The sequence below is a fragment of the Gobio gobio genome, assembly GCF_949357685.1.
Source record: "Gobio gobio genome assembly, chromosome: 12".
Lineage (NCBI taxonomy): Eukaryota > Metazoa > Chordata > Actinopteri > Cypriniformes > Gobionidae > Gobio > Gobio gobio.
The window spans coordinates 49,783,475-49,855,563 of NC_137105.1; the positions used below are offsets into that span (position 1 = coordinate 49,783,475).

Below are 72,089 nucleotides of genomic sequence, written 5' to 3' on the forward strand. Positions count from 1 at the left end.
ATATCATTGCTAAGCTATGCTAAAAGTGCTACCGCCGGAGATCGGCTGAATGGATTCAAAAACGGTCAAACTCAACTGTTTAACTTAAGGGGAGTTGGAAAATGAGCCTATTTTCAAAAATAGTGGCGTGTTCCTTTAAATTGTAGCAACAATGACCCGATTCAATCAGATTTTGGCCGAATGCATACGTCACCGATGGGCCTTTGCCCAGTCCCTCGTGATTTCCTAATCAAATCAACCACAAAGTAAAGAACTTTTGTGTGTGACCAGGATATCAAGTTAATTAAAGGGTAACTAAACCCTAAACCAACTTTTTTTAGTTAATGATCTGTAATAATGGGGCTTTATTAATGCTGTTCATTGATTCGAGTAAATGTTTTGACATTTGAGTATAAAGTGTTTTAATTCTATAAAATATGGTGTAAAACCGCCAAAGTGCTGCCCTCTTAAGGTTGAACGGTGGCTACTGCAGTTGAATTTTCCTATTGGACGTTGTGGTACATCGTGACGTAGGATGGTACCTCCAACGGCTCACTATCCGCGCCCCTAGCATGAGCTCAACACGCCCTCAGAAATGTTTCCCCCAATCACACGATGAGAACGGCTTCACTCCATTATGAACTGTCATATTACATGAAGTAAACATTATGAATGAAACTCACTTGACACTTGCTTTAACATTGTATTGAAGAAAATACGGTTAAATAATGCAGTTGTCAGTACACGCCAGGCTTTTCTTGCGATATTATTGCCGCCCGTCATGTGTACAGATAATTTTCATACATGAGACGTGCTTTCAAACCCTGACAGGCAAGTGGTTGCCGCGGACGCAGATAGATTAGGTCAGTTCTCTTGCGCGGCTGCTTCACTAGCATCGTCGGCATCGGGAGTTAACGCAGTTTGAGCAGCGGCTCGCATTGATAAGGCTCCGGGTTTGTGTCTGTTACAGACAATCCACCCTCCTCCACTTCAGGTCAAGGTAGGAGAAATGACCGCTCTGTTGCAAAGCTGGCGTCACTCCAGTGATTCTCCATCTTTGCAACTCGCGAGTCTGACAGCTGTCAGTCAATCCGTCCCTGCGGGTCTCAGATGCACACCCTCTGCTCAGCCCGCCCTCGGTTCGTCCCCTCTGTGTCCGCCGGGCTCTGCCCACTTTTCCAGCATTTTTTGAAAATTGCCAGTGGGTGGAGTTAAGCTCTGAGCAGGGGTTTAGTTACCCTTTAATAACCAAGGAGCCAGATTGTCTGAGTCTAAAGAATGGAGCATCGAATGGTATAGCCTAAAGGCACCCACATGACTTCACACACACACACGCATATCAGCGCTGAAAGAAGACAATTCTTGCACAACACATGTTACTTAAAACATGGGACTAAAAGAACTGTCTTAATAATGTTCAAATATATATATTCCGTTGATTTCATGTCTTTATACAATGTATTAGAATAACTAGGATGTTTACTGTTGTAAATCAAAACCTGTATGCCAGTAACTGTGATAATCTTGTATATCGGGACGCGCAAATCGCAGAATGACCGTTCTTAGTATCTCTGTTATCGCAAAAATATGACTAGGCCAAATCTTGCTCAAAAATCAGATTTTGATGCATAATTTCAGAAATACCAGCTTTCTAAAGAAATAGAGGCTTTAGAATTTCCACCCTATTGATTAACTCAGAGGAGGGGGGTTCAGAGAACAATGAAACACGCGCGCTCTCTCTCTCCACGGATGTGATTGGATCTCTCCATAAGTCGGGCTCGGCCACTCCATCTATAAGAGCAGAAGTTTATCATTAACTCCGCGCACTCCGCCACTACGAGGAAAGCCCTTCGCCCCCTCCCCTTGAGAGAAGGACCCCTTTGGCACCAAACCAAGAGAGAGAAAGACCGGCAAACTTCTGGAGCAACTTTCCTGAACTTCACAGCTATTCTCCCGGACACTCACCTCCGTAGCGAACTTCCAGAATATTGCATCGGCTTCTCCTATGAATAAAGCTGTGGTCGTTTTTGTGAAGGAAGAGTTTCAAGTTAGCCGCCTGATAACCAATGGAATTGTGGTAAGTGGAGAATTTGTTGTTGTTTCACCACTTGTTGCGCCAACTACTAAGGTAAGTGTGTCTAACGTGCCTCCATTTATTCCGAACGATGAAATTGAGCGAGGGCTTTCGCGTTACGGAAAGTTTGCTAGTGCGATAAAAACGCTTCCACTCGGCTGTAAAAATGAAGCGTTAAAACACGTAATGTCATTTAGAAGACAGGTGTTTATGTTTTTGAATGAACCGAATTTAGACGTGTCCTTTAGAGTGCTGTACAAAGGAAAGGCATATATGATTTATGCAAACGCTGGAAGCATGAAATGCTTTGAATGTGGGGATGTGGGTCATAAGAGACAAGCATGCCCACACAAAGCTGGCACTAGTGGGGTAAACGCCGGGCCGAGTGCTGCGGTCGTCATGGCGAAGCCCTCAGAGGACGCGCTGCCTCCAGTTGTGGAGGAACGTAACACTCAAGTTGTTGAACAGGCTGAAATCATTACTGATGATGGTCAAAATGAGAATGTGGTTGCTGAAATGGAATTAAGTGAAAATGATGTTGTGAGTGACCAGATATATGAAGTGGCGAGTGCTAATGTTGATGCTTCAAAGAGTGAAGAAAGTTGTGATACGGAGATAAAAGATGACGATACGCTTTCCGAGATTTCTGATATGGGGTCGCAGATAGTGGGAGAGGTGTATACTTTACAGGAGATAAATGACTTCCTAGATACGACATTCGGTAAGACTGTTGATGTGTCAGAATTTTTCCCGGATGCCGAGAAATTCATTGCGACTGTAGTGTTATTGCAAAGAACGGTCAGCTATGAGGCTCTTGATAAGAAAAAGAGGTTTAGATTGAAGAAGATGGTAACAAAACTGCGAAAGGATAAATTTGTTGCTCAAAGACCTCAAAATGATTAAATGTCACGTGGTGTTTTTTACACTTTGCTGTTTTTTTCCTGTCTTTACTCACTCTATTCTATTCTTATATGGATGTTTTGAGGGTGGGCTCTCTAAATATTAATGGGGGAAGAGACAGGGTTAAATTAGCAATTGTTTCAGAATTTCTTAAAATTAAAAAGATGAATGTTTCTTTTTTACAAGAAACACATACAAATAAGGAAAATGAAATTGAATGGGGTATGTGGTGGGAAGGCAAGTTTGTTTTGAGCCATGGGACACATAATAGTGCGGGGGTAGCTATTTTGTTTTCTGCAAACATGAATGTTGATGTTTTAAATGTAGAACAGATTGTTGAAGGTAGATTGTTGTTAACAGAAATTGAGTATGAGGGAACAATGTTTGTGTTTGTTAATGTCTATGCCCCCAATAGTGGTCCTGAGAGGCAGGATATTTTTTTAAAATTAAGAAATGGCATCCAGAAGTATGATGATAGTGTGTGTCTTGTAATTGGTGGGGACTGGAATTGCACAACAGATTTTACAGTGGACAGAAATGGGGAAGAGCCTCATAGTCAATCAAGTAATACACTGTTAAAAGTTATACATGAATATCCATTAATAGATGCATGGAGAACAAGAAATCTCCGCATGAAACAGTATACATGGTTGAAAGTGTGTGACAATAGAATTTGTGGTGCAAGATTGGATAGGTTTTATATGAAAGAAATGTGGAACAATAGAGTAATTGATGCCTGTATTTATCCAAACGGTTTTTCAGACCATCATATGGTTACTTTGGTTTTAAATGTAAAGAAGACACTAAGATCTAATTATTATTGGCATTTGAATGTTAAATTGTTGCATGATGTTTTTTTTTGTGAAAGTTTTAAAGTGTTTTGGAGTAATTGGAAGCTGAAGAAGCCTTTGTTTGAGAATCTGTGTCAATGGTGGGATGTGGGAAAAGCAAATATAAGATTATTTTGTCAGAACTATGCTTTTAATACATCAACTATGGTAAAAACAACTGTAAAAACTTTACAAAAGGACATTGAGTTGTTGGAAAAAAATCTTGTAACTAATAATGAAGGTGTACATTGTGATGTGTTGAAAGGAAAAAAACAAGAACTGAATTCTTTTTTACAAGAGCAGGCCAAAGGAGCATTGATAAGGGCAAGATTTTGCACTATCAAAGATATGGATGCCCCTAGTGCTTTCTTTTTTAATCTCGAAAGAAAATGTGTTAATCAAAAACAAATGTGTCACCTTCGTCGTCAGGATGGATCTGTAACATCAAATCCAGTTGAAATGAGAAAGTTATCAAGAGACTTTTATAAACAGTTATACAGTGCTGAGAGCTGTGATGCTGAAAGTGTTGATGATTTGCTTAAGGAATTACCTCAGCTTGGGGATGAACAGAAAAAAGCACTGGACAATTTAATCACTTTTAAAGAACTTAACGAAGCAATGCGTCAGTTGAATATTGGCCGTTCCCCTGGAATTGATGGACTACCTATAGATTTTTATCAGCAGTTCTGGGAAATAATAGGACAAGATTTTTATGAAGTGTTGTTGGACAGTATAAGAAGCGAAACTCTTCCCATAAGTTGCCGTAGAGCAGTCTTATCGCTGCTTCCAAAGAAAGGGGACATGGGACTTCTCAAAAACTGGAGACCAGTATCTTTGCTATGCTCTGATTATAAAATATTTTCCAAATGTTTATCAAATAGACTTAAACACTGTTTAGACTTGTTGGTTCACAATGATCAAACATATTGTATACCTGAAAGATCTATAATGGATAACCTTTTTCTATTACGGGATATAATTAATAATATAGCTGCAAGCAGCAATACCGGGGCCAAGCGCAAAGAAGAAGACAAGACATGCCAAAATGGCTGGCAGTGTCAGATCAACTGGAGCAATTAGCAATTAATCACGTTTTAAGATGATTTTAAGCAAAAGGCTGAAAATGCATTGTAGTCTGAGAGTGTCAGACCAACTGCAACAATGAACAATTATACAGTTTAAGAAGATTAGGCAAAATGGCTGAAATATCATATATTGAGTCACTGATGATGTAAGTTAATGGTTTATCACTTTTGACCAATAGGTGGCACAATTACGAAATTGATGTGGTGTGGTCAGAATAAGGGAACAATGACACATGCAAAGTTTGATGCCAATATGTCAAAGCATTGTAGAGATACAGCCCCAAGAGTCATTTTGGCATCATGGCTCAACTTCGTCGCTGCGGTTTACAAAAACGGTTTCATCTATTGATGCAAAATCCCTAACTTTTTGTTGACACAGTCTGAAGATGATACGATTCGATTTTGGTGGAAATTGGACAAATGTTTTGAAAAAGTAGGTTTTGATCAAATAAGAACATTGAGGACAGGATGTTTGACCAAATATGGCAAAATTAGTATCTATGTTCTTGGCATGAGCCAATAAATGTATTAAGACCAGTTTCATTAAACTAGGCTAATTTAATCAAAAGTTATTAGCATGTTTGTAAAATTTTTTATAACCTCTGACCACAAGGTGGCACTGCCCCGAAACTTTTTGAGTACCTTCAAAGCATGGTGCGGAAGACATGATTTTTGGACAAACGGTTCAAAAGTTATAAGCAAAAATAGCCATTCTTTGAATCTCCGGACCAGTAGGTGGCGCTACGCCGAAACACTGCATGTTGCCTCAGGTCATGCTTGTGATGACATGTACCAAGATTGGTTTGAATACGATAAAGCGTTGCGGAGATATTGCCTTATGAGTGTTTTTGCAACCGCTACGCAAAATTTGTGTGCGCGTTTATCGAAAATGATTTGACAAATCAACTTGATTTGCAAGATTTTTTGTCAGCATGGTCTGAAGATGATCTGGTTCAATTTTCCTGCAAATCGGACAAACCGTCTAGGACGAGTTGGCAAAAGTAAGTTTTTTGGAAAATTAAAAATGGCGGGGAAATTGTCATGACCGAAAATGACGTCATAGGGTGCAATTGAATCGGCATGAGCCAATGAATGTATTATGACCAGTTTCATTAAACTAAGCTAATTTAATCAAAAGTTATTAGCATTTTTGTAAATTTTGTTATAACCTTTGACCACAAGGTGGCACTGCCCCAAAACTTTTTGAGTACCTTCAAAGCATGGTGCGGAAGAAACATACCAAGTTTCGTAACGATATACTAATGAGTTTGTAAAATATAGCATTTTAGCACATAATTCAAAATGGCCGAGAGCCAAAATTGGCGATATGGTAAAATTGAATATTAAACGACTCGTCATGCCGTCCTGAATCTAACGAGACCACTTTTATGATTTTTGGACAAACGGTTCAAAAGTTATAAGCAAAAATAGCCATTTTGTGTATCTCCGGACCAGTAGGTGGCGCTGCGCCGAAACGCTGCATGTTGCCTCAGGTCATGCTTGTGATGACAAGTACCAAGATTAGTTTGAATACAATGAAGCGTTTTGGAGATATAGCCTTAAGTGTGTTTTTGCAACCACTACGTAAAAATTGTTTGCGCGTTTATCGAAAACGATTTAACGAATCAACTTGATTTGCAAGATTTTTTGTCAACATAGTCTGAAGATGATCTGGTTCAATTTTCGTGCAAATCGGATGAACCGTCTAGGACGAGTTCGCAAAAGTAGGTTTTTCAGTTAATTAAAAATGGCGGGAAAATTATTATGACGGAAAATGACGTCATATGGTGTATTCAAATTGTCTTGAGCCAAGGAATCAGAGGAAAAAAGAATTTTGTTTCTAGCCCTTACGGTTCAAAAGTTATTAACATAAACATGAGTTCAATTTTGGACTGATGGTGGCGCTAGAGGGATTGAGTTAACGACTCCAAATTTGCTATGGTGACATTTCAGACTGTCCTCTATGAGTGTGCCGAACTTTTTACCGTACGGTTCTATGGGCTGCCATAGACTTTGTGGCGGAAGAAGAAGAAGAAGAAGATGAAATATAGCTGCAAGCAGCAATACCGGGGCCAAGCGCAAAGAAGAAGACAAGACATGCCAAAATGGCTGGCAGTGTCAGATCAACTGGAGCAATGAGCAATTAATCACATTTTAAGATGATTTTAGGCAAAAGGCTGAAAAACGCATTGTAGTCTGAGAGTGTCAGACCAACTGCAACAATTAACAATTATACAGTTTAAGAAGATTAGGCAAAATGGCTGAAATATCATATATTGAGTCACTGATAATGTAAGTTAATGGTTTATCACTTTTGACCAATAGGTGGCACAGATTCGAAATTGATGTGGTGTGGTCAGAATAAGGGAACAATGACACATGCAAAGTTTGATGCCAATATGTCAAAGCATTGCAGAGATACAGCCTCAAGAGTAATTTTGGCATAATGGCTCAACTTCGTCGCTGCGGTTTACAAAAACGGTTTCATCTATTGATGCAAAATCCCTAACTTTTTGTTGACACAGTCTGAAGATGATACGATTCGATTTTGGTGGAAATTGGACAAACGGTCTAGGATGAGTTTGAAAAAGTAGGTTTTGATCAAATAAGAACATTGAGGACAGGATGTTTGACCAAATATGGAAAAATTAGTATCTCTGTTCTCGGCATGAGCCAATGACTGTATTATGACCAGTTTCATTAAACTAGGCTAATTTAATCAAAAGTTATTAGCATGTTTGTAAATTTTGTTATAACCTCTGACCACAAGGTGGCACTGCCCCAAAACGTTTTGAGTACCTTCAAAGCATGGTGCGGAAGACATGATTTTTGGACAAACAGTTCAAAAGTTATAAGCAAAAATAGCCATTTTTTGTATCTCCGGACCAGTAGGTGGCGCTGCGCCGAAACGCTGCATGTTGCTTCAGGTCATGCTTGTGATGACATATACCAAGATTGGTTTGAATACGATAAAGCGTTGTGGAGATATAGGCTTATGAGTGTTTTTGCAACCGCTACGCAAAATTTGTGTGCGCGTTTATCGAAAACGATTTGACAAATCAACTTGATTTGCAAGATTTTTTGTCAGCATGGTCTGAAGATGATCTGGTTCAATTTTCGTGCAAATCGGACAAACCGTCTAGGACGAGTTCGTAAAAGTAGGTTTTTTGGAAAATTAAAAATGGCGGGGAAATTATCATGACCGAAAATGACATCATAGGTTGCAATTGAATCGGCATGAGCCAATGACTCTATTATGACCAGTTTCAATATACTAGGCTAATTTAATTAAAAGTTATTAGCATTTTTGTCAAGTTTGTTATATCTTTTGACCACAAGGTGGCACTGCCCTAAAACTTTTTGAGTACCTTCAGGGCATAGCAAGGAAGTCACATACCGAGTTTAGTAACAATATACTAATGCATTTGTAAAATATCGCATTTTTTGACAAAATTCAAAATGGCCGACAGCCAAAATGGCCGATATGGTAAAATTGAATATCAGACGACTCGGCATGCCGTCCTGAATGTAACGAGACCACTTTTATGATTTTTGGACAAACAGTTCAGAAGTTATAAGCAAAAATAGCAATTTTTCGTATCTCCGGACCAGTAGGTGGCGCTGCGCCGAAACGCTGTATGTTGCCTCAAGTCATGCTTGTGATGACATGTACCAAGTTTGGTTTAAATACGATAAAGCGTTGCGGAGATATTGCCTTAAGAGTGTTTTTGCAACCGCTACGTAAAATTTGTTTGCGCGTTTATCGCAAATGATTTGACGAATCAACTTGATTTGCAAGATTTTTTGTCAGCATGGTCTGAAGATGATCTGGATCAATTTTCGTGCAAATCGGATGAACCGTCTAGGACGAGTTCGCAAAAGTAGGTTTTTCGGAAAATTAAAAATGGCGGGAAAATTTTTATGACGGAAAATGACGTCATAGGGTGCAATCGAATCGCCTTGAGCCAAGGAATCAGAGGAAAAAAGAATTTTGTTTCTAGCCCTTATGGTTCAAAAATTATTAGCATAAACATGAGTCAAAATTTGGACTGATGGTGGCGCTAGAGGGATTGAGTTTGAGACTCCAAATTTGCTACGGTGACATTTCAGACTGTCCTCTATTAGTGTGCCAAATTTCACAACTTTTTACCATACGGTTCTATGGGCTGCCATAGACTTCGTGGCGGAAGAAGAAGAAGAAGATGAAATATAGCTGCAAGCAGCAATACCGGGGCCAAGCGCAAAGAAGAAGACAAGACATGCCAAAATGGCTGGCAGTGTCAGATCAACTGGAGCAATGAGCAATTAATCACGTTTTAAGATGATTTTAAGCAAAAGGCTGAAAATGCATTGTAGTCTGAGAGTGTCAGACCAACTGCAACAATTAACAATTATACAGTTTAAGAAGATTAGGCAAAATGGCTGAAGTATCACATATTGAGTCACTAATAATGTACGTTAATGGTTTATCACTTTTGACCAATAGGTGGCACAGATACGAAATTGATATGGTGTGGTCAGAATAAGGGAACAATGACACATGCAAAGTTTGATGCCAATATGTCAAAGCATTGCAGAGATACAGCCTCAAGAGTAATTTTGGCATAATGGCTCAACTTCGTCGCTGCGGTTTACAAAAACGGTTTCATCTATTGATGCAAAATCCCTAAATTTTTGTTGACACAGTCTGAAGATGATACGATTCGATTTTGGTGGAAATTGGACAAACGGTCTAGGATGAGTTTGAAAAAGTAGGTTTTGATCAAATAAGAACATTGAGGACAGGATGTTTGACCAAATATGGAAAAATTAGTATCTCTGTTCTCGGCATGAGCCAATGAATGTATTATGACCAGTTTCATTAAACTAGGCTAATTTAATCAAAAGTTATTAGCATGTTTGTAAATTTTGTTATAACCTCTGACCACAAGGTGGCACTGCCCCAAAACGTTTTGAGTACCTTCAAAGCATGGTGCGGAAAACATGATTTTTGGACAAACAGTTCAAAAGTTATAAGCAAAAATAGCCATTTTTTGTATCTCCGGACCAGTAGGTGGCGCTGCGCCGAAACGCTGCATGTTGCTTCAGGTCATGCTTGTGATGACATATACCAAGATTGGTTTGAATACGATAAAGCGTTGTGGAGATATAGGCTTATGAGTGTTTTTGCAACCGCTACGCAAAATTTGTGTGCGCGTTTATCGAAAACGATTTGACAAATCAACTTGATTTGCAAGATTTTTTGTCAGCATGGTCTGAAGATGATCTGGTTCAATTTTCGTGCAAATCGGACAAACCGTCTAGGACGAGTTCGTAAAAGTAGGTTTTTTGGAAAATTAAAAATGGCGGGGAAATTATCATGACCGAAAATGACATCATAGGTTGCAATTGAATCGGCATGAGCCAATGACTCTATTATGACCAGTTTCAATATACTAGGCTAATTTAATCAAAAGTTATTAGCATTTTTGTCAAGTTTGTTATATCTTTTGACCACAAGGTGGCACTGCCCTAAAACTTTTTGAGTACCTTCAGGGCATAGCAAGGAAGTCACATACCGAGTTTAGTAACAATATACTAATGCATTTGTAAAATATAGCATTTTTTGACAAAATTCAAAATGGCCGACAGCCAAAATGGCCGATATGGTAAAATTTAATATCAGACGACTCGGCATGCCGTCCTGAATGTAACGAGACCACTTTTATGATTTTTGGACAAACAGTTCAGAAGTCATAAGCAAAAATAGCAATTTTTCGTATCTCCGGACCAGTAGGTGGCGCTGCGCCGAAACGCTGTATGTTGCCTCAAGTCATGCTTGTGATGACATGTACCAAGTTTGGTTTGAATACGATAAAGCGTTGAGGAGATATTGCCTTAAGAGTGTTTTTGCAACCGCTACGTAAAATTTGTTTGCGCGTTTATCGCAAATGATTTGACGAATCAACTTGATTTGCAAGATTTTTTGTCAGCATGGTCTGAAGATGATCTGGTTCAATTTTCGTGCAAATCGGATGAACCGTCTAGGACGAGTTTGTAAAAGTAGGTTTTTCGGAAAATTCAAAATGGCGGGAAAATTTTTATGACGGAAAATGACGTCATAGGTTGCAATGGAATCGTCTTGAGCCAAGGAATCAGAGGAAAAAAGAATTTTGTTTCTAGCCCTTATGGTTCAAAAGTTATTAGCATAAACATGAGTCAAATTTTGGACTGATGGTGGCGCTAGAGGGATTGAGTTAGAGACTCCAAATTTGCTACGGTGACATTTCAGACTGTCCTCTATTAGTGTGCCAAATTTCACAACTTTTTACCATACGGTTCTATGGGCTGCCATAGACTTCGTGGCGGAAGAAGAAGAAGAAGAAGAAGAAGAAGAAGAAGATGAAATATAGCTGCAAGCAGCAATACCGGGGCCAAGCGCAAAGAAGAAGACAAGACATGCCAAAATGGCTGGCAGTGTCAGATCAACTGGAGCAATGAGCAATTAATCACATTTTAAGATGATTTTAGGCAAAAGGCTGAAAAACGCATTGTAGTCTGAGAGTGTCAGACCAACTGCAACAATTAACAATTATACAGTTTAAGAAGATTAGGCAAAATGGCTGAAATATCATATATTGAGTCACTGATAATGTAAGTTAATGGTTTATCACTTTTGACCAATAGGTGGCACAGATACGAAATTGATGTGGTGTGGTCAGAATAAGGGAACAATGACACATGCAAAGTTTGATGCCAATATGTCAAAGCATTGCAGAGATACAGCCTCAAGAGTCATTTTGGCATAATGGCTCAACTTCGTCGCTGCGGTTTACAAAAACGGTTTCATCTATTGATGCAAAATCCCTAACTTTTTGTTGACACAGTCTGAAGATGATACGATTCGATTTTGGTGGAAATTGGACAAACGGTCTAGGATGAGTTTGAAAAAGTAGGTTTTGATCAAATAAGAACATTGAGGACAGGATGTTTGACCAAATATGGAAAAATTTGTATCTCTGTTCTCGGCATGAGCCAATGACTGTATTATGACCAGTTTCATTAAACTAGGCTAATTTAATCAAAAGTTATTAGCATGTTTGTAAATTTTGTTATAACCTCTGACCACAAGGTGGCACTGCCCCAAAACGTTTTGAGTACCTTCAAAGCATGGTGCGGAAGACATGATTTTTGGACAAACAGTTCAAAAGTTATAAGCAAAAATAGCCATTTTTTGTATCTCCGGACCAGTAGGTGGCGCTGCGCCGAAACGCTGCATGTTGCTTCAGGTCATGCTTGTGATGACATATACCAAGATTGGTTTGAATACGATAAAGCGTTGTGGAGATATAGGCTTATGAGTGTTTTTGCAACCGCTACGCAAAATTTGTGTGCGCGTTTATCGAAAACGATTTGACAAATCAACTTGATTTGCAAGATTTTTTGTCAGCATGGTCTGAAGATGATCTGGTTCAATTTTCGTGCAAATCGGACAAACCGTCTAGGACGAGTTCGTAAAAGTAGGTTTTTTGGAAAATTAAAAATGGCGGGGAAATTATCATGACCGAAAATGACATCATAGGTTGCAATTGAATCGGCATGAGCCAATGACTCTATTATGACCAGTTTCAATATACTAGGCTAATTTAATCAAAAGTTATTAGCATTTTTGTCAAGTTTGTTATATCTTTTGACCACAAGGTGGCACTGCCCTAAAACTTTTTGAGTACCTTCAGGGCATAGCAAGGAAGTCACATACCGAGTTTAGTAACAATATACTAATGCATTTGTAAAATATCGCATTTTTTGACAAAATTCAAAATGGCCGACAGCCAAAATGGCCGATATGGTAAAATTGAATATCAGACGACTCGGCATGCCGTCCTGAATGTAACGAGACCACTTTTATGATTTTTGGACAAACAGTTCAGAAGTTATAAGCAAAAATAGAAATTTTTCGTATCTCCGGACCAGTAGGTGGCGCTGCGCCGAAACGCTGCATGTTGCCTCAAGTCATGCTTGTGATGACATGTACCAAGTTTGGTTTAAATACGATAAAGCGTTGCGGAGATATTGCCTTAAGAGTGTTTTTGCAACCGCTACGTAAAATTTGTTTGCGCGTTTATCGCAAATGATTTGACGAATCAACTTGATTTGCAAGATTTTTTGTCAGCATGGTCTGAAGATGATCTGGATCAATTTTCGTGCAAATCGGATGAACCGTCTAGGACGAGTTTGTAAAAGTAGGTTTTTCGGAAAATTAAAAATGGCGGGAAAATTTTTATGACGGAAAATGACGTCATAGTGTGCAATCGAATCGTCTTGAGCCAAGGAATCAGAGGAAAAAAGATCAAATAAGAACATTGAGGACAGGATGTTTGACCAAATATGGAAAAATTAGTATCTCTGTTCTCGGCATGAGCCAATGACTGTATTATGACCAGTTTCATTAAACTAGGCTAATTTAATCAAAAGTTATTAGCATGTTTGTAAATTTTGTTATAACCTCTGACCACAAGGTGGCACTGCCCCAAAACGTTTTGAGTACCTTCAAAGCATGGTGCGGAAGACATGATTTTTGGACAAACAGTTCAAAAGTTATAAGCAAAAATAGCCATTTTTTGTATCTCCGGACCAGTAGGTGGCGCTGCGCAGAAACGCTGCATGTTGCTTCAGGTCATGCTTGTGATGACATATACCAAGATTGGTTTGAATACGATAAAGCGTTGTGGAGATATAGGCTTATGAGTGTTTTTGCAACCGCTACGCAAAATTTGTGCGCGCGTTTATCAAAAACGATTTGACAAATCAACTTGATTTGCAAGATTTTTTGTCAGCATGGTCTGAAGATGATATGGTTCAATTTTCGTGCAAATCGGACAAACCGTCTAGGACGAGTTCGTAAAAGTAGGTTTTTTGGAAAATTTAAAATGGCGGGGAAATTATCATGACCAAAAAATGACATCATAGGTTGCAATTGAATCGGCATGAGCCAATGACTCTATTATGACCAATTTCAATATACTAGGCTAATTTAATCAAAAGTTATTAGCATTTTTGTCAAGTTTGTTATTTCTTTTGACCACAAGGTGGCACTGCCCTAAAACTTTTTGAGTACCTTCAGGGCATAGCATGGAAGTCACATACCGAGTTTAGTAACAATATACTAATGCATTTGTAAAATATAGCATTTTTTGACAAAATTCAAAATGGCCGACAGCCAAAATGGCCGATATGGTAAAATTGAATATCAGACGACTCGGCATGCCGTCCTGAATGTAACGAGACCACTTTTATGATTTTTGGACAAACAGTTCAGAAGTTATAAGCAAAAATAGCAATTTTTCGTATCTCCGGACCAGTAGGTGGCGCTGCGCCGAAACGCTGTATTTTGCCTCAAGTCATGCTTGTGATGACATGTACCAAGTTTGGTTTGAATACGATAAAGCGTTGCGGAGATATTGCCTTAAGAGTGTTTTTGCAACCGCTACGTAAAATTTGTTTGCGCGTTTATCGCAAATGATTTGACGAATCAACTTGATTTGCAAGATTTTTTGTCAGCATGGTCTGAAGATGATCTGGTTCAATTTTCGTGCAAATCGGATGAACCGTCTAGGACGAGTTTGTAAAAGTAGGTTTTTCGGAAAATTAAAAATGGCGGGAAAATTTTTATGACGGAAAATGACGTCATATGGTGCAATCGAATCGTCTTGAGCCAAGGAATCAGAGGAAAAAAGAATTTTGTTTCTAGCCCTTATGGTTCAAAAGTTATTAGCATAAACATGAGTCAAATTTTGGACTGATGGTGGCGCTAGAGGGATTGAGTTTGAGACTCCAAATTTGCTACGGTGACATTTCAGACTGTCCTCTATTAGTGTGCCAAATTTCACAACTTTTTACCATACGGTTCTATGGGCTGCCATAGACTTCGTGGCGGAAGAAGAAGAAGAAGAAGAAGATGAATAATAACAAGCAGCAATACCGGGGCCAAGCGCAAAGAAGAAGACAAGACATGCCAAAATGGCTGGCAGTGTCAGATCAACTGGAGCAATGAGCAATTAATCACGTTTTAAGATGATTTTAAGCAAAAGGCTGAAAATGCATTGTAGTCTGAGAGTGTCAGACCAACTGCAACAATTAACAATTATACAGTTTAACAAGATTAGGCAAAATGGCTGAAATATCATATATTGAGTCACTGATAATGTAAGTTAATGGTTTATCACTTTTGACCAATACTTTGACCAGTTACGAAATGTATGTGGTGTGGTCAGAATAAGGGAACAATGACACATGCAAAGTTTGATGCCAATATGTCAAAGCATTGCAGAGATACAGCCTCAAGAGTAATTTTGGCATAATGGCTCAACTTCGTCACTGCGGTTTACAAAAATGGTTTCATCTATTGATGCAAAATCCATAACTTTTTGTTGACACAGTCTGAAGATGATACGATTCGATTTTGGTGGAAATTGGACAAACGGTCTAGGATGAGTTTGAAAAAGTAGGTTTTGATCAAATAAGAACATTGAGGACAGGATGTTTGACCAAATATGGAAAAATTAGTATCTCTGTTCTCGGCATGAGCCAATGACTGTATTATGACCAGTTTCATTAAACTAGGCTAATTTAATCAAAAGTTATTAGCATGTTTGTAAATTTTGTTATAACCTCTGACCACAAGGTGGCACTGCCCCAAAACGTTTTGAGTACCTTCAAAGCATGGTGCGGAAGACATGATTTTTGGACAAACAGTTCAAAAGTTATAAGCAAAAATAGCCATTTTTTGTATCTCCGGACCAGTAGGTGGCGCTGCGCCGAAACGCTGCATGTTGCTTCAGGTCATGCTTGTGATGACATATACCAAGATTGGTTTGAATACGATAAAGCGTTGTGGAGATATAGGCTTATGAGTGTTTTTGCAACCGCTACGCAAATTTTGTGTGCGCGTTTATCGAAAACGATTTGACAAATCAACTTGATTTGCAAGATTTTTTGTCAGCATGGTCTGAAGATGATCTGGTTCAATTTTCGTGCAAATCGGACAAACCGTCTAGGACGAGTTCGTAAAAGTAGGTTTTTTGGAAAATTTAAAATGGCGGGGAAATTATCATGACCAAAAATGACATCATAGGTTGCAATTAAATCGGCATGAGCCAATGACTCTATTATGACCAGTTTCAATATACTAGGCTAATTTAATCAAAAGTTATTAGCATTTTTGTCAAGTTTGTTATATCTTTTGACCACAAGGTGGCACTGCCCTAAAACTTTTTGAGTACCTTCAGGGCATAGCAAGGAAGTCACATACCGAGTTTAGTAACAATATACTAATGCATTTGTAAAATATAGCATTTTTTGACAAAATTCAAAATGGCCGACAGACAAAATGGCCGATATGGTAAAATTGAATATCAGACGACTTGGCATGCCGTCCTGAATGTAACGAGACCACTTTTATGATTTTTGGACAAACAGTTCAGAAGTTATAAGCAAAAATAGCAATTTTTCGTATCTCCGGACCAGTAGGTGGCGCTGCGCCGAAACGCTGTATGTTGCCTCAAGTCATGCTTGTGATGACATGTACCAAGTTTGGTTTGAATACGATAAAGCGTTGCGGAGATATTGCCTTAAGAGTGTTTTTGCAACCGCTACGTAAAATTTGTTTGCGCGTTTATCGCAAATGATTTGACGAATCAACTTGATTTGCAAGATTTTTTGTCAGCATGGTCTGAAGATGATCTGGTTCAATTTTCGTGCAAATCGGATGAACCGTCTAGGACGAGTTTGTAAAAGTAGGTTTTTCGGAAAATTCAAAATGGCGGGAAAATTTTTATGACGGAAAATGACGTCATAGGTTGCAATGGAATCGTCTTGAGCCAAGGAATCAGAGGAAAAAAGAATTTTGTTTCTAGCCCTTATGGTTCAAAAGTTATTAGCATAAACATGAGTCAAATTTTGGACTGATGGTGGCGCTAGAGGGATTGAGTTAGAGACTCCAAATTTGCTACGGTGACATTTCAGACTGTCCTCTATTAGTGTGCCAAATTTCACAACTTTTTACCATACGGTTCTATGGGCTGCCATAGACTTCGTGGCGGAAGAAGAAGAAGAAGAAGAAGAAGAAGAAGATGAATAATAAATATAGCTGCAAGCAGCAATACCGGGGCCAAGCGCAAAGAAGAAGACAAGACATCCCAAAATGGCTGCCAGTGTCAGATCAACTGCAGCAATGAGAAATTAATCACGTTTTAAGATTATTTTAGGCAAAAGGCTGAAAATGCATTGTAGTCTGAGAGTGTCAGACCAACTGCAGCAATTAACAATTATACAGTTTAAGAAGATTAGGCAAAATGGCTGAAATATCATATATAGAGTCACTGATAATATAAGTTAATGGTTTATCACTTTTGACCAATAGGTGGCACAGTTACGAAATGTATGTGGTGTGGTCAGAATAAGGGAACAATGACACATGCAAAGTTTGATGCCAATATGTCAAAGCATTGCAGAGATACAGCCTCAAGAGTCATTTTGGCATCATGGCTCAACTTTGTCACTGCGGTTTACAAAAACGGTTTCATCTATTGATGCAAAATTCCTAACTTTTTGTTGACACAGTCTGAAGATGATACGATTCGATTTTGGTGGAAATTGGACAAACAGTCTAGGATGAGTTTGAAAAAGTAGGTTTTGATCAAATAAGAACATTGAGGACAGGATGTTTGACCAAATATGGCAAAATTAGTTTCTATGTTCTCGGCATGAGCCAATGACTGTATTATGACCAGTTTCATTAAACTAGGCTAATTTAATCAAAAGTTATTAGCATGTTTGTAAATTTTGTTATAACCTCTGACCACAAGGTGGCACTGCCCCAAAACTTTTTGAGTACCTTCAAAGCATGGTGCGGAAGACATGAATTTTGGACAAACAGTTCAAAAGTTATAAGCAAAAATAGCCATTTTTTGTATCTCCGGACCAGTAGGTGGCGCTGCGCCGAAACGCTGCATGTTGCCTCAGGTCATGCTTGTGATGACATATACCAAGATTGGTTTGAATACGATAAAGCGTTGTGGAGATATAGGCTTATGAGTGTTTTTGCAACTGCTACGCAAAATTTGTGTGCGCGTTTATCAAAAACGATTTGACAAATCAACTTGATTTGCAAGATTTTTTGTCAGCATGGTCTGAAGATGATCTGGTTCAATTTTCGTGCAAATCGGACAAACCGTCTAGGACGAGTTCGCAAAAGTAGGTTTTTTGGAAAATTAAATATGGCGGGGAAATTGTCATGACTGAAAATGACGTCATAGGGTGCAATTGAATCGGCATGAGCCAATGAATGTATTATGACCAGTTTCATTATACTAAGCTAATTAAATCAAAAGTTATTAGCATTTTTGTCAAGTTTGTTATAACTTTTGACCACAAGGTGGCACTGCCCCAAAACTTTTTGAGTACCTTCAGGGCATGGAGTGGAAGTCACATACCGAGTTTAGTAACAATACACTAATGCATTTGTAAAATATAGCATTTTAGCACATAATTCAAAATGGCCGACAGCCAAAATGGCTGATATGGTAAAATTGAATATCAGACGACTCGGCATGCCATCCTGAATGTAACGAGACAACTTTTATGGTTTTTGGACAAACGGTTCAAAAGTTATAAGCAAAAACAGCCATTTTTTGTATCTCCGGACCAGTAGGTGGCGCTGCGCCGAAACAGTGCATGTAGCCTCAAGTCATGCTTGTGATGACATGTACCAAGTTTGGTTTGAATACGATAAAGCGTTGCGGAGATATTGCCTTAAGAGTGCTTTTGCAACCGCTACGTAAAATTTGTGTGCGTGTTTATCAAAAACGATTTGACGAATCAACTTCATTTGCAAGATTTTTTGTCGGCATGGTCTGAAGATAATCTGGTTCAATTTTTGTACAAATCGAATGAACCGTCTAGGACGAGTTCACAAAAGTAGGTTTTTCAGTTAATTAAAAATGGCGGGAAAATTATCATAGCGGAAAATGACGTCATAGGGTGCAATCGAATTGTCTTGAGCCAAGGAATCAGAGGAAAAAAGAATTTTGTTTCTAGCCCTTATGGTTCAAAAGTTATTAACATAAACATGAGTCCAATTTTGGACTGATGGTGGCGCTAGAGGGATTGAATTAGAGACTCCAAATTTGCTATGGAGACACTGCAGACCGTCCTCTATAAGTGTGCCAAATTTCATAACTTTTTACCATACGGTTCTATGGGCTGCCATTGACTTCGTGGCGGAAGAAGAAGAAGAAGAAGAAGAAGAAGAAGATGAAATATAGCTGCAAGCAGCAATACCGGGGCCAAGCGCAAAGAAGAAGACAAGACATGCCAAAATGGCTGGCAGTGTCAGATCAACTGGAGCAATGAGCAATTAATCACGTTTTAAGATGATTTTAAGCAAAAGGCTGAAAATGCATTGTAGTCTGAGAGTGTCAGACCAACTGCAACATTTAACAATTATACAGTTTAAGAAAATTAGGCAAAATGGCTGAAATATCATATATTGAGTCACTGATAATGTAAGTTAATGGTTTATCACTTTTGACCAATAGGTGGCACAGATACGAAATTGATGTGGTGTGGTCGGAATAAGGGAACAATGACACAAGCAAAATTTGATGCCAATATGTCAAAGCATTGCAGAGATACAGCCTCAAGAGTAATTTTGGCATAATGGCTCAACTTCGTCGCTGCGGTTTACAAAAACGGTTTCATCTATTGATGCAAAATTCCTAACTTTTTGTTGACACAGTCTGAAGATGATACGATTCGATTTTGGTGGAAATTGGACAAACGGTCTAGGATGAGTTTGAAAAAGTAGGTTTTGATCAAATAAGAACATTGAGGACAGGATGTTTGACCAAATATGGAAAAATTAGTATCTCTGTTCTCGGCATGAGCCAATGACTGTATTATGACCAGTTTCATTAAACTAGGCTAATTTAATCAAAAGTTATTAGCATGTTTGTAAATTTTGTTATAACCTCTGACCACAAGGTGGCACTGCCCCAAAACGTTTTGAGTACCTTCAAAGCATGGTGCGGAAGACATGATTTTTGGACAAACAGTTCAAAAGTTATAAGCAAAAATAGCCATTTTTTGTATCTCCGGACCAGTAGGTGGCGCTGCGCCGAAACGCTGCATGTTGCCTCAGGTCATGCTTGTGATGACATATACCAAGATTGGTTTGAATACGATAAAGCGTTGTGGAGATATAGGCTTATGAGTGTTTTTGCAACTGCTACGCAAAATTTGTGTGCGCGTTTATCAAAAACGATTTGACAAATCAACTTGATTTGCAAGATTTTTTGTCAGCATGGTCTGAAGATGATATGGTTCAATTTCTGTGCAAATCGGACAAACCGTCTAGGACGAGTTCGCAAAAGTAGGTTTTTTGGAAAATTAAAAATGGCGGGGAAATTATCATGACCGAAAATGACTTCATAGGTTGCAATTGAATCGGCATGAGCCAATGACTCTATTATGACCAGTTTCAATATACTAGGCTAATTTAATCAAAAGTTATTAGCATTTTTGTCAAGTTTGTTATATCTTTTGACCACAAGGTGGCACTGTCCTAAAACTTTTTGAGTACCTTCAGGGCATAGCATGGAAGTAACATACCGAGTTTAGTAACAATATACTAATGCATTTGTAAAATATAGCATTTTTTGACAAAATTCAAAATGGCCGACAGCCAAAATGGCGAATATCGTAAAATTGAATATCAGACGACTCGGCATGCCGTCCTGAATGTAACGAGACCACTTTTATGATTTTTGGACAAACAGTTCAGAAGTTATAAGCAAAAATAGCAATTTTTCGTATCTCCGGACCAGTAGGTGGCGCTGCGCCGAAACGCTGTATGTTGCCTCAAGTCATGCTTGTGATGACATGTACCAAGTTTGGTTTGAATACGATAAAGCGTTGCGGAGATATTGCCTTAAGAGTGTTTTTGCAACCGCTACGTAAAATTTGTTTGCGCGTTTATCGCAAATGATTTGACGAATCAACTTGATTTGCAAGATTTTTTGTTAGCATGGTCTGAAGATGATCTGGTTCAATTTTCGTGCAAATCGGATGAACCGTCTAGGACGAGTTCGTAAAAGTAGGTTTTTCGGAAAATTAAAAATGGCGGGAAAATTTTTATGACGGAAAATGACGTCATAGGATGCAATCGAATCGTCTTGAGCCAAGGAATCAGAGGAAAAAATAATTTTGTTTCTAGCCCTTATGGTTCAAAAGTTATTAGCATAAACATGAGTCAAATTTTGGACTGATGGTGGCGCTAGAGGGATTGAGTTTGAGACTCCAAATTTGCTACTGTGATATTTCAGACTGTCCTCTATTAGTGTGCCAAATTTCACAACTTTTTACCATACGGTTCTATGGGCTGCCATAGACTTCGTGGCGGAAGAAGAAGAAGAAGAAGAAGAAGAAGATGAAATATAGCTGCAAGCAGCAATACCGGGGCCAAGCGCAAAGAAGAAGACAAGACATGCCAAAATGGCTGGCAGTGTCAGATCAACTGCAGCAATGAGAAATTAATCATGTTTTAAGATGATTTTAGGCAAAAGGCTGAAAATGCATTGTAGTCTGAGAGTGTCAGACCAGCTGCAGCAATGAACAATTATACAGTTTAAGAAGATTAGGCAAAATGGCTGAAATATCATATATAGAGTCACTGATAATATAAGTTAATGGTTTATCACTTTTGACCAATAGGTGGCACAGTTACGAAATGTATGTGGTGTGGTCAGAATAAGAGAACAATGACACATGCAAAGTTTGATGCCAATATGTCAAAGCATTGCAGAGATACAGCCTCAAGAGTAATTTTGGCATCATGGCTCAACTTCGTCACTGCGGTTTACAAAAACGGTTTCATCTATTGATGCAAAATTCCTAACTTTTTGTTGACACAGTCTGAAGATGATACGATTCGATTTTGGTGGAAATTGGACAAACGGTCTAGGATGAGTTTGAAAAAGTAGGTTTTGATCAAATAAGAACATTGAGGACAGGATGTTTGACCAAATATGGCAAAATTAGTATCTATGTTCTCGGCATGAGCCAATGACTGTATTATGACCAGTTTCATTAAACTAGGCTAATTTAATCAAAAGTTATTAGCATGTTTGTAAATTTTGTTATAACCTCTGACCACAAGGTGGCACTGCCCAAAAACTTTTTGAGTACCTTCAAAGCATGGTGCGGAAGACATGAATTTTGGACAAACAGTTCAGAAGTTATAAGCAAAAATAGCCATTTTTTGTATCTCCGGACCAGTAGGTGGCGCTGCGCCGAAACGCTGCATGTTGCCTCAGGTCATGCTTGTGATGACATGTACCAAGATTGGTTTGAATACGATAAAGCGTTGTGGAGATATAGGCTTATGAGTGTTTTTGCAACCGCTACGCAAAATTTGTGTGCGCGTTTTTCGAAAACGATTTGACAAATCAACTTGATTTGCAAGATTTTTTGTCAGCATGGTCTGAAGATGATATGGTTCAATTTCTGTGCAAATCGGACAAACCGTCTAGGACGAGTTCGCAAAAGTAGGTTTTTTGGAAAATTAAAAATGGCGGGGAAATTATCATGACCGAAAATGACATCATAGGTTGCAATTGAATCGGCATGAGCCAATGACTCTATTATGACCAGTTTCAATATACTAGGCTAATTTAATCAAAAGTTATTAGCATTTTTGTCAAGTTTGTTATATCTTTTGACCACAAGGTGGCACTGCCCTAAAACTTTTTGAGTACCTTCAGGGCATAGCATGGAAGTCACATACCGAGTTTAGTAACAATACACTAATGCATTTGTAAAATATAGCATTTTTTGACAAAATTCAAAATGGCCGACAGCCAAAATGGCCGATATGGTAAAATTGAATATCAAACGACTCGGCATGCCGTCCTGAATGTAACGAGACCACTTTTATGATTTTTGGACAAACAGTTCAGAAGTTATAAGCAAAAATAGCAATTTTTCGTATCTCCGGACCAGTAGGTGGCGCTGCGCCGAAACGCTGTATGTTGCCTCAAGTCATGCTTGTGATGACATGTACCAAGTTTGGTTTAAATACGATAAAGCGTTGCGGAGATATTGCCTTAAGAGTGTTTTTGCAACCGCTACGTAAAATTTGTTTGCGCGTTTATCGCAAATGATTTGACGAATCAACTTGATTTGCAAGATTTTTTGTCAGCATGGTCTGAAGATGATCTGGATCAATTTTCGTGCAAATCGGATGAACCGTCTAGGACGAGTTCGTAAAAGTAGGTTTTTCGGAAAATTAAAAATGGCGGGAAAATTTTTATGACGGAAAATGACGTCATAGGGTGCAATCGAATCGCCTTGAGCCAAGGAATCAGAGGAAAAAAGAATTTTGTTTCTAGCCCTTATGGTTCAAAAGTTATTAGCATAAACATGAGTCAAAATTTGGACTGATGGTGGCGCTAGAGGGATTGAGTTTGAGACTCCAAATTTGCTACGGTGACATTTCAGACTGTCCTCTATTAGTGTGCCAAATTTCACAACTTTTTACCATACGGTTCTATGGGCTGCCATAGACTTCGTGGCGGAAGAAGAAGAAGAAGATGAATAATAAATATAGCTGCAAGCAGCAATACCGGGGCCAAGCGCAAAGAAGAAGACAAGACATGCCAAAATGGCTGGCAGTGTCAGATCAACTGCAGCAATGAGCAATTAATCACATTTTAATATGATTTTAGGCAAAAGGCTGAAAAATGCATTGTAGTCTGAGAGTGTCAGACCAACTGCAACAATTAACAATTATACAGTTTAAGAAGATTAGGCAAAATGGCTGAAATATCATATATTGAGTCACTGATAATATAAGTTAATGGTTTATCACTTTTGACCAATAGGTGGCACAGATACGAAATTGATGTGGTGTGGTCAGAATAAGGGAAACACATGCAAAGTTTGATGCCAATATGTCAAAGCATTGCAGAGATACAGCCTCAAGAGTCATTTTGGCATAATGGCTCAACTTCGTCGCTGCGGTTTACAAAAACGGTTTCATCTATTGATGCAAAATCCCTAACTTTTTGTTGACAAAGTCTGAAGATGATACGATTCGATTTTGGTGGAAATTGGACAACCGGTCTAGGATGAGTTTGAAAAAGTAGATTTGAGGAACATTGAGGACAGTATGTTTGACCAAATATGGCAAAATTAGTATCAATATTCTTGGCATGAGCCAATAAATGTATTTTGACCCGTTTCATTAAACTAGGCTAATTTAATCAAAAGTTATTAGCATTTTTGTAAATTTTGTTATAACCTTTGACCACAAGGTGGCACTACCCCAAAACTTTTTGAGTACCTTCAAAGCATGGTGTGGAAGACCCATACCAAGTTTCGTAACGATAGACCAATGCGTTTGTAAAATATAGTATTTTAGCACATAATTCAAAATGGCCGAGAGCCAAAATGGCTGATATGGTAAAATTGAATATCAGACAACTCTGAATACCGCCCTGAATCTAACGAGACAACTTTTATGATTTTTGGACAAACAGTTCAAAAGTTATAAGCAAAAATAGCCATTTTTTGTATCTCCGGACCAGTAGGTGGCGCTGCGCCGAAACGCTGCATGTTGCTTCAGGTCATGCTTGTGATGACATATACCAAGATTGGTTTGATTACGATAAAGCGTTGTGGAGATATAGGCTTATGAGTGTTTTTGCAACCGCTACTCAAAATTTGTGTGCGCGTTTATCGAAAACGATTTGACAAATCAACTTGATTTGCAAGATTTTTTGTCAACATGGTCTGAAGATGATATGGTTCAATTTCTGTGCAAATCGGACAAACCGTCTAGGACGAGTTCGCAAAAGTAGGTTTTTTGGAAAATTAAAAATGGCGGGGAAATTATCATGACCGAAAATGACATCATAGGTTGCAATTGAATCGGCATGAGCCAATGACTCTATTATGACCAGTTTCAATATACTAGGCTAATTTAATCAAAAGTTATTAGCATTTTTGTCAAGTTTGTTATATCTTTTGACCACAAGGTGGCACTGCCCTAAAACTTTTTGAGTACCTTCAGGGCATAGCATGGAAGTCACATACCGAGTTTAGTAACAATATACTAATGCATTTGTAAAATATAGCATTTTTTGACAAAATTCAAAATGGCCGACAGCCAAAATGGCCGATATGGTAAAATTGAATATCAGACGACTCGGCATGCCGTCCTGAATGTAACGAGACCACTTTTATGATTTTTGGACAAACAGTTCAGAAGTTATAAGCAAAAATAGCAATTTTTCGTATCTCCGGACCAGTAGGTGGCGCTGCGCCGAAACGCTGTATGTTGCCTCAAGTCATGCTTGTGATGACATGTACCAAGTTTGGTTTGAATACGATAAAGCGTTGCGGAGATATTGCCTTAAGTGTGTTTTTGCAACCGCTACGTAAAATTTGTTTGCGCGTTTATCGCAAATGATTTGACGAATCAACTTGATTTGCAAGATTTTTTGTCAGCATGGTCTGAAGATGATCTGGTTCAATTTTCGTGCAAATCGGATGAACCGTCTAGGACGAGTTCGTAAAAGTAGGTTTTTCGGAAAATTAAAAATGGCGGGAAAATTTTTATGACGGAAAATGACGTCATAGGGTGCAATCGAATTGTCTTGAGCCAACGAATCAGAGGAAAAAAGAATTTTGTTTCTAGCCCTTATGGTTCAAAAGTTATTAGCATAAACATGAGTCAAATTTTGGACTGATGGTGGCGCTAGAGGGATTGAGTTTGAGACTCCAAATTTGCTACGGTGACATTTCAGACTGTCCTCTATTAGTGTGCCAAATTTCACAACTTTTTACCATACGGTTCTATGGGCTGCCATAGACTTCGTGGCGGAAGAAGAAGAAGAAGAAGAAGAAGAAGAAGATGAATAATAATAATAATAGGAACGGGAACGGTTTCAATAGGTGCCTTCGCACCTTCGGTGCTTGGCCCCTAATAATAAGAACGGGAACGGTTTCAATAGGTGCCTTCGCACCTTCGGTGCTTGGCCCCTAATAATAATAATAAGAACGGGAACGGTTTCAATAGGTGCCTTCGCACCTTCGGTGCTTGGCCCCTAATAATAAGAACGGGAACGGTTTCAATAGGTGCCTTCGCACCTTCGGTGCTTGGCCCCTAATAATAATAAGAACGGGAACGGTTTCAATAGGTGCCTTCGCACCTTCGGTGCTTGGCCCCTAATAATAATAATAAGAACGGGAACGGTTTCAATAGGTGCCTTCGCACCTTCGGTGCTTGGCCCCTAATAATAATAAGAACGGGAACGGTTTCAATAGGTGCCTTCGCACCTTCGGTGCTTGGCCCCTAAATATAGCTGCAAGCAGCAATACCGGGGCCAAGCGCAAAGAAGAAGACAAGACATGCCAAAATGGCTGGCAGTGTCAGATCAACTGCAGCAATGAGCAATTAATCACGTTTTAAGATGATTTTAGGCAATAGGCTGAAAAATGCATTGTAGTTTCAGTGTCAAACCAACTGCAACAACGAACAATTATACAGTTTAAGAAGATTAGGCAAAATGGCTGAAATATCATATATAGAGTCACTAATAATATAATTTAATGGTTTATCACTTTTGACCAATAGGGGGCACAGTTACGAAATTGATGTGGTGTGGTCAGAATAAGGGAACAATGACACATGCAAAGTTTGATGCCAATATGTCAAAGCATTGCAGAGATACAACGTCTAGAGTCATTTTGGCCTCATGCCTCAAATTCGTCGCAGCGATATACAAAAATGGTTTTGCCTATAAACGCAAAATCCATAATATTTTCTTGGCACAGCCTGAAGATGATACGATTAAATTTTAGTGAAAATCGGACAAACGGCCTAGGAGAGTTTGAAGAAGTAGTTTTTTAACAAATAGCAAGATGGAGGACAGGAAGTTTGACCAAGTATGGCAAAATTTATATTTATGTTCTCAGCAGTAGCCAAGGAATGTATTATGACCAGTTTCATTATTATAGACAAATTTATTCAAAAGTTATTAGCCTTTTTGTATATCTTGTTATACATTTTGACCACAAGGTGGCGCTGCCCTGAAACCTTTTGAGTACCTTCAGGGCATGGTGCAGAACTCGAACACATAACGAGTTTCGTAATTATACTCCAAAGCGTTATTTAAACAAAGGCCTAGAATTAATTTTTTTCATAATCCTGTATTTCATGTTTTTTCTATTATTGTGCCACCAAGAGATATGATACCACCATTTTTTATGTGTCCTCGGAGTGAGCCCATACATATGTGTCGATTTTGGTGAAAATATCTCATTTTGTTTTTGAGTTATAGACATTTATATGAAAAAACACATAAAAAATTACTGACACCTGACTTTGATTGGATTTTACTTCCCCTTAATGTCAATATTTTGACATTTGGGTATTAACACTTGGCTATCGACCTATGTTTCAGAACTTCTGACGCTGGTTTCGTCTTGGTCAGACTAGCATTCGAAGATATCCGCTAATGTTTTTTTAGCGCTAAGTTACCATGCTGCGAAATCTGGCAAGTCTGGTATCGTTGGACTTGGCAAGGATTCAGGAGACAAAAAAAAGTTACTCCTATGAAAACAAGTCAACCACAACCAAAGTTTGAGCAGTCAAGCATTTGGGAGGGGCAATCTCCACTAGGTGGTGCTGTTTCTAAACCTCTCAGGCTACCTCAGGTCATCGTGGTGATGACCCATACTGAGTTTTGTCAACCCTATGTCAACCTAAAATGTATTGCTGAGATCACAAAATATGGCGGAAAATGAATACTTAAACAATAATACTTAAACAATAGGCTTAAACAATAATATTTTATACAGACTAAACATGCTCACACACACAAACACACATTTTGTTGTAGATACAGATATGTGAAATATATGGTGGGAACAAAATGTTTACTGCAAGTTTTTTTCAGGTTTCACATTACTCATCATGTGGCACAATTGTCAATACCAATACTTCAATAGAAAGGAAGTGATGCATTTTACAAAATGTGATTGTAAATGTTATAATAGTGATTTTATAATGTCTAAATATGAATTACAGATCAATATTAGGGAGTAGTATGAGCACAAATTGATGATAATAACTTAGTAGAAGCTGTATCGTTAGATTTTAGCTCAGCATTTTATGTAATGGATCATAAATTATTGCTGGATAATTTGATTGTTTAATATGTGACAATGACTACGTTTACATGGACAACAATACTCCGATATTAATCTGATTAAGACCATACTCTGATTAAGAATCTACCATCTAAACAGTGATTTCTAATTACCTTAATCTGGTTAAAGCCATACTTGAATTAAAGGTCCCATGGCATGGCATTTTTCTATCATTTTATAGTGTTTCCTGAGGTGTACTTATATTGTTAGTATGATTTTTACATCATAAAATGTCATAATTTAGAAATAAAAGGCATTTTTTCTATACTGCTGTTTGCCCTGTGGCTGAATGCCCTGCTTCAAGAGGCGTGTCTGCTGTGAGACTTCAGTAAAAACGCCCACTGTTGTGATTGGCTGACATCTTTGCATTTTAAATGAGCGGAGGGGGCGCGGTTTAACGAGGCACGAGCAGGCACGAGTCTGCCAGAGACGGATGGACCTGTGTTCACTTCTCATCAGTTCTCTCAGCATGTCTCAGTTCAGGGTGAACTGTTGTAGTTACTAGCATATACTTCAGGTTATTCGTTTATTTCTAGTCGGAGGGACTGTCACTCATGTGGATCAGCGCTGACTCGAGACGCGAACCGTTTAGAACGATTAAATCCGATTTGGTGAACTGGTTCGGTTCACTAAAAAGAACCGATTCAAAAGAATGATTCGTTCGCGAACCGGACATCACGGAGACGGAGCGATTGCTAACAAAGTTATTTATAGTAACTACTGAGTTATGAGAGCGCTGTCTGTCAGCGCGAGTTTATTGTGTTTGTATCTGAGAGTTCTGAATAAACACGAGTCCCAGTCACGCCGAGTCCGTCTTCATCATTATTCTACCAACTTTGTAACACATGCAATGTACCATTACAGCGAGATGAACGAGTTAGTAAGTGTTGAGTATAGCATTATTTCTAGATATGTTCCAATCATATGAAAAGCGTCAGTGACGCGCATTGAGTAACTTACACAGCGCAAACAAAGACACAACAGCAGTAATCGAATGTAATCCAGTTTATTGTGGGGAAAGCTGGCTAGCCTAGCCCAGATATGCTCACGCTTACCCTCCTTCTGCCTAATCTCACGCCGCGTTTGGTGCCTCCGCTGTGGGCCAGATGCAGTACTGGGGGTCGGGGATGTTGAAGGCCGAGCTTCGGCGTGTGTGAGGTTTATCTCTACAGATGTGACTCTGCTGGTGTTGAGCAGAAAAGACTGTATGCACATTTAAGAACAGATAGACGCGACGAGGACGTACAAAAACACTGACTCACAAGATAGAAAACACCTTTCTGTCGGGAGAGAGAGAAGCCGCAGTGTGTGCACGAATAATAAATAATTAGCTACACATAAGAAATTAATGATCACAGATCAGAAGGAACTGAAGAAAGACTTCTGTTTTCATTTGTACATCCAAACACTGAGAAACTGCCAGCGTTCACTCGTTCACAAGTAATGATCTCTCGAGCGCTTGCAAGGGCGTGCCAGATTCTCTGGGCGGAGGAAAGGGAGGTTACCGTTCCTGCTTGGACGTCATAACAGGAGACTTCAGGATTGGCTCGTCTGACCTGTCATTTTCTCAAAGGCAGAGAAAGACAGCCAGAACTCGGTTTTACACCGATCAACATTTCTATACACTTGGGGACAATATTCAGGCTAGGGGAACTCATATTAATGTTGAAATACCTCATAAAATGAAAATTTCATGCCATGGGACCTTTAAACAAAAATCGAATTAAGACATGTGGAGTATGCCTATTTTAGTCGCATCATCGAAGTGCATTGTAGACATGTATACACCTTAATCAAACTATTAACGTCGTCGTGTAGGAGTTTTCGCCGCATTTTGTGACAGGACACACACACACACACACCAGGCAAGTGCAGAGCGGAGGAGGGCTTTGGAGCGCGAGCCCCTGTCCTTTTTAAAAATGTATCAAAAGTGCCCCTCTCAACAATCATCAATAATATTGTGACAAATAAAACTGAATTTGAATTATAATTAATATAACAGCGCGTACAAAACAGTAACAAGGCACTCAAATGTCCCGTTTATCTTTTACGTATCTGTCAGTTTGAAACGTCGTTGCCATGACGTGTTGCTATGGTTGGTGCGTGTCTTGCTTGACTGCTCATTCTGACACTGCCTCCTCCATATTTTTTTCTTTGTGTTGTAATATGTAAAAGTAAAATACAATAAGTTTGTATCTGTAATCTCAGATTCATAATTGTCTGCTTACAACAGCGGTCGAGAACCTCTAGGCTCGCGAGCCATATGGCCATTCAGTGAACGCCTGTGGCTCGACGGCAGAAAAAAACAATCCAAACAATCACGATTTTGAAACCTCAATTTTCATCATTAATCAAAGCTATTAATCGAAATGTAGGCTGTCAAGAAAGAGGCAAGATGGGCAGTGTCTCTTCAAAAAAACCTGAAAGACACAACATATAATATTACAAAAATAAAACAACGTAGCCTATATATATATATATATATATATATATATATTACATTAAAAAGTATAAAAATCACTCATTTTTATAAAGGAACACTGTCCGACAGCGACACCCGCAGGTAGTCTAAAGTTACAGCGGTTTGCCTGAGCCTAATGATTTTAACAGACCCATGAAAGTCGCACTATGATTGGCCGTCGAGTGGCAAGGAGACGTAATGACGTGCCATTAATCGAGCTATGTTCTATATGTAAAACGGGAACATGAACGGAATATTCTAAAATCAACTCATGTAAACACCTTAATCAGATTATTGTCTTATTCAGATTAAGGGCAATAATTAGATTACTGCTGTCCATGTAAACATAGTCACTGTTTATGTTATTATGGAAGTTATTCAGATTTTAAAGAGCAATGTGGTGTTCCTCAAGGAAGTTGTTTAGGACTATTATTATCATCATCATTATTTTATCAATAATCTTCCTCCTGTTTTAAACTGTGCGCAGACAGTCATGTATTGTGTTTTGAAAACCACTGCACAACAATGGACTATAATATCTGGAGGAATGAAAATATGGAATGATTTACTATCAGATATTATAAAATGAGTTTTAAAAGGAAGGAACATTTAATGGAATTTGTTAATGGGATTTGTATGTTTCATTTTATTGTTGTTGATTTAATTAGGGCCCGAGCACCGATGGTGGTCTACATGCCAATATTTAGTCAGTTATAGTGCCACCTGTGGGCAACAGTAAACTGTGATTAACTCCTCATTAAGATTGAACCAGAATCATATTTGGTCAGTGTAATCTTAAGCCTTAGTGATGTAAAATTTCAAAGATCTTGAGTTTCGTTGAACTGAGTTTTGAGTTTGAGTTTTGTCTGTGGCATCCTGACAAAGTCTGATGTTTCCGCAAAATTTTAGTTAGTCATAGTGCCACCAGCTGGTCAAGTCAAGTCACCTTTATTTAAATAGCGCTTTCAACAAGTCCAATTGTTTCAAAGTAGCTTCACAGTGTTAACTATCTAACTATCTAACTATCCAGCTAATTTCAATTTTCATATAGTGTCAATGCGGGCAGAACGATAATATAGTTGAAATTTAGGTGTCCCCAACTGAGCAAGCCAAAGGCAACGGTGGCAAGGAACCAAAATTCCTTTCAAGGCCAGAATGGAGAAAAAGAAACCTTGGGAGAAACCAGTTTGGGTGCCAGTTGTCCTCTGGCCGACGAACAAACAGTGTATGATTATAATTCTGGCAACATTACAGTTCAGAAGTCATATTAGATAAATAGATATTCGTAAGATTATTCGATAGATTGGAGTCGTCGTGCTGGAGACGGGTTTAATGAGGGTGTCATTTAGATGCAGCATTTACAGGGCAGAGTTTAGTTGACAGGCTCTCTTTAGACATATCAGGGATGCATTGGTCATGTCCAGGTGCAGGTCGACCATCTGATCTGAACACAGCCCGGTAGCAGGAAGTGTGGCAAATACAAATGATTGATGTAGTCCTCCTATTTTTATATACTTAAATGCAAATTGGCCACCGTGCTCTGTTTTCCTAAAGCCCCAAGGTGGTGGTGGCACAGGTGCGAGATCCCTTTCATTGCTCTTGCAGCTTTAATGTAGTTTTGTATTTTTTACTTTTTGGGACCTCATGAAGAGTAGTCACTGCCTAGGTACTGGCTAATGGGGATCCAAGTAAACAAATAAACTTAGATCATAGATGGGAAAGAGCATTCACGGCAAAACAGGCAATTTAACTAAGGAAAAATATGTTTTTTTTGACAGTTATAACACATCTCTGCTTTTTTTTAGGTGTCCTCAAAGTGTGCCCAAAAATATATGTGTAAAATTTGTTGTAAATATCTCATTTTATTTTAAAGTTATAGCCACTTATATTTAGAGAGAATTGGCTGCATTGATTGGATTTTTTTTTTTTGCCACTTCCTTCCAAAATGTTGGCTTTTAGTCATTATTGTTTAGCTATTGACCTATGTTATGTGTCTTGAAGACATTCGCAAAGGTTTTTTAGGTGCTAAAATACACCTTTTCACATACCATAAGGTGAAACCTGGCATGTTTGGTATCACTGGAATTCAGCAATGATTCAGGAGTCTAAGGAGGTGAATGCTCATTCAGGGCATTGTGCCAATGACGTATACAGAGTTTTTTGAGATATGCCAGTGTCCTCATAGACTATCATGGCAACCTGGATGAAGACAATGAATGCACATTGTCATCTGACTAATGTTTGGGTGCCTATATTGCCATTTTCACGTGTTTTTCCCCTGTTATAGCGCCAACAAGTGGTTAATAGTTGCGATTTTTTTCATGTGATCTCAGACTGAGCTCACATACATGTGACCTGAATTTGGTGAAAATATCTCATTCCGTTCACAAGTTATAGCCATTTTAGTAAAAGAGGTTCCGGTTACATCAAACATTTTGGCTCCCCTTAGCGACCATGAATCAAAATGTGTTTTTTTTTTTATAATTATTGATAATCACTCTCCAGAGAACATTTCTGCAGTGATTTGGTTCTGATCAGGCAAAGAACCTGGGAGTAATTTGCAAAAGTAGGTTTTACAAAAAACCTAAAATATCTCGAAATTGGCGCCCGAAGGGCGAGCAAATCCGAGGCATGCATTTTGTCCGTCTTGAGCCAAGGATTCCAGCGATATAAGGCACTCGAGGCTATGCCTTACGGTTGAGGAGTTATGAGCCGTTTCGTACTTTTGATCGCCGTTTCGTACTTTTGATCGCCGTTTCGTACTTTTGATCGCTGTAGCGCCCCCGTCAGGCCGATCGGGGCGTGCTTCGGTGACGTCAGTAGTCGTTGTGAGTACTACCATCCCTGCAAGTTTCAAGTCTCTACGACTTATGGTTTGGTCTGCCCGATCAGTTTTAGCTGGAGAATGATGCATCATGGGAAAATGAACAGTTACAATAGGGTTTCAGCCTGACACCTGACTTTGATTGGATTTTACTACCCCTTACTATCAATATTTTGACATTTGGGCTCGCGATCGTGCCTAACGACCTATGTTTCCGAACTTCTGACGCTGGTTTCGTCTCGATCGGACTAGCGGTTTCGAAGATATCGGCAAAAAGGTTTTAAGCGCTAAATTACAACGGTGCACAAACCATACGGCGAAACCTGGCAAGTGTGGTATTGTTGGACTCGGCAACGATTCAGGAGTCTAATGAGATGAGTCTCGTGAAAACAAGTCAACCACACCCAAAGTTCTGAGCCTTTTTTTAAAAAAATCTCCACTAGGCGGCGCTGTTTCGAAACTTGTCAGGCTACTTTGGGGTATCGTGGTGATGACCCATACCGAGTTTTGCAACAATCCGTTCATGCGTTGATAAAATACAGCATTTTAGCACATAATTCAAGATGGGCGACAGCCAAAATGGCCGATATGGTAAAATTGGATATCCTTCGACTCGGCATGACGTCCCGAATCTAACGAGGCCCCTTTTATGATATTTGGACAAACGGTTCAGCAAAGAAAAGCTAAAATAGCCATTTTTCGTATCTCCAGACCAGTAGGTGGCACAGCGCCGAAACGCTGCATGTAGCCTCAAGTCATGTTTATGATGACATGTACCAAGTTTGGTTTGAACACGATAAAGCGTTGCGGAGATATTGCCTTAAGTGTGTTTTTGCAAACGTTATGTAAAATTTGTTCGCGCGTTTATTGAAAACGATTAGACGAATCAACTTGATTTGCAAGATTTTTGGTCAATATTGTCTGAAGATGATCTGGTTCAATTTTCGTGCAAATCGGATGAACCGTCTAGGACGAGTTCGCAAAAGTAGGTTTTTCGGTTAATTGAAAATGGCGGGGAAATATCCAAGACGGAAAATGACGTCATAGGGTGCAACCGAATTGGCATGAGCTCAGAAATTAGAGGAAAAAAGAATTTCATTTCTAGCCCTTACGGTTCAAAAGTTATTAGCATAAACATGAGTACACATTTGGACAGGTGGTGGCGCTAGAGGTATTGAGATAGAGACACCAAAATTGCCATGGTGACATACCAGACCATCCTCTATTAGTGTGCCAAATTTCACAACTTTTTACCATACGGTTCTATGGGCTGCCATAGACTCCCATGGCGGAAGAAAAAAAGACAGGAACGGTTTCAATAGGTGCCTTCGCACCTTTGGTGCTTGGCCCCTAATAATAATAATAAGAACGGGAACGGTTTCAATAGGTGCCTTCGCACCTTCGGTGCTTGGCCCCTAATAATAATAATAATAGGAACGGGAACGGTTTCAATAGGTGCCTTCGCACCTTCGGTGCTTGGCCCCTAATTAATCAGTTTTTTCATATTGATCTTGGAGTTCTGTCACTAGACCAGGAAAAAGCATTTGATCGGGTTGATCATGAATATCTTTTTAATGCGTTAAAGTATTTTGGTTTTGGTGACAGATTTATATCCTATATCCGGTTGTTATATTGTAATGTTTCTGTTTTGGTCAAAGCAGGTGGTGGATTAAGTGAACCAATAACTGCGTCGAGAGGCATTAGACAAGGATTTCCACTTTCCGGCCAGTTATACAGTTTGGTTATTGAACCTTTGTTGTGCAGGCTGAGGAGGAATCTTAAAGGAGTTGTAATCCCTAATTCAAATGATCATTTTAAAACATTTTTATCTGCGTATGCAGATGACACAACGGTTTTTATTACAAGTCAAGAGGACATTACAAACTTAAACCAAACTATTGGAATATATGAAAAGGCCTCCTCTGCTAGAGTTAACTGGTCTAAAAGTGAAGGGTTTATTACTGGTAGGTGGGAAGGGACAGGGTTTCCTCAACTCCCGGGTGGGTTACGGTGGAGACAGGATAGTTTAAAAACACTAGGAGTTTTTTTAGGGAACGACAATTTTCAAAAGAAAAATTGTGAGGGTCTGCTGGAGAAGGTGTCTGCTAAATTGTCGAAATGGAAATGGCTATTGCCACAATTGTCCTATAGGGGGAGAGCTCTGGTTATCAATAATCTCGCTGCGTCGATGTTGTGGCACCGCACTGTAATTATGGAGCCTCCTGAGGAACTTATTTCCATGATTCAAAGGACATTTGTTAATTTTTTCTGGAATGGACAGCACTGGATCCGTGCAGCCGCACTTTATTTACCAGTTCAAGAGGGCGGTCAAGGCCTGGTGGATGTGAGGAGTCGGATCCGGGCCTTTAGGATACAAGCTGTGCAGAAACTTCTTTACAACAAAGATGTGGTATGGGCCAAAACTGCAAGTGTGTTTTTGAAGCGGGCAGGAGGACTTGGTTTTGATAGACACTTGTTTTTAATGAAACTAGAGGAAGTAAGCTGTCAGAGCTTCCACCCTTTCATAAGTCTATGCTGCAGACATGGAGAACTGTTTTCAGAGTGGAGCGAGACATGGGTGATCCAGGACATTGGACTCCAGAGTAGTGTTGTTTTCGTCAACGAAAAGTATGACTAAATATCGTCGTCAACGAACCTTTATAACGTGACGAAAACGAGACGAGACGCAACGTAAATGCTGGTCATGTGACGATGACGAATAAAAACGAGACTAAATGTGGTTCACAAAATAAAAACTATGCTAAAATGTCTCTTCATTTTCGTTGACGAAAATGAGACGAGACGAAAAGTCGCGTTTTTATTATTATTTTGCAGTATTTTTGTGCGTCTCATTCAGGGGCTGCATCAGGGCGCACTGCTCAGACGCAGGTGACATCACTCTCTTCAAGCCCCACTCGCGCGGCGTTTTAGAAGATTTAGCTCTGGTGAGTGAACGAGACCGATAGGCGGGCAGTCGGGGTTCGTAAGCCCTATTCGGACGGTAATTATTTGTCCAGCGGTCGTAAGGTGTCTTTATCATTTACAGGGGCTAGACAGTGATTTTATTGTCGTCTTAATCCAGAATATCAGTGTTTTTCTCCCACCACCCGTGTAAAAATCTCCGGCCGAATGACCTAAATTACTGTTTGACAAACACCAAGGTCGTGTGGTGCCTTCTGAATCCACATCTCTGAGTTTTCAATAATATATAACTTCAGAATTCACGGTTTATATCCTTTTTGGCCACTGCAGAGCACCGTGCGGCTGTGCTTCGCTGTTATTTGGATGCATTTGAAAGATTTAGACTTGTATTACTGAAATGCTGGCAAGTATTTACAAGAGCAAGATATTTCATCACCGCTCAAAAAAAGAAAGAAAAGCACGTAAACATTTGAAATGTGCCGTTATAACGGCAGCAATTAGATGTTAAAATAACCGCAGCATTATGATTACCTCATAAGCGAATAAGAGGCTGTATTCACTTATTTCCGCTCATTTCCATGTGGAATAAAATTACATCCTTTATTTTGAGATAAAATACAAGACAGAAAAACATTTTAACTATAATGTGGGTCTAATTTTAAACAGATTTAAAGAATTAAATAATAATTTGGATATTATTTTCCTATTATTAAATTAAATTAAATATGCATTTATTCTTATTAAGACATTTGGACAAACTTTTATTACATTGAAGTGGAAAATAAAACGGGTGTTGTGGAAAAAGATGGGGAGAAATGTGGCCACAAAAATCACAGGAAAAAACACCACGAGCCTTAAGAGACATCTCAATGTTTTTATTTATTTTATTGAAATGTATGTGTGTGTACTTCTAACATGTTTAGTTGGTAAAATAAATATGTTGTAACTTCAAATCAGAGCGTCTTCCGTGTCTCGAATGGATGTATTCTTGAGTCTATAAGGTAACAATAATATAATAAGATAACATTGTTTGAAATGGGTTTGGCTAAAAGAAGATTTTGGTTTTGTCTATAATATGTACTTATACTATATTGACTGGGTTAAATAGAATTGCATTACTAAAAAGAGACTAAAATACAATTTTCATTGACTAAAACTTGACTAAAATGTCATCAGTTTTCGTCGACTAAAACTAGACGAAAATAGCCATAGATAATTCTGACTAAAATAAGACTAAAATGCTCAGACTTTTAGTCGACTAAAACTTGACTAGACTAAAATAGTATGACTATGACTAAAACTAATAAAAACTAAAATGACAGCTTGACACAAAGACTAGACTAAAACTAAAATTAAAACAGGCCGCCAAAAACAACACTACTCCAGAGGAACCTCTGTTTTTCAACCCAATGATCCAGACTAGACTGTTGTCCTCCGTAAGTGTGAGGAGATGTTTGCTGAGGAATGGTGTTCAGAAACTTGGACATCTCCTGGATGAGAGGGGTTGGAAATCCATCGAGGCACTTCAAGAGATGACGGAGTTAAAGTCTTTGCGTCTTATTTCAAAGTTGAAAGAAGAAATCTGTAATGCACTACCAAGCGGTTGCAGGACTTGGATAGGACAGAGACATGGACATGAGAACTGGTCAAAGTTTTCCAGAAATAAAAATTTCACCTGTAATAAATGAAGAAGATGAAGGTGAAGTTGCAGACTCGATTTTATCTTTCAGGACTCCTCAGCTAGACCTTTTTAAAGATGCGTCCAAGAAAGCAATATACTGCACTACAGTTAAGACCACACATCGAGATTCATTGAAGAGGCAAAAAGCTTCTAGATGGCCAGAACTGTTACAACCAGACTTTCTCGTGCGGGACAGGTGGCGGACCCTGTATAAACCCCCTGTAGAGAAGCGAACTGCTGATCTACAGTGGAGGATTATTCACGGGGCCATAGCTACAGACCGACATGTGGCACATCTGAACCCAGCAGTAGTGGGGGAATGTCGATTTTGTGGGAGGCAGGAAGATCTAGAACATTTATTTTTAAGGTGTAGCAGATAACGAGATCTCTTTAGTTTGCTTGAAGCCTGGTTTAGAAGTTTTAATGAGGTTTTCTCTGATAAGGTATTTATTGGGGGAATTAAATACAGCTTTTCAATGAGAAGAAAAATTTGTTTACTAAATTATCTTATTGGAACCGCTAAGCTAGCGATTTGGAAAACAAGAAAAAACAAAGGTCTTCAACTTGCTACAATTGATCCTGAAATTATGTTTAGACGGTTAGTAGAGGGAAGATTAAAAATTGAATTTGCTTATTATAGACTTACAAATAATGTGGTTTTCTTTTGTGATGTAGGGTGTTTTAATGAGGTAATATGTACAGTACAAAATGATATGCTTATTGTGAATTTTTAAAGTATTTATTATTTTCTTTTGACTTTTTAATAATTGTCAGTAATGTAATGATATAAGGTTCATGGAGTAATAAAGTGCTTGTTAAACCTCTCTCTCTCTCTCTCTCTCTCATCTCTCTCTCTCTCCCTCGTGGATTCTCTTTTTCCATCATTCTCTTCCCTTTGATTTTATTCGTTAAGTTAGATTTTTCCTTGTTTGTACCATATCGTTTGTTTCTTCTATATATATGCATATTTACCCCGTGTGATTCGTAGCTTTGTATTCTATAGTGTTTTATTAACACTCAATAATTGCATTAAATTGAATCCTTATTGTTTTGCTCACAAATCTCGAAGTCACTGAAGCGTAAGATCTAAGCTACCCAGTTAAGCTTGATTTTCATGTAGTACTACTTCAGTAGTACAGATCGTACAAACATAAGAGATGTTATTTGTCCTGATCAAACAGATCAATATTTCTTAAGGTTTGTAAGATTGATAATTGATGAAGAAATCAATTTGGATAAAGGTTACTTTTAAATGATTAAAGGTTCCGTTATACGTACATTTTTCTGTACAACAAGCAAATAATATTCATAAACTCATGAATATTCATACCATTTGAATTAATTATTCCCCAAAACTTATTGTTGTTACAAATAAATGATAAATGTTAGCTAGATTATGTTCAATACCACTCTAATGATGTATGTTTAACCTGAAATATAATAAAATAATGCTTTATATTTTTAAATATATATATTGCGTGTCGTTATCGGTCGAGTTGGCTCATGTGATTTAAGTTTCACGCTTCAGAACGTCTGTTAAGGGAATATATGTTGTGTCTGAAATCGAATACTTCCCACTATATAGTATGCGAAAAACAGTATGCCAACAGAGTAGTATGTCCAAATTCATAGTACAGTCGGCGAAAAGTACCCGGATGACCTACTACTTCCGACGAGATTCTGAAGTGCGCATATGATGGACACTTTACCATCCCATGAGGCCACGAGAGAGGATTTGTGAATGGAAGTGAAGCGATGCAACTGACGCTGGTAGGTCATGTGATAATGACAAAATGGCGGATGTAGTACATTCGGATTACATTCATACTACACTCGCATAGTTCAAATTCAAATGTAGTACACTCTAAAAAAAAGGCTCGTAATCATAGGGGAACCTTTTTTAGTGCTATATAGCACCAATTTTGGTGCTTCAGTGGTTCTTCAGCGGTTCTTCAGAGGTGCTATATAGCACCTTAGTCAAAGAACCGGTGAAGAACCTCTGAAGAACCGCTGAAGAACCTCTGAAGAACCGCTGAAGAACCACTGAAGCACCAAAATTGGTGCTATATAGCGCTAAAAAAGGTTCCCCTATGATTACGAGCCAAGAACCATTTTTGGTGCAATATAGAACCTTTTTTTTTTTAGAGTGTACCTACTCACATAGTACGCGATTCCGCCAGTGATCATCGATGAGTTTTGCGGTGCATTGTGGGACTTTTTAGGGAGCGAATGTGTCAGAGCACTGGAAGTATTCTGCGATTGAGACAGCGCTTAAAATGGCCGACTCACTGATCAGTGCTACTGAACTAGGGAGCTGATTAAGACCAGTGTTGCCACAGTTACTTTGAAAAAGTAACTTAGTTACTTTACAGATTACTTGATTTTAAAAGTAACTAAGTTACTTTACAGATTACTTGATTTTAAAAGTAACTAAGTTAGATTACAAGTTACTTTATTAGTTACATTCATCAGTTGCCGACAACACCCCTGCCGCCTCAACATAGAAATGACAACTGTTTTTGCCAACACTAAACATAAAACATGTTACTAAACATAAAACACTAAACATAAAACCCTAAACATGTTAATGAAAAGGTACAAATTACTTTGTGTTCTTATTAAATACATTTATGAAAAACAATTTATATTTAATTTTTAATTTATATTTATATATGAATGTAAATAATTATATGGGCCTACACAAATAATATAAAATTACAAGATTTATATTTTATTGTAAACGTAATGTGCAGCTCTGTAAAGGGACAACAAATATATGATCGATCCGTGAGAACAATATATTTTTTAATAATCTTTAAGTGCACAAAACTATGAAAATATATGAAACGCTTCAAAACAGAGCGGCAACACAAAGCGCTTATGCGCATCCCGGGTGCAGAATGATGCGCTTAAAGCAACATGGAATCAGAGTGTGCAGTGCAGCGCGAGTGCACATTGAAAAGTCCACGGCATAAAGAGAAGATGAGCGTTGAGCCCACAAATCCTAGTCTACTATGTAGCCTATATCTGTCCAAACATTCACTGATTATTTGTTTCTTCACAGTTTTTAATTCTTGTGCGTGTGATGCTAATTAATAGTCCTTGTGTTGTCACCCGAGTAGCGAGCACAACATCTTTCAGAAACCGCTAGATAAACTCCAGGAAGATAAATTATTTTATCAACATATCAAGTATTATAACGGGAATATATCATATGGAGTGAGCTTTACCGCTGACTGCTGACTGGAACCGAACGATGCGCAGTTTTGCTGAATGGAGAATGATTGACAGCTACAGCGGAGGAAAGACATTCAGCTATGGAATGGCTTTAGATTACTTTGTAGGCTACTAGCAAATAATAATATACTAATAATGATTGCTGAAGGATAATGTGACAATATATATTTCTGATGATTATTTAATTATCACGACATGCCTAATCTGAAGTGACTGCCTGTCTTGAGTTTTGTCGACAGACGGAGGCGGCAAGAAATTTGACGGAGTGGCCGCTTCGTAATTCTCTATGCAGGAAAACCCCTGCTGAGACTAAACAAGAAAGCAAAAATAAATATTTTTACTAAGGAAAATGACAAAAAAAGTAACTCACAGTGACTTGGATAAATTACTTTAATCTGATTACTGGTTTGGAAATAGTAACGCGTTAGATTACTCGTTACTGGAAAAAGTGGTCAAATTAGAGTAACGCATTACTGGCATCACTGATTAAGACGCACCCTTCATAGACGCGCTTGGAAAAAACGTAGCGCCGCTTCTATCATGAGCGTCTTTGCCGCCCGTCTTCATTTTAAATAACGCACTTGAGCGTGCAAAAGACGCGACATGTGAACGCCCCCATACACACCTAAAGAAGATGTGCGTCGTAAGTAATGCAGTGGTGCACGAGAGATGTTCTCCACTCACACAGGAGTCATGCTGGGTTTCGTCTCTCTCAATAAGTGCTCTTAGTTCTTCAGTCTTTATAATATGCACACATATGTTACACAAATCCAGTCTCTGCTCTACTGTCCGTACATGCAGGCAGCTCCCTTTACTGGGAGAGAAGAGAAGGAGAAAGATAAAAGGGGATTTCAGTTCCTATGTGCAATTGCTTATATTAAAATTAATACTGTTAAGTTAGCACTTTTAAACATCCGTTCACTTAAAAACAAATCATTTCTAGTCAATGACTTAATATCCACAAACAACCTAGATTTTCTGCTTCTAAATGAAACGTGGCTAGAAGACAGCTGCAGTGCAACAGTCCTCAATGAAACAGCCCCTCCTAACTTTACTTTTATGAGTGTCTGCCGAGCAGTCAGGAGGGGTGGAGGGGTCGCTGCTCTATTTAAAGATGTCTATCAATGTAAGCAAGTATCATTTGGTGACTATTTGTCTCTAGAATATCTGGGCATTGTGCTAAAAGAGTTTAGAATGTCTTTAAATGCTAATCCCAATGCGTCTTTTTCATTGTCTACATGGATATTAAAATCACCAACAATTACTAATTTATCTGCAGCCAGAACTAACTAGAAAATCAGCAAATTCTTTGATAAAGTCTGTATTGTGCCCTGGTGGCCTTTAAACAGTAGCTAACACAAATGTCAAACAGGATTTATCATTTACACTACATAACGTTACATAAAGCACCAAAACTTCGAAGGAATTATATTTGAAACTAGACTTCTGAGATATACTGAAGATATTATTATAAATTACAGCAACCCCTCCCCCTTTACCTTTCAGACGCAGCTTGTGTTTATAACAGTAATCTTGGGGGGTGGACTCATTTAAAGTAATGTATTCATCAGGTTTTAACCAGGTTTCTGTCAAACACAGCACATCTAGATTATTATCTGTAATGATATCATTAACAATAAGCGCTTTTGGGGAAAGGGATCGAATATTCAGCAACCCGAGCCTCATCAATTGTTCATCTGTATTATATCTGTTGTTTTGTTGGACATCAATTAAATGTTTACTGTTGAATGGTTTTGATGGTTTTTTTGTATTTACTAATTCGGGGAACAGACACAGTCTCTATATGATAATATCTAGGTGAAAGAGTCTCTATGTGTTGGGATTTATCTGACTCCGGTGACGTGAAACAGCAAGCAGACGGTCGGTTTAGCCAGTTTGTCTGCTTCCTGACCTGGGCCCTAGTGAGGCAAGGTTTAGCTCTAAGACTATGTGCCAAATTACTAGAGAGAAGAGCAGAACCACCCCAGGAGGGATGGATGCCCTCCTTCTTCAACAGGTCAGGTGCCCCAAAAACTGCCCCAAAAAGCTTTTCCAATTGTCTATGAACCCTATGTTATTTTGAGGACACCACTTAGACAACCAGCCATTGAGTAATGATAGTCTGCTAACTATGGCCCTGTCCCAAATGGCACCCTAAGCCCTCACAGTCTTCCTCTGAGTCCGTAACTTGCACCAGTGCGGGCTTGGCAGAAGTGCGCATCGAGGGCGCATATCAACCTCAAAGGGGGGGCTCGCGAGCACCCTTCTGAGACCTAAAATGACAAATGGGACACCCTGCGGTCTCGTGGACTTAACGGACACGCGCACGCAGTGGCCATTGTAAGTCCACAAGACCGAAAGTGCACATGAAGTGTGCCATTTGGGACAGGGCCTATCTCATCACTCCTTTTAACGCGGAGAGGACCAGAACAAAAAACTGCATTTGACATCGTACTAGCGAGTTCACACACCTCTTTAAATGTTAATTTTGGTGATCTCCGACTGGCGAAGTTGAACATCATTAGTGCCGATGTGAATAATAATCTTAGCTTTAGCCAGCACTTTTAAATTTGCTTTGATGTCAGGCGCTCTGGCTCCCGGTAAACATGTGACTATGGTGGCTGGTGTCTCTATTTTCACGTTCAGTGTAATATAATCACCAATGACTAGGGCACTTTCAACAGGATACTCAGTGGGTGCTTCACTGAGAGGGGAGAACCTGTTTGATGTTCTAATTGGAACGGAAAAGCGGTTTTTAGATCCGCGACTATGCCATCTCACTGTCACCCAGTTTCCCTGCTGCGGGGGCTCTGCAGCCGGAACCGAAGAATGTACAGAGTTCACTAAGCTATTCGCATCCAAATCAGTGTCTAAAGCTGTTGCATCCTCAGTACTCTCAGATAAAGTATGGATGTGTGTTTCTAATTCTGAAATCTTCTCCGTCAGCCTAACTATCTCCTTACATTTATCACATGTGAAGCCCTGTTCGCCAACGGAGAAGCCTATACTAAACATGCAGCAAGCAGTGCAAGTGACAATGACAGGAGATGACATGGCTTACCGTGCTTGTTGATTAATCTAATTTACCACAGTTGTTTGCTGGACACTATTAACTAATCCAACTCACCATGGTTGATAATGAACTCAGAAAACAGGAGACCCGGGTGCAGAGATGACAGGCTAGCGAAATGCTTACGTGTGATGGTGATTTAGATTAAAAGCTAGCGATGTCAAATTTAACGTGATAGGCAATATTTAAACAATATATGGTGATGAGTAAGTTATATTTAGCAGTAGAACAAAGAAAATATATTTAATAGAGATTCAAAAGCAAGACTGTTCAGAGCTACAAACACTAGCTGAGCAGGAGGCAGACAGGAGACAGGATCAATCGATCAGGCAGTCAATAACAACGCTGAATAACAAACGTGACAAATAACAAAATTACACAAAAGTGATTGTGGACTGGTTCCCTTTTGAGAGTACTCTCGTATTGCATTTGCTAAACGCAAGGGGATATTTCCTTATCCTCGAGATTTGAAGCAAATCTCAAAAAAAGCTAAAAATACCATGTAAAACGCACTGCAGCTGCACAGCTCTCAGCAGGAAGCAGCTGCGTGCTGATTGGCTGTGCCGCTGCAACTGCAGGAACCTATGGCGAGCCCGCTGGGGGGGAGGACCAATCAGGTCCCTCTAATATTCCCGCCACAGGGGACAGCAGAATTTGCATAGCCAAGGGTATAAAAGACCCTGTCTCGCCAGGTTCGTCAGATTATTTCTTCTTCAGCGACTCACCTCGCTGAGCTCTGGATCGATTGAAGCCCACCGTCGAAACGCTACCAGCGGAATCCCTGCAGCCCTGAGGACGCCGGATTCCAACCTGGTCTCCGCCTTCAGCCGCCTGCTGTTCCAGCTGCGCCATCCGGCGTTAAAATATCCTTTATACTGTGTATGTGTGTGTGCGTTGCTGGCAACGCCACTTCTAAGAGCTTACTAGCTCTCCACCTCTCTTCTCTCGCGTCCGCCGCGTGTGTGTTGCGCCGCAGACAGAGAACGTTATGCTTCCGTCGCGCTAAATAGAGCCGCGGAAATACGGAGCTCTCCTCTTCTCTCGCTTCCGTCGCGCTGATACAGTTTATTTTTAGGATAAAAATTTGCTTCAAATCTCGAGGAAAGGAAATATCCCCTAGCGTTTAGCAAATGCAATACTCGTTCCCTCTTCTCAGGGAACCAAGGTTTTGTTAGTAAGTTAGTAAATTTGTTTTTAACCTTGGACAAACTCTGAGGACACCTAAAAAATTGGTGGAGATGGGGCAAGACGTGGTGCTATAACTGCCCAAATTTTTTTTTTTACATTTTTAATTAAAAATGATTCCTTAGTAAATTGGCTGTAAATGGTCTTCTTTTATCTATGATCTAAGTTGATTTATTTATTTATTTGGATCCCCATTAGCCAATACCGCAGTGGCTACTCTTCCTGAGGTCCCAACAAGTAGAAAATACATTCATCCACAACAATAAAAAGTCAATGTAACATACAAACCCAAATATCAAAATCAACAATTTACTATTGTGCCATTAAATGTTCCTTTAACGATTTTTTACAACTTTTTAATTTTTCATTTTACTTCAAATATGTAATATGCAATAGTAAATCATTACATATTTCCATTCCTCCATATGTTACAGTCTGTTGTTTTACAGTAGTTTTCGAAACAAGAAGTAAAAAACCAAATAATATATCTGGCTTTGGTGAGTGACATTTCAGATATTACTCTGATTTATGGATCACCAAAATGCTTTTGGTTTTTGTCAAGTTTACAACCAACTTATTATTCTGTACCTACTTTGACCAATCATATACTGTTTTGTAATGGAAATAAATATGAGATGAAATCTATTCTATTTGAGCCTATTTTCCTTTAGGGCCTAAGGTTTTGGGCATTTGGCACGTTGTTGGGTGTGGAAGGTTACTAATGTGATTGCTTTATCTGTAAATTAAATGAATGACTGAATTCATTGAAACGCTTCGGTTACTAACGTAACCTCGGTTCCCTGAGATGAGGGAACGAGTATTGCGTTTGCTAAACGCTATGGGGGAATTCCTTTCCTCGAGATATTGAAGCAAATTTTTATCCAAAAATACCATATACACGCAGTGCAGCTGCACAACTCTCAGCAGGAAGCAGCTGTGTGCTGATTGGCTGTGCCACTGCAACTGCAGGAACTTATGGCGAGACCGCTGGGCGGGACGGACCAATCAGGTCCTTCTATATTCCCGCCACAAGGGGCAACAGAATTTGCATAGCCAAGGGTATATAAGACCCTGTCTCGCAAGGTTAGTCAGATTAATCGACTGAAGCGACTCCTGAGCAAGCAAAGCACGGTCAAGCAAACGCAATACTCGTTCCCTCATCTCAGGGAACCGAGGTTACGTTAGTAACCGAAGCGTTCCCTTTCGAGAGTACTCTCGTATTGCGTTTGCTAAACGCTATGGGGGACCAATGCAAAACGCCGTGCTTGCTTAACGGCTCTTAGAGCCCGGCGACACCATACCCAGGCCAACCTAGGTGGGCCCGTAATATGATATCATGAAGTCCCAATATGAGCCAGACCTGAGTTGGGCCTTAATTTGAATGACACACAAGATACGTGTAGTAATATATATATATATATATGTATAGACCAGACATAGTCGGGCCAAGAATAGTGAATGACCAGATAATTCGAGTCGGATAAGGAATGTGCTTATGACTTATACAAATATTTAATTAACTATTTGCCCATAGATCGGGACGGGGATGCCAGATCTGCCGTTCCGCCTGCATGAGGAGGTCTCTCCTCAGCGGGATCGGCCACGGAGCTGCATCTGCCATCTGACTCAGTAGTGAGAACCAAGGTTGATTTCTCCAAAGTGGGGCTATTAAAAGCACAGCGCATTTGCTCTCCCTGATCCTCTCTATGACCTGAGGTAATATTGAGATTGGGGGAAAAGCATAAAGAGGAAGGTTGGGCCATTCGTGGGCCAACGCATCCTTGTGCTTGGAGAAATATATTCGGCATTGAGCATTGTCTTGTGAGGCGAAAATATCTACTTTTGCCTCTCCAAACCTTCCCCAAATTGTCTGAATCGTATGTGGGTGAAGAGACCACTCTACAGGGGACACTTTGCCCCTGGAAAGCATGTCCGGACCCAAATTCAGAATGCCTGGCACGTGAGTCGCTCTCAGCGAGCTCAGGTTGTGCTCTGCCCATATTAGGACTTTTTCCGCCATTGTGTGCAGATCGATAGATTTCAGACTGCCCAGGCGATTTATATAGGCTACCACCGACCTGCTGTCCGTTCGGACCAGGACATGGTGGTGCTTTATGTACGGAAGGAAAGCTCTTAGCGATAGTGTGATCGCTTTCATCTCTAGACAGTTTATGTGAAGGCTCCTCTCCGAGTCTGACCAGAGACCGGAGACTGGCCTGCCCTCGTGAAGGGCTCCCCAACCTAGGTTGGATGTATCTGCCAAACTCACGCCCATCTGGTACCAGACGGGATTTTTCCAAGGAGCCAGAGCCAGCACACAGCTGTGGTCTACCTTGATTTGCAATCGGCCCGAGAGCCATGCGTGAGCTGGAACGCGGCGATTCAGCCAGCGCTGTAGGGGGTGCATGTGTAACAGACCTAGTCTGAGAACTGGCGCCGCCGAGGCCATGAGACCCAACATCCTCTGAAAGTGTTTGAGAGGAGTGAGTGCACCGGACCTGAGGGAAACCGCTCGGTTCTGAACAGAGAGCTAGAGATAGACCAGAGGGTAACACCCTGTTTTGGTAAACTTTCCCCTCGAAGGCGAATCTCAAAAATGGCCTGCGATTGGGGGCTATTTGTATGTGGTAAAAGGCATCCTCTAGATCCACAGTGAAAAACCAATCTCCCGGGCGAATGTGCGCGAGGATTTGTTTTAATTTTAACATTTTGAACGGGCGCTTCATAAGGGCCTGTTCAGATGTCTGAGATCTAGAATGGCCTGAGACCACCACCCTTCTTTTGGCACAAGGAAGTAGCGACTGTAAAAGCCTGACTCACTCTGTGAGGGGTGCACGGTTTCCACCGCTCCCTTTATTTAACAGTTTTGATATTTCGGTTCGAAGCACGTGACTCATGTCGCTTCTCACCGCTGTCTCTACCACAGTGCGAAAGCCAGGGGTTGAATTAATTTGTGGGGCGGGTCACTGAATAACAGGGACCTGTTAGCCCGATTGCACTGTGCTAGTGGCACTGTGAGAGGCGGCGTGCACTGAATGGTGACGCACGCTTTTTTGGGTCGCCGTGGAAGTGGCGCTTACCAAGGGGATTGTGTTTGTGTACAGGAGAGCACGTTGCTCACGGGCTCGTAGACTGTGGAAATAGTGTTCCCAGCCGCCTGTTCCCAGACGCACTGTATAATGGGCGCCACTACATTAGAGTACTTGCGGCGTACGCCAGCGAGCGAGTTCACAGAGGTAAACGCATAACAGCGTTAATGTGCAACCGAGCATGTTTGACCACAGGCTAGTTATTGCAAATTACATCTCCAGTCACCTGAACTAAGGGAACTGGGAGAATATCAGGTTTATTGAGTGATTTTGTGGCACTGAATTAACAGTGCTTATGCAGGAGTGCACACTATGTAGTGGACACATTACCTACAGTGTTGCACCACTCCAGCCGCCTGAATAGAGGGACTGGGAGAAGTGATATTGAGGAAAAAAAGGCGCAGGCTTGGCAGCCATTTTACGACACCGTTATGCTGTAGACGGAGAGCGCGTTATGACGTAGGACGCGCTCTAGTCAGCGAACGCGTGCTGTGCAGAGAGCGCGCGCTGCCATATAAGGCTGTTTACCATTGGCAGCAAGCGCGCGCTACAGCGAGAACGGCTGTGACGTAAGCGCGTTCTCGATATATCCAGCAGCCTGAGTTCGCTTGTCTACTCTAGCATTCTCTGTCCGCGGCCATTATCAGGGCGGCGGAGCGAGAGAGAAGGAAGAGTGAGGAGAGCTTAGGCTTGAGTTCACTCGTGTGCAGAAGTGCACATCTTCTGTCCGCGGCGCTATCCGCGCGCCGGCAGTATAACATTCTCTGTCCGCGGCCATTTTCAGAGCGGCGGAAGTGAGAGAGGAAGGCAAGTGAAGAGCCCCGTATGTCCGCGGCGCCATTAGCGCGGCGGGGATATAACATTCTCTGTCCGCGCTGCTTCTCAGCGCGACGGAAACGAGAGAAAGGGAGAGCTCCGTATGTCCGCGGCTTTATTTTTTTATTTGACTAATGTTCTCTGTTCGCGGCGTAAAACACGCGGCGGACACGAGAGAAGAGAGGTGGAGAGCTAGTAAGCTCTTAGAAGTGGCGTTGCCAGCAACGCACACACACATACACAGTATAAAGGATAGCTGGAACAGCAGGCGGCTGAAGGCGGAGACCAGGTTGCAATCCGGCGTCCTCAGGGCTGCAGGGATTCCGCTGGTAGCGTTTCGACACGATCCAGAGCTCAGCGAGGCAAGTCGCTGAAGAAGAATTAATCTGACTAACCTTGCGAGAGTGGGTCTTATATACCCTAGGCTATGCAAATTCTGTTGCCCCTTGTGGTGGGAATATAGAAGGACCTGATTGGTCAGCCCGCCCAGCGGTCTCGCCATAGGTTGCTGCAGTTGCAGTGGCACAGCCAATCAGCACGCAGCTGCTTCCTGCTGAGAGCTGTGCAGCTGCACTGCGTGTATATGGTATTTTTGGATAAAAATTTGCTTCAATATCTCGAGGAAAGGAATTCCCCCATAGCGTTTAGCAAACGCAATACGAGAGTACTCTCAAAAGGGAACAGAATTTGAATATTTTTTTGGTAATGCGTCGTGTAGGTCTTAAATTTCAATCTTTATGGTCTTAAAATGTCTTAGAAAGGTCTTAAATTTGACTTACTGAAACCTGCAAGAACCCTGTCGATAACAAAGTAAGTAGGGTCAGTTTTGATTTCATGAGGACTTTAAACATGCGTCAGGGAGGAAGGGAGGCGGCATACAGGGCTGGAAAGTAATTTTGCATGAGTACTGTAAGTGTAAGGCATTTGTGTTTATTTCTAGTTTAGGGGTTATCATCTCTTTCTTCCGCTTCCTTCTTCTGAATGCGTTCGACCGGTTCACTAAAAAGAACCGGTTCAAAAGAACGATTCCTTCACGAAACCGGACATCACACAAACTCTGACGAGACAGGGGTAACTCATTCGTAAAGTAACGCATTACTTTTCAAATTTACAACTAAATAGCGCACTTACTTTTTTGTTTTCTTTTTTTATTAAGGTAACAAGGCAACTTACTTTTTCACATTCATTTGACTGACAGCTCTCCTGCCCCCATGTTGACAAAAACAACTGCAGAGGCCTTGTGCGGAAACATCATGGTTATTGTACTTCTAGACTAAGTGGGAGCATTTATTTATCTCACTTGCACAATAAACATTCTGTACTCCTCAAAATTAATCAAATCAGTCAAATGCAAAAGCAGGAGTACTATGCAAACATCCAATAATTCAATGTTAAATAAAACAACTCTTTTTTTTATATGCGTTTAATCTACCTTTATGTTTCATTTACCAATATCTTGCTGCTGACCTTTGATGATGAAAATTACTACATTTTTGGTTTTTATTGTTAAAACTTTTTTCTCCTGCATCCTATTCTACCATTATCCACAATGGCAGCACAGCAGAGCTGCGCCCTCTACTGTTCATGCGTGAATTTGCATTTTTACCTCAGCCTGGGGCTTATTATTTCAATTTTGGTATGAAGAGGTCTTTACAAAAATATAACTTTTTTTTTGTTATTAAAAAAACAAAAAAACAAAAACAAGCCCAGCCCAGGTGAGAAAAAGTAACGCAAGAGTAAAGTAACGCATTACTCCTCTTAAAAAGTAACTAAGTAACTCAATAAGTTACTTTTTAAGGGAATAACGCAATATTGTAATGCATTACTTTTTACTTTGAACACTGACCAGTGTGTCCTTGAGCAAGGCACTTTACTCCATGTTGCTCCAGGGGGATTGTCCCTGTAATAAGGGCACTGTAATTCCCTTTGGATAAAAGCGTCTGCCAAATGCATAAATTTAAATGTAAGGGCGTGGCCACTTTGAGTGACAGGTGGATTACCGTTTGTCCGCTGTCTGTCAGTCATCACGTCACCTCAGCTCCACCCACATCCCGCCTTTTTACCCATTTTCTGTTATCCGGGAGTGGCGCGCTGCCAAGATGGACACTGCGTCCATATTTTCGTACAGTCTATGGTATGCGCGCCTAACAACAACAACAGCAACTTCTTCTTCTTTGCTGCTGTTAAGCCAAGTCGAACAGCATTAGATTGCCCCCTACGCGTCAATCCACAAGAGCTCACTCTATTTCAGCCCATCGAAATTTCAGACATGTCAAGCTATAGTTAACAAATGTCTGAATATTTTTAGTAAAAAAGGAGAAATTAGATAAAAGCACACCATCAGTCATACAGCACTATTGTGACAGCGGGCCGGGGTGTCACGTGACAAGCAATAAGGTGACCGGTTCTAAATCAGGGGTTTTCCAACGGGGTCCTTCAGAAGCTTCTAAGGGCTCCCCAGGAAATTTCAGAGAATAAAAAGACAAAGCAAATCGCGATAAAGTCTACCGAACATTCAAACGGTTTCCATTCATACTTTCCAGAAGTGTGCATGTTTGCTTTGTGTCTGTCTAGTGTTGTAACGCAACTGCTCTGAGACAGAAGGTAGAGGATCCAAACGCAGCTTTATTGAAAGGGTAATCCACGATCGTATAGTCAAAAACAGGCAGCAGGTCATACACAGGCAAGCAGGCCAAACAGGCAAACAAGGCAGGAGAGACAGACAAAAGGGTAATCCACGAAGCAGGCGAGTAATCCAAAACCAGAGACAAGAAACCAGGGAAAACACTCAGAAATGCAGTATTACAACAAACAAGACTTTGCAGTGAATGGAATGATTTTTGGGACAGATATTTTGGGGAAATGCTTTGAAAATGTGCAAAAACTTAAAAGTACTGTGGGCAAATTCCATTCCCTTTCATTATGTTCGGGATGAAACATCCAGTAAATTAAACTGCTGTAAAAAATGGATCAGATAATTTTTGTTGTTGTTGTTGTTGTTGTTGTTGCATGAATCGATTAATCAACCTCAATCCTGATCAAAACTACTAAATGTGTTTTTTTTTCTTTAAATCCAGGATTTGTACTCTTTAATTGACAGTGATTTGGGGAAGAAGAAAAACCCACACAAAATCACTTATTTTCAATATAAAAAGTGATTGCGGACTGTATATATATATATATATAGTGATTTTTATCACAGTCTTGGGTATGTCAAAGATTAGTAACAACATTGGCTTTGATGCATTTGTTAGTTTTTGTGCAGCATCAGATTAAATTTTTTTTCTCTCTCATTTACTGTTTGTGGCTGTTTTTGCCCAATTGATTTCCGTTAACAAAATGTTTTGATTGCAAAGCCACGACACCATATAATCATGCATTCTGATTGCTGGTGGTTTGTTGGGCTGAGGTAAAATGTGTGTCATTTTTACTGTTGATCACCAGCTGGCACCATTAACCCTTTAGATAGGCCTGTGCAACAAAAACAAAAGAAGCTTAGTTTCTGGCTTTTATATGGAGTATAACAGCATATAATTGAGGGAGAGAAAAAAGTAAAATCTGATGCTGCACAAAAACTAACAATGCATCAAAGCCTATGTTGTTACTGATCTTTCACATGTCCAAGACTACGAGGAAAGGTTAAAACAATAAAGTAAGGAATTTTGCAATTAAAAGAGTAACAAATCCAGATTTTTTTTTTTTTTTTTTTTACATTTCATAGTTTTGCTCAGGACTGAGATTGATTAACAGATTTATTCAATTCAAATGTATTTGTATAGCGCTTTTCACGATACATATCGTTTCAAAGCAGCTTCACAGAAAATGCATCTACATTACAATTTAAATTGACTTGTACATGTTATGCATTTCAGAAATGCACATGTACAAAGCACACAGATTAGCTAACTATCTATTATTAATCAAGATAATAACTATGGCACAGAAATAAGAATACATGTTGTTAATGAATGGTGTATATAGTGATGAGCGTGAGTGCGTGTTGATGTAGAGCTGTGTCATCTGAAGTCCTCGCTGGAGCTGAGTCGTCTCTTCACAGGTGTTGGTCATCTGAAGTCTTCACGAGAAGCTGGATCCAGACTGGAGCTGACGGACTCTCTAGCTACCTCGGGATGGGCGTCCCCGAGATAAAGCAGAACAGAAAAGCAAAGACCTCGGTTTAACGTCTCATCCGAAGGACGGTGCTTGTTACAGTATAGTGTTCCCATCACTATACTGGGGCGTTAGGACCCACAGACTGTGGGGTGAGCGCCCCCTACTGGCCTCACTAACACCTCTAGCATCCTAGTTTTCCCAGTTGGTCTCCCATCCAGGTACTGACCAGACTCAACCCTGCTTAGCTTCAGTGGGGAACCAGTCTTGGGCTACAGGGTGATATGGCTATATATATATATATATATAAAAAAACAAAAACAACAAAAAAAAAAAAAAAAAAAAAAAAAAAAAAAAAAAAAAAATATATATATATATATATATATATATATTATATATATATATATATATATATATATATATATATATATATATATATATATATATATATATATATATATATATATATATATATATATATATATATATATATATATATATATATATTTTTTTTTTTTTTTTTTTTTTTTTTTTTTTTTTTTTTCAGATAAAACAATCATCTGTTTCTAGAAACCCTTTTTTAAAACCACAGATGTGAAGCCAGAAACACAAACTTGTGTTTTTCAGATAAAATCAAAGATCTTCTCATGCCAGGAATGGTGACTGGGATGACCCGACTGGTTCTGGTTAATGCCATTTACTTCAAAGGGAACTGGCTGCACATATTTGAAGCAGAAGACACTAAAGAAATGCCATTTAAGATCAACCAGGTACAATCCACTTTTTGTTTCAAGAGTGAAGCAAACTGGAGATCACTTTTTAAAATCTTTTACTATTGATTGTGCTTATCCACACATGCACTAATTTACACTGAAGATAGTGAAACACTAAGTGAAAATAGCATATTTTCTTAGCTATAGCTGCTATTTACACTAAGTTTATCTGGAAAGTATTCACAGCGCTTCACTTTTACCACATTTTGTTATGTTACAGCCTTATTCCAAAATGAATTAAATTCATTTCTTCCCTCAATTCTACAAACAATACCCCATAATGGCAACATGAAAGAAGGTTTTTTGAAATCTTTGCAAATTTATTACAAATTCCTGACTAGTCTCCCAGTTCCTGCCGTTGAACACATCCCCACATCATGATGCTGCCACCACCATGCTTCACTGTGGGGATGGTATTGGCCAGGTGATGAGCAGTGCCTGATTTCCTCCAGACATGACGCTTGCCATTCAGGCCAAAGAGTTCAATCTCCAGTTCAACTCTAGGCGGGCTGTCATGTGCATCTGGCCACTTTACCATACAGGCCTGATTGGTGGAGAGCTACAGAAATGGTTGTTCTTCTGGAAGGTTCTCCTCTCTCCACAGAAACGCTGGAGCTCTGTCAGCATGACCATCGGGTTCTTGGTCACCTCCCTGACTCTCCCCGATCACTCAGTTTGGTCGGGCGGTCATCTCTAGGAAGAGTCCTGGTGGCTCCAAACTTCTTCCACTTACGGATGATGGAGGCCACTCAGCTCATTGGGACCTTCAGTGCTGCAGAAATGTTTCTGTACCCTTCCCCAGATCTGTGCCTCAAAACAATCCTGTCTCAAGAGGTCTAAAGACAATTCCTTGGACTTCATGATGTATTTCTTCATCTGATAACATTTGTCTTCCATCAGAATGAGAGTCGGCCTGTGGAAATGATGTACCAGAAGGAAAGGTTCCCCTTCAGAAGCATCCCAGAGCATGAACTGCAGGTGCTGGAGTTGCCATATAAAAAAAGGGAGCTCAGCATGTTGATCCTTCTCCCAAACGAATCTCAGGACGGCTCTGACCCTCTTCTGAAGGTCAGCAAAAATGCCATGATCAGATAGTTTGTTGCAGTGTATGTTATTTTTCAGCTTGTGTGTGTGTGTGTGTGTGTGTGTTTGACAGCTGGAGAGTGAGTTAACCCTTGATAAGCTGCTTAACTGGACCAAAAGAGATGAAATGACCACGCAGATGGATATCAAAGTCCATTTGCCAAAGTTCAAGGTGGAGTTTGATAGCTCCCTATCAGAAACACTGCAAAGGATGGGGATGAGCTCTGTGTTCCAGGAAACAAAGGCTGATCTGACAGGCATGAGCAGTCAGGACGGCCTCTTCATTTCAGAGGTGATTCACAAGGCCTTTGTGGACGTGAATGAGGAAGGCACTGAGGCGGCAGCAGCAGCAGCTCTTTTAAATCCTATTGGCTATCTCCGGCGTGAACCAGAATTCCAGATTTTCAAGGCTGACCACCCCTTCATTTTCTTTATCAGGCACAACCCCACTAACAGTGTCCTCTTTCTGGGCAGATTCAGAGGCCCATCCTAGAAACGTGACGTTTTTTGCAGTCAAATGAAGAAATATGTTTTCTCTGAATGTCTTCACAAATGAGATTATTTCAGATCACTTAGGCAAGGCAAGGCAAGTTTATTTGTATAGCACATTTCATACACAGTGGCAATTCAAAGTGCTTTACACAGAAATTAAATTAAAATATTCGTAAATGAATTAAAACAGTTATAATAGGAATAAAAAATAATAAAGATGACTGCCTGATTTTCTAAATTCGGGGAATTATAGAAGTTACTTATAGAAAGAATTATAATAATATTGAATCTCCTTTTAAAGCCACAATATGTAATTGTTCGCCACTAGACGTCGCTTATTTAAAAAAAAGGCGTGTCTTGATGAGTCTGGAGCTTTTATTCTGTCAGATGAGCGCTTCCTCTTCTTCTGCTCATGTGTGTGTGGGGAACGCAGCACTGCTTTATCATATCACACACATCTGAGTGTGTTGAGGGTTGTTATAATGCTACTCTGTGTGTTCACTCCACTGCTACTATGAGACAGAGATGGGCATTTGTGTTAGTGACTCGGATTTGAATCGCATTTTATGAGACTTTCAGACTTGACTAGGACTCGACAAAAAGGACTTGTGAATATTTATCTTTAATCCTTAACTACTGATATAGTAAATAAAGAATTTTTATAATATCTACTTCACAAACGTGACGTGGTAGATCGGACCCTTTTTTAGGATTTGATTACATATGTCCATGTATTGTGCATAACCTCTGAAATGTCATGAGTCCCATGAAACATGACAGGATCCATCGTGCCATATGTTCTCACATGATTTGGATTTATTACCATGTCAGATCGGCTAGATAACAATTAAAGACACGGAACGACAACATCAAATTTTATTAGACATCGCTTCTGCAAAGGTTAGTAACATTAACACGCACAGCCAGCCTGTTAAAACATGAATAGCCTACAGTCTAACCTTTAAACCTGGCACGTTAATTCGTTTATTATTTAAAGCGCATATTAGAATGTATCATAATCAGCATGCGTACGGTTTGCTACTTATTAAAACAACTGGAAACATTCCGAGGTTTGATATTTTCTGATAACTGTCGTCAATAACATAGCAACGCTGAATAACAAACGTGACTGGCGCCATCTTATGTCCACTCAGCGACTGAATGGAAAATGACTACTCGTCTTGTTGCCAGAACAATTGTTTTCTATAGAAGGCTACATTATAATGGATTATAACGTAACAGGCTGTATGTATCCCTTACATCTAAGGACCTTTCTTACAAACAAAACAGATGATAGAAAGGTCATATATTTTGTCTAAATTCACATTTTGAAAGACATGGAATGACTTGGGACTCGTGACAAAAGACTTCAGACTTGACCTGAACTTCTCTGCAGAGACACTTGCCGTGAGCTAGATCATATTAGACGGTAAAACATGGTACTCACAATAAATCAACAACACCAGATTTAAACAATAAGACTAACCAGTGGCGTGCACAGGGGGACGGGGGGGGCTTGAGCCCCTGCCCCTTTGAAAGTGAAAGTGAAAGTGCCCTCTTTGATCGCGCCGCGGTGCCCCCGCGAACGCGAAGCATACGAACGCAGAATCCTCCCCCGAACGCGATTCATACCGTCAACACCCCTCCCCTCCCCCGAACGCGATTCATACCGTCAACATTCGAACCGAATCAGTTCACCAAATCGGACTGAATCGTTGAAAAGCTGTGAAAAGGGTTCGCGTCTCGAGTCAGCGCTGATCCATAATTTACTAAAGTTACTAACTTTCTGACATGACTGACAGCCCCTCCGACTAGAAATAAACTAATAACCTGAAGTATATTCTAGTAACAACAAAAGTTCACTGAACTGAGACATGCTGAGAACTGATGTGAAGTGAACTCAGGTCCATCCGTCTCTCTGGCAGCAGCTCGTGCGTCGTAGACCTCGTTAAACCACGCCCCCTCCGCTCATTTCAAATGCAAAGATGTCAGCCAATCACAACAGTGGGCGTTTTTACTGAAGTCTCACAGCAGACACGCCTCTTGAAACAGGGCATTCAGCCACAGGGCAAACAGCAGTATAGACAAAATGCCTTTTATTTCTAAATTATGACACTTTATGATGTAAAAATCATACTAACAATATAAGTACACCTCAGGAAACATTATAAAATAATAGAAAAATGCCATGCCATGGGACCTTTAACGATTTTTTACAACTTTTTAATTTTACTTCAAATATGTAATATGCAATGGTAAATCCTTCCATATTTCCATTCCTCCATATGTTACAGTCTGTTGTTTTACAATAGTTTTTGAAACAACAAGTAAAAAACCTCCCTTTGATTCATGACTGTTGAAATTATGACTATATAAAAGTTGTCATTACACGACATTAGGAACTCTAGACAAATGATGTCTTATAAAACAAAGCAGAGAGGCAATCTTTAATAATCTTTCATTAATAATCTGAAGTAGTTATTATAATAGTATATCTGGCTTTGGTGAGGGACATTTCAGATATTACTCTGATTTATGGATCACCAAAATGCTTTTGGTTTTTGTCAAGTTTACAACCAACTTATTATTCTGTACCTGCTTTGACCAATCATAGGCTGCTTTGTAATGTAAATAAATATGAGATGAAATCTATTCTATTTGAGCCTATTTTCCTTTTGGGCCTAAGGTTTTGGGCATTTGGCACGTTGTTGAGTGTGGAAGGTTACTAATGTGATTGCTTTATCTGTAAATTAAATGAATGACTGAATTCATTGAAACAGAATTTCTTTGATTTGAATATTTTTTTTGGTAATGCGTCGTGTAGGTCTTAAATTTCAATCTTTATGGTCTTAAAATGTCTTAGAAAGGTCTTAAAATTGACTCACTGAAACCTGCAAGAACCCTGTCGATAACAAAGTAAGTAGGGTCAGTTTTGATTTCATGAGGACTTTAAACATGCGTCAGGGAGGAAGGGAGGTGGAGTTTTGCATGAGTACTGTAAGTGTAAGGCATGTGTGTTTATTTCTAGTTTAGGGGTTATCATCTATTTCTTCCGCTTCCTTCTTCTGAACGGTTCGAACCCTATGAAGGTATTTTTGGTGCAAAACAACTGAACACGTGTGAGAGTGGAATTTGTAGCTGTAGAGCATATCCACACATGTGTATCAATAAATTTCAAGTCACAGAGAAAAATATTTTAGGAGTTGTAAACTTGTAGATTTTTTTTCTCACCTACAAACACAACACAACAGTTACACCTTCACACATTCTTCACTGCAGATGCACAAATCCTATTATACGAATGTGTGTGAATGCGTTTTGCACCATATCCACTGCAGCAACTGTAGCAAAGATGTGAGCGTATGAGTTTCTTCATGTGTGATTCGTACAATAGGATTTGTGCACCTGCAGTGAAGAATGTGTGAAGGTGTAACTGTTGTGTTGTGTTTGTAGGTGAGAAAAAAAATCTACAAGTTTACAACTCCTAAAATATTTTTCTCTGTGACTTCAAATTTATGGATACACATGTGTGGATATAGCCTGGCTCCGCCCTCCTACGTACTTCCGCTCAATTTTCATTTTCCTTCAGTACTACGTCTGGGACTGCGGTGTATTCTTAGGTTTTCCCCCGAACAATTTTTTACCGGTCCAATCAGCGAACAGAGGGAGTGGCTGAGAGCGATGACGTTGATGTCGTGCGCTAGTTTGAGTTGTAGTTCAGTAATGGCGGCGGTGAAAGATGCGAGTGTGTGGCAGCGCTGACGAATGTTAAAACCGGAGTGTGGCGAGGTGGACGAGCGAGTGACACCGGTGTACGTGATTGAGACACACCGGTCTCGAGTCCTCTCATGAGGGAGCACGGAGGCATATAAGGACGAGCGACACCGGTGAAGGACGAGAGAGGACCAGGCCTGGATTTTAAGTTGTGTTTTGTTATGTTTGTGCGCGGCAGTCGTCCGTGAGGGGCTGCCGCTTTTACTTTCATTTTGTGTTTATTATTTGATTAAAAGTTGTTAAACGTTCGCCGGTTCCCGCCTCCTCTTCCCTGAACAAACGAACTCCCGTTACACGGAGCAAGAACAATCACTGCTGTACTGCTGATGTTGTGGTCCGGGAAATGTATTAAGTTCGCTCCGTTAGTGGTGAAGGAGTTGCTGAAGCCGTCCGTCTCCCACCACCCGCGAGAAAAACCCCAGGCTGAATTATCGACTGCTTTTGACAAACACCAAGGTCGTGTGGTAATGTAATTTCTGTCCGAATCCACATCTCTGAGTTTTCAAGAATATATCACTTCAAAACTCACTGTTTATATCCTTTATAGACCCCTGCAGAGCACCGTACGGTTGCGTGTGCTGTAATTTGCATTTCTAGACTTGTATTTCTTTAAATACTGGCAAGTGTTTACAAGAGCAAAATATTTCATCACCGCTCAAAAAATAAAAGAAGAAAAGCACGTAAACATTTGAATTGGGCTGTTATTCACGGCACGGCAGCATTTATTCTTATCATACCAAGCATATGACATTTTATTGACAGCATCAACAATCATGTTATGATTGCACGAGATATGCACCACGAGAGCAGCGCGTTCCGAACACAAAACTCTCCTCTCCACCGTGAATAAATCACAATCCGAATGCACGAGGTTTTATCACTGACAATGAGGTGGTGTGCTCAGTTAATAGGCTTGTTTGAGATGAGCGAAATCTGCGCAGAACCGATCACCGGTGATCAGCGCGAGATGCATGCCGGTTAGAAAAGTGTCCGAGGGCGGTCCGCCTTGCTCTGATGTCATGCCGACGTATGTCAAAAAACTCTCGCGAGCGAAAGGCGGATGTGTCGGATTCTGCAGTCGAGCGCAGCTGCTCTCCACCGACTGCGCGGAGCAAAAGCATTATGGGAAACGACTTGCTGACGACACAGCTTAATGCTATTGGTTTAAACAACCGTGATGTATGGTTCTTTTTAAAAATGTTTGATTTTAAAACTCTGATATCATGTTTTTAGGTGTGAATATTCCCAAACTCTCTAACAAAGGCGATCTCTCTGTGGGTTATGTGATTGTTGTCATATTTATAAAAAAAAAATATATATATATACAAACATGTATGTAGGCCTAATTAAAGTAAAAATGATTGATAAACACGTCTTTCGAATGGAAATAAATAACAAAAACTTTGGGTGTCTTGTTCATAATATTTATTTTCATATAAAAGTAACAGAACTTAAATTACATCCAGTTTATCAGCAACAAAGCGCACGAGTGTGAATCCCGCGATATCCGCCTTTGATCTCGCAGGTGTCGGATCCACTACGAGAAGAGAGAACTGTCCGGCTTGCCTGCACTTTTTTCACTCCTCCCCTCACTGCAGCCGCCTAGTCTCGGCTGAATTTCAGGCGAGGCGAGGCGCATCTCAAACAAGCCTACTGTAACAAATGAAATTAGCTGCAGAGCGGGATTTCTGACGTCACACTTGGATGTGGGCGGAGTTGGATATCCACCGCAGGCTGCAGCGAGCCCTACTTGGGCTTGCCTGCTCTTTATTAACTCCTACCTTCACTGCAGCCGCCTAGTCTCGGCTGAACTGCAGGCGAGGCGAGGCGCATCTCAAACAAGCCTGTAGCAGAGCCCGTCTACGGAGAGCCTGCCCACTCCCTATTAAGCCCTGTTGTACAGAATTTTGGTTGTAGTACTACCACAGTTCCACTGGGGGCGATCGCCATGAGTGCAAAATGAATGGAAGTCAATGGGGCTTGACGGCTAAATTTGTCTCTTTCACCCGATTGCCGTTGAGAAATCTCAGAAATGATTGTAGATTTTGCAAGTTCAACATGGGTTTTAGGTCGAAAGTTGAATGAACGAGTACTTATGTCCTTTTGATTTCTTACAGGTTGAGTTGTTGTTGTCCATAACACGCTAGCATTCTGCTAATGAACGCTGATTGGTCAGTGAAGGACTGATTACGACCAGAGATCCCGCTTGATGGCATCGTGTCATCTGAAGCGGGACCAGAAACAAACAAAACAAAAACTCTTCTAGCACGTGTATTTACCTGTGTCAGCTGTGTTGTCGATGCCTCGAGAGAAAAGAAAGTGCAGAGCGCGAAAGCACCAGAGCGACTGAAGGATTGCCGTTAAGCAGTATCTCTGGTCGTACATGTGTATGACGTCATTGACACTTTAAAAGACTTTTTAAAGCAAATAAGTGACTCTAAAAAATCTAACACCCAGCAATGTGTAATTTATTTGCATTTCCTTTCGAATACAACATTCAAATTACTAGATAAAAAATTATATCCTGAGAAAAGTGGATTTTTATTGGTATAGCGCCATAGACCTCCATTCATTCTGCACTCGTCCTGTGAGCGCCCTCATATGGAATCAGAGAGGAACTGCAACCAGTTCAGAAGCCGGAAGTTCAGTGAGAGTGAAACTTCTCGCCATATTAGACATTCTCTGCCTGTAGTGCTTCAGTCAGAAATTGAAGCTTTCGCGCCTCGATCGCCCCCCGGTGGCCGGTCCCAGTATAGCTCCTAAACCCCGCCTCTCCATGTATTAGAATGGGCGCGAGACACACTAAACAATTTAATTACACTTCAAATAATTGTTTCCTAAAGATGGTTTCTGTCATTTTAGGCAGTTTTTATTACAATAATTTAATTTCAAGTGTTCGTTTTTTAAATAAGTTTAGTTTCAGTGAGTTATTTGATGCTATAAAAACGAGGGGTGTGACGTCATGATTGACAGCTGAGATTGACGGCTTCTCTGAATGAACTTGTCACTGAGGCACTAACGGACTTTTTTCTGGATTTTTGGGAGGAGATTGGAGCTTTAGCTTTAATTTCTACACTTCCATAACTGTTTATTTCACACCAACATAATGAATTGTTCTGCATCTGCGAGAGTGTGGGCGGGCTTTTGATAATCGCGCCTCTACTTCCTGTACTCTACTGCGCAACTCCGGTCCCGAGATCGCTACTGCGCAGACTCGGTCCCAAGATGTCAGCGCCGTGAGCGGGCCTATATGAAAGCTTCAACTTTGGTCAGCGGAAGTCAATGAAGTAGCGTCGTCCATATTTTTTTACGGTCTATGATCTCAAACAAGCCTAATGTGAGAATCAAAGGCGAACGGCGCGTGACATACGTCACGACCAAACGTTAGTGATTGGTTAGGCAGATCCAGAGTGACTCTTGGCAGATCCAATAGTTTTAAACTTCACCAGAGAACCCGCCTTCAAGGAAGTAAACGCTTGTCAATGGAGAGTGGCCAGACTCTATGTACAAATAATAAGAAAATTAGAGTCTTGTTTCAGGAGGAGATTGTTTCTGTGCCTTATGTCATTTCTTACTGGAATGGTTTTGTAAATAATATTCCCTGGAAAAAAGTTTGGACATTGCCTCACAAATATTTGATAACCAACAAAATGAGAGAAATTAACTTTAAGTTAATTCATAGGTTTTATCCAGATAAGTGCTATCTCAAAAGACTTAAAAATGACATTAATACCCTCTGTTCTTTCTGTTTAGAGAAACCTGAATCTACTTTACATTTATTTTGGAATTGCTCTCACACAGTGACATTTTGGTGTGATGTGTGTGACTTTATCAAAGGCTATGTTAATCCAAATTTTGAATTTACTTATAAAAATGTAATTTTTGGTTTTCATGAAGGTGAAGAGAAAAATTATATTTATTTTATAAATCTTATTTTTCTGTTAGCCACATATCACATTCATAAATGTACATTTTCTAACTGTAAACCTAGTTTTTTAAGATTTAAACTTGAGGTGAAAATGTATTTTGAATCTATTGAGTTTTCTAAAAACGTAAAAGCTACGAGAACAATGGCTGTGTTTAAGGACTTGAAGATTAATCTTGACTGAAGTACCTTGGTGTATTATTCCTTTATTGTGGTATGACAATGATGAAAATTGTAGTTATTGTTCCTTTATGCATTTAATAAAAATAAAAACTCTATGTACAAATGAAATGTACGAGAGTCTGGTAAAACCAGGCTAGTGTGGATATGCTCTACAGCTACAAATTCCACTCTCACACGTGTTCAGTTGTTTTGCACTAAAAATACCTTCATAAGAACCGGTTCAAAAGAACGATTCCTTCACGAAACCGGACATCACACAAACTCTGACGCCGCCTCTGTTCAAATGTCACATCACTACTTACAACCGAAGTTTTGACTTGTATTTGTCGCAGTGTCATCAGTCATGGAGGATCTCGCTCGTGCTAACGGTCTCTTCGCTCTGGATCTCTATCGGGCTCTGAGCGCGAGCAACGCGGAGGGAAACATGTTCTTTTCCCCGCTGAGCGTCAGCGCCGCGCTCGCTATGGTCTACTTGGGAGCCCGAGGAGACACAGCCAAAGAAATGGAGAAGGTATGAGGAACTGACACGATATTATCCGTGCGATTCATTTCAGTCTCATTTCGATTATAAATACATTAGACTACTTGATAAACTTAAGAAGTCAATCAGATTTTCCGATTCTAATAATTGTGTTTATTAGATAATAATAGTGCTTTATGTGAAGTGGTTTCTGTAAATCATACAACACTGCTGACTGACTAATGTTACACTGACAGTTGCCAACTCTCGCGAGACAAATAAGCAACCGCAGCTTCAAAAACAAGCCCTTTATTATTTATTATCATCAATATTATTGATAAGAAATATTTTTTAATCAATAATTGGGCCTGCAACATATTACACTGAAACCTTTCAGAGTTTGAAAAGCAAAAACAGATGTGATTTTACAAAAATCATCAAATTGCAATAAAGGACACTCAATATCCTCCGATCAGCTGTGAACAGAAGAGGAGATGGAAAAAGAGAAAAAGTGATGTGAAGGCCAATTATGGTAACCCATAGTCGGAGTTAGTGCACACATATTATGGGCAGTAAGTAGTGAACACACACTGCAAACCTTGTAAAAGATAAGCCCTACATCTCAATGTGCACACTATCTGCCCTAAATAGTATTGAAAATTACTAATGTCACATACTATTTATTACGATACGATTGATAGTAGCCTATGCACATTGGGACACAGGCAAGCACTAAGGGAGAGCTGCAATATAGCCATATATTTATAATAAAATAAATTCGAACCATACCTACTGCTATTATTAGTATACTTATTTTTTTAATAATAGCCTGTCATTTTAAATACATTACAAAAATATTTTTTTAATTAAATTAGGTGCCTCTCCTCCGTGTTTCCTCTCCATCTCTGTACATATCTGATGGTGGTATGGTTTGTACAAATTTATTTGCTATTTAAGTCTACTAGCTATCATTACGTGCATTTATAACGTCACATACCTGCACGTTGAACGCGATTTTTCTTCAATGAAGAGAAGGAGGCAAAAAGGACGGATTACTACAGCACTTGTATCGTTGCACTGAATGGCTATAAGCTGTGAGAAGACAGTGTCAGTCAATGTATTGGACAAAACAGCGACCATAAATGTAAAAAAACGAAGTTGCTTATTATATTTTCCTAACAAGCAACCACATTTTTTAAAATAAGCCCAAAAAACCGCAACTCATGATTTTTTAACGCGACTTGCCAAAAAAAGAAGCCCAAAGTCGCGTGTTATACGCAGACTTGGCAACTATGTTCACTGACTGGAGATGAATCACTAAATACTCTCACACCAAGAGTAAAAATAAATATATATCGTTCATAAAGAAAATAAAAGCTTTTTTGCATTTTTTGTCATTTTCATGGTGATTATTATTTTAAAGCATTAATGCAATGCTTTTTATTAAGCTAAATTATAGACTGCAAGAAATACTAACATTAATATATTTCATTATTTATTTAATATATTGTAGTTAATTGCAATTAAAAACATTTGAGTTTTAAATATTTTTATATTGTAATCATTTCAGTTACTCTCCAAATTAATGTAGAAACGGATGTTTTTAAACATTAATGATAGACATTCAACATTACAGTAAAATTGAAAGCTTTCAAATTCAACATTTATTAGGCTTCAACATAACCACTTTTAATTTAAGTGAACTTCTTCACATAAACCCATTATAATAAATGTCATATTTACCTGTGGCCTTCATACCTGAATAAAGTAATCAAACACCTTTCTTAACGGCATAAACTATAAATTAAGTTTTATTTAACAAAGTTGGGGAGGAGCACGTTCAGGTGTAAATCAACCAATCAGCGCAAGAGGAAGCCAGTATATATATCCGTCTCTCACCTCTGTCCCGCGACAAGTTTCACAGCATCCCTCCTCCACCCCATCGCCTCACTCGTGGCTGTTTCTATCCCAGTCGAGGATGGGGGGGTATCATGGAGCTCAGAGCCCTTCCCCAGACACAACGCCAATGGTCTTACACCAAATATGCATAAATTACTATATTTGATATCATATATCAGGTTTCTCACATGACTTACTGATCATATATTTTTTTTAAGTGAGACACTCACGCTATTGTCATACATCACACATTATCAGGCATAACATTATGACCGGTGAAGTGAATAACACTGATTATCTCTTCATCACCTGTTAGTGGGTGGGATATATTTACTGATCAGTGCATATTAATGGTTGTAAAACTAGGCTTAATTTTTCTTAAGCATACATATTTCTTTTGATTTTGTGAAGTATAGCATGCACATGTTCTTGAGGGGTTTTGTGAGATTCACCTGTTGTCGTCCCCTGTGCAGGTTTTGTCCTTCAGTTCTGTGTCTGATGTCCACTCTCATTTTGAGTCCCTCACCTCATCGATCAACCGTCCATCAGCCTCCTACATCCTCAAACTGGCCAACCGCCTCTATGGAGAGAAAAGCTTCAGCTTCTTACCCGTGAGTCCATTGGGCCTGTAATAATGAGACATGTTGATGCTCTCTGTGTGCTGTGAGACGGTGGCTTTATTTTGTGCTGCAGGAGTATCTGGAGTCCACGCTGAAGCTGTACCACGCTGACCTTCAGCCTGTGGACTTCATTAGAGCGACTGAGGACTCACGAAAGCTCATTAACACATGGGTGGAGGAGCAGACGGAGAGTGAGAACAACACTTCCATACACACTTATATTTCAGATAAAACAATCACATGTGAATCAGTTTAGACCTGTGGCTAGTATACACACTTTATCTTTAGACAAAGATGTGAAGTCAAAAACATAAACTTGTGTTTTTCAGATAAAATCAAAGATCTTCTCAAGCCGGGAATGGTGACGGGAATGACCCGACTAGTTCTGGTTAATGCCATTTACTTAAAAGGGGACTGGATGCACAAATTTAACGCAATAGACACTAAAGCAATGCCATTTAAGATCAACCAGGTACAATCCACTTTTTGTTTCAAGAGTGAAGCAAACTGGAGATCTTTTTTTAAAATCTTTTACAATTGATTGTGCTTACACACACATGCACTAATTTACACTGAAGATAGTGAAACACTAAGTGAAAATAGCATATGTTCTTAGCTATAGCTGCTATTTACACTAAGTTTATCTGGAAAGTATTCACAGCGCTTCACTTTTCCCACATTTTGTTATGTTACAGCCTTATTCCAAAATGGATTAAATAATTTTTCCCTCAAAATTCTACAAACAATACCCCATAATGGCAACATAAAAGAAGTTTGTTTGAAATCTTTGCAAATTTATTAAAAATAAAAAACGGGAATAAAGTAACATGTTCATAAGTATTCACAGCCTTTACTCAATACTTTGCTGAAGCACCTTTGGCACCAGTCACAGCCTCAAGTCTTGTAGAGTTTGATGCTACAAGCTCGGCACACCTATTTTTGGGCAGTTTCTTCTTTGCAGGACCTCTCAAGCTCCATCAGGTTGGATGGGGAGCGTCGGTGCACAGCCATTTTCAGATCTCTCCAGAGATGTTCAATCGGGTTCAGGTCTGGGCTCTGGCTGGGTCACTCAAGGACATTCACAGAGTTGTCCCGTAGTCTCTTTTGTTATCTTGGCTGTGTGCTTAGAGTCGTTGTCCTGTTGGAAGATAAACCTTCGCCCCAGTCTAAGGTCCAGAGCGCTCTGGAGCAGGTTTTCATCAAGGATATCTCTGTACATTGCTGCATTCATCTTTCCCTCAATCCTGACTAGTCTCCCAGTTCCTGCCGCTGAAAAACATCCCCACATCATGATGCTGCCACCACATGCTTCACTGGGATGGTATTGGCCAGGTGATGAGCGGTGCCTGATTTCCTCCAGACATGACACTTGCCATTCAAACCAAAGAGTTCAATCAAACTTCTTTCACGTTGTCATTATGGCGTATTGTTTGTAGAATTGAGGAAAAAATAATACATTTTATCAGCAGTATTTTCTTTGCAATAAGGTAATAGTTAGATGATATTTATACTTATAAATAGTGGCAGATATTTGTACCTCAGTGTTGTTGTACATTAAACACTATGCAATAATAACAGAGTGAAAATTATTATACTTATTAAAATTATTAAATGGATGACTTATTTGGACAATATGCCCTCCCTAAACCTAACCGATAAACACTTTATTATTAAAGACATGTTAGACACTTTATATACACTTTTCTAAAATTTGCTCATATTTCCAGACTCTTTCTGATCTGATATGTGATGGAAAAGGAAACTGTATATTCTGAACTCTATACCCCTACACCTACCCATCACACAAAACGTTCTGAATTTTACATTTAAAAAACAAAACAAACCTCATTCTGTTTGTTTCCTCATGGGGACCTAAATTGAAGTTCCGACGGTGACACAAGTCCCCATGAGTCAGTGAGCATTCAGGTTTTTATACTGTACAAACTATATATTCTCTCCCCTTACACTAACCCTATACCCCTAAATCTACCCGTCACACAAAACGTTCTGCATTTTATATTTTAAAAACAAAACAAAATGTCATTGTGTGATTTATAAGCAATTTGAGGTCCCCACGGTGACACGCAAATCAATTTGCGGTTCGAAACAGTCTTTTGCAGAGCTCGCTCTAATCCCCGTCAAAAATTCATGTCACTAACTTCATGTTAGTGTAAAAAGCATTTGCTAACAAGGCGGGCTATTTGCACAATGTAAATAGATACTCCGTAAAAGGCTAACTTAATTTTGTATATGCTGTGTATTTCTTCATCTGATAACATTTGTCTTCCATCAGAATGAGAGTCGGCCTGTGGAAATGATGTACCAGAAGGAAATGTTCCCCTTCAGAAGCATCCCAGAGCATGAACTGCAGGTGCTGGAGTTGCCATATACAAATCAGGAGCTCAGCATGTTGATCCTTCTCCCAAACGAATCTCAGGACGGCTCTGACCCTCTTCTAAAGGTCAGCAAAAGTGCCATGATCAGATAGTTTGTTGCAGTGTATGTTATTTTTCAGCATGTGTGTGTATGTGTGTGTGTGTGTGTGACAGCTGGAGAGTGAGTTGACCCTTGACAAGCTGCTTGACTGGACCAATAGTGATGAAATGACCACGCAGATGGATATCAAAGTCCATTTGCCGAAGTTCAAGGTGGAGTTTGAGAGCTCCCTATCAGAAACACTGCAAAGGATGGGGATGAGCTCTGTGTTCCAGGAAACAAAGGCTGATCTGACAGGCATGAGCAGTCAGGACGGCCTCTTCATTTCAGCTGTGATTCACAAGGCCTTTGTGAATGTGAATGAGGAAGGCACTGAGGCGGCAGCAGCAACTGCAGATTCTTGGGAGGGCTGTGCCATGGGTGTACCAGCATTCCAGATTTTCAAGGCTGACCACCCCTTCATTTTCTTTATCAGGCACAACCCCACTAACAGCGTCCTCTTTCTGGGCAGATTCAGAGGCCCATCCTAGAAACTTGATGTTTTTTCTGTCTTCAAAAATGGCATTATTCCAGATCACTTATAGAAAGAATTATAATAATATTTAACCTCCTTTTAAAGCCACAATATGTAATTTTTCGTCACTTATTCAAAACAAAAAGCGTAACTTAATGACGCCTGGACTGGCGGAGCTTTTATTCTGTCAGACGAACTAAATTTAAAAACTAAAATTATTGTGGGTAATAAAACTGAAAATCATATTCTCACGACCTTCATGTCAAAGGTTTCTCATTGACGAAAATAAGAAGTTATTCACTGTAAATTCACAATCTACAGAAACAATATGTTTGTCATTATTTATTTGCAATCGCAGTTAATTCTGTTCAAATTATGGCAAAACAGAAAGGAAATGTCCAGGAAACACAATTAAACTGAAGATATGACACCAAATATGATTCGCACCAACTATACTGTACAACAGATCCTCTTATTTTGATGAAATAAAAACATCATATGAAACTACTGTTATTCTATCATTATTTCAGACAACAGAGGCTGGACAAAAAAAACGCCACCCTCTGTGTATCCTAGTTTGAGACTTATAAATATCAGAACATTTGATAAACAAACAGTCAGAAGAGTGCAGAATCTGAAATATGTATTCTTTGTATGTCACATCCTCATAAAAAAAAAGACCCAATGTTCACTTCACTTCGATGCATGAAGAAACCCAGAAGAAGTGGAGGAAAAAGAGTGAAAAAAAACATTACTTTCACGAGAAATACAAAGCACATAACAGGAAAACAAGGAATGCACAAATATTAAACCAGGACAGAAGAGACTCAGGAGTATGATGGCAGCGATTGACCATTAGCTACATTGTTCTGCGAAGAGTTTTCAACAATTCGTGCTGGGTGACTGCAAAACACTTGGGTAACACTATCCTTCAGACTCACTTTCATAAAGCTTATCCTAAAGACACCTTAGATTTCCTTTGAATCCCGTTTGAGCTTGTATCTTCCTCCAGGTTAACCCTCACCCTCCCTTCGGGTTGTTTTGAAACATGTTTTTTACTTTTGTCGCACTTGAACCACGAATACACACAAAAAATATATTGGATCGAGGAGTTTATGTGGTTGTAATTTTAAAAAGTAACAAATCCTTCCCGCACGGGTCAATTTGACCCCCTCAGGAATGAATGGAATGTGATGAACGCTACATAGAAAAACCTAATAATGCTCAAAATTCTAACTAAAAATGCTAAAACTACCACAAAAAAAAAGGGATTTGATAATGTCTACATGTGTATCTGAATACATTCTGAAGAGAAACTGACTCTAGGACCCAGCGGAGCAGTTCATTTGCTCCATATAGAGCTATTATCCTGCGTTCACACCAAACGCGAATTGAGCAGCAAATTTGCGTCTATCGGGTGTAGTTGGATGCTTGAACATTTTGAAATCGTCCACAGCGAATTGGAAGCGCGTATAAAAGCGAGCGTTTAAATCAAAATAGACGCAAATTCACTTCAAACGCGTGAATGCACAAAAAGCACCAAATAAAATCACTCGCATCTCTTGCGCGAATGAGGCGAAATTGTGTCCATCACACAAGGTGTCTTTCGCGCTGCAGGACGCGTCTTTATGCTGCGTTCACACAGAACGCAAATTGAGCGTCAAATTCACGTCTATCGAATCAATTTGAATCCACTTGTGCGTCCACAGCGAATTGGACGTGCGTATAAAGCGAGCGTTTGAAGCAAAATAGACAGATGATGGCCGCTTTCAGTCCCACGCCCATATAGCTCCATATGACTCACTGCCAATATCAGTCGTTCCTCCATGTTGAATGAGTGACTTTTTAAAAAAAAAAGTTTTATTAAATGCATGAAAGAACAGTGGAATAATACGCCACGGTCCTTCAGTCTTTCAGTCCAGATTTATGCTGGCAGGTTTTTGAGCCCGTAAGTCACGACTTCAAACCACGACTTAGTAGCGCTCCATGCAAAGTCACGCCAAACTGCCAGAGCGCAAGGAATTGTGGTCACTAGATGTAAACAAAGCGTGGCGGACCGTATGGGGCTTCGCCAAAGGTGCTCACTCCTTGCTTATTTGAGGGAAAGAAGGAGAAAAAATAGGCGCATACGGCAAGAGAAGCTGTTATACCTTTTATTTTACGTTATTTGTATATTCCCACCGCAACCGTAGGGGCTGCCATTGTTGTTTCATCAGCCATCAGAGCTTGTAACTGGGAGTACATTGATCTAGGACGAGTTCACGGGTGGGAAGTCACGGGTTTGACTGCCGTTCCAGTGCACTTTGACGGGTAGAAGGTTGGAAAAACATGGGTTACGGGTTGCCTGGAACGCAGCATAAGTGCCAAGTCCTTAAAGCTACACTGTGTGATATTTTCCCCCATCTAGTGGTGAAAAG

At 39.7% G+C, this 72,089-nt stretch overlaps 2 protein-coding genes across 2 annotated transcripts; both read left to right on the forward strand.

Annotated features, from left to right (window-relative positions):
- Positions 1-3,255: 3,255 nt before the first annotated feature.
- LOC307134783 (leukocyte elastase inhibitor-like) lies at positions 3,256-55,862 on the forward strand (the record flags this gene model as incomplete). The annotated part of the gene is made up of 4 exons (XM_079830780.1): positions 3,256-3,295; positions 54,141-54,283; positions 55,187-55,354; positions 55,443-55,862. 4 exons carry the CDS (start codon positions 3,256-3,258, stop codon positions 55,860-55,862), a joined length of 771 nt encoding a protein of 256 aa, XP_079686906.1.
- Positions 55,863-63,982: 8,120 nt separating this feature from the next.
- Positions 63,983-70,924, forward strand: LOC307135029 (leukocyte elastase inhibitor-like). The gene is made up of 6 exons (XM_079831170.1): positions 63,983-64,254; positions 66,576-66,713; positions 66,796-66,913; positions 67,052-67,194; positions 69,016-69,183; positions 69,272-70,924. Exons 1-6 carry the CDS (start codon positions 64,087-64,089, stop codon positions 69,686-69,688), a joined length of 1,152 nt encoding a protein of 383 aa, XP_079687296.1. The 5' UTR covers positions 63,983-64,086; the 3' UTR covers positions 69,689-70,924.
- Positions 70,925-72,089: the final 1,165 nt, after the last annotated feature.

What these genes read in the sequence shown, in the direction of transcription:
- LOC307135029 (XM_079831170.1), top strand. Translation starts at nt 64,087, where the DNA reads ATGGAGGATCTCGCTCGTGCTAACGGTCTCTTCGCTCTGGATCTCTAT. An exon ending in AAAGCTTCAGCTTCTTACCC is followed by an intron (nt 66,714 to 66,795) that starts GTGAGTCCATTG and finishes TTTGTGCTGCAG; the next exon opens with GAGTATCTGGAGTCCACGCT. An exon ending in GCTCTGACCCTCTTCTAAAG is followed by an intron (nt 69,184 to 69,271) that starts GTCAGCAAAAGT and finishes TGTGTGTGACAG; the next exon opens with CTGGAGAGTGAGTTGACCCT.